At 31.6% G+C, this 72,089-nt stretch overlaps 4 protein-coding genes and 4 long non-coding RNA genes across 20 annotated transcripts; 3 read left to right on the top strand and 5 right to left on the bottom strand.

Moving 5' to 3' along the window:
- Positions 1-107: 107 nt before the first annotated feature.
- Positions 108-934, bottom strand: LOC121209928 (uncharacterized). Its single transcript, XR_005905135.1, has 2 exons — positions 766-934; positions 108-431 (listed from the first exon to the last, which is right to left on the bottom strand). It is a non-coding gene; the product is annotated as an uncharacterized lncRNA (long non-coding RNA).
- A 4,337-nt stretch (positions 935-5,271) lies between these two features.
- Positions 5,272-6,218, top strand: LOC107892042 (uncharacterized). The gene is made up of 2 exons (XR_001682420.2): positions 5,272-5,500; positions 5,814-6,218. It is a non-coding gene; the product is annotated as an uncharacterized lncRNA (long non-coding RNA).
- Positions 6,219-14,411: 8,193 nt separating this feature from the next.
- On the top strand, positions 14,412-19,228 carry LOC107892030 (uncharacterized). 5 transcript variants are annotated; one of them, XR_001682416.2, is made up of 5 exons: positions 14,459-14,878; positions 15,005-15,114; positions 15,672-15,794; positions 16,043-16,191; positions 16,934-19,228. It is a non-coding gene; the product is annotated as an uncharacterized lncRNA (long non-coding RNA). The 5 variants fall into 5 exon arrangements; XR_001682419.2 differs by lacking the exon at positions 15,672-15,794 and having other exon boundaries at positions 14,462-14,878; positions 16,934-17,001; positions 18,087-19,228; XR_001682415.2 differs by lacking the exon at positions 15,672-15,794 and having other exon boundaries at positions 14,412-14,878.
- Positions 19,229-30,448: 11,220 nt separating this feature from the next.
- Positions 30,449-38,259, bottom strand: LOC121209927 (uncharacterized). 3 transcript variants are annotated; one of them, XR_005905131.1, is made up of 8 exons: positions 37,904-38,259; positions 37,754-37,822; positions 37,491-37,676; positions 37,191-37,294; positions 37,062-37,106; positions 31,064-31,111; positions 30,872-30,966; positions 30,449-30,741 (listed from the first exon to the last, which is right to left on the bottom strand). It is a non-coding gene; the product is annotated as an uncharacterized lncRNA (long non-coding RNA). The 3 variants fall into 3 exon arrangements; XR_005905132.1 differs by having other exon boundaries at positions 37,491-37,628; XR_005905130.1 differs by having other exon boundaries at positions 37,191-37,822.
- A 10,036-nt stretch (positions 38,260-48,295) lies between these two features.
- On the top strand, positions 48,296-51,741 carry LOC107892013 (uncharacterized). 6 transcript variants are annotated; one of them, XR_005905129.1, is made up of 6 exons: positions 48,313-49,003; positions 49,114-49,207; positions 49,295-49,404; positions 49,773-49,989; positions 51,047-51,132; positions 51,361-51,741. XR_005905129.1 is itself a non-coding variant. In XM_041081915.1 (5 exons), the coding sequence occupies exons 2-5, from the start codon at positions 49,087-49,089 to the stop codon at positions 51,434-51,436; spliced, it is 393 nt and encodes a 130-aa protein (XP_040937849.1). In that variant the 5' UTR covers positions 48,554-49,003; positions 49,077-49,086; the 3' UTR covers positions 51,437-51,741. The 6 variants fall into 6 exon arrangements, 2 of the variants coding, with proteins under 2 accessions (XP_040937848.1, XP_040937849.1); XR_005905126.1 differs by having other exon boundaries at positions 48,296-49,207; positions 49,773-49,830; XR_005905128.1 differs by having other exon boundaries at positions 48,318-49,207.
- A 474-nt stretch (positions 51,742-52,215) lies between these two features.
- On the bottom strand, positions 52,216-59,119 carry LOC121209926 (disease resistance protein At4g27190). Of its 2 annotated transcripts, none has more exons than XM_041081912.1 (5): positions 58,902-59,119; positions 55,910-58,744; positions 54,704-55,450; positions 54,100-54,580; positions 52,216-52,966 (listed from the first exon to the last, which is right to left on the bottom strand). In XM_041081912.1, the coding sequence occupies exon 2, from the start codon at positions 57,563-57,565 to the stop codon at positions 56,174-56,176; it is 1,392 nt and encodes a 463-aa protein (XP_040937846.1). In that variant the 5' UTR covers positions 57,566-58,744; positions 58,902-59,119; the 3' UTR covers positions 52,216-52,966; positions 54,100-54,580; positions 54,704-55,450; positions 55,910-56,173. The 2 variants fall into 2 exon arrangements, with proteins under 2 accessions (XP_040937846.1, XP_040937847.1); XM_041081913.1 differs by having other exon boundaries at positions 58,902-59,111.
- On the bottom strand, positions 57,588-58,008 carry LOC121210033 (probable disease resistance protein At1g61300). Its single transcript, XM_041082108.1, has 2 exons — positions 57,694-58,008; positions 57,588-57,650 (listed from the first exon to the last, which is right to left on the bottom strand). The coding sequence occupies exons 1-2, from the start codon at positions 58,006-58,008 to the stop codon at positions 57,588-57,590; spliced, it is 378 nt and encodes a 125-aa protein (XP_040938042.1).
- LOC121210032 (putative disease resistance protein At5g05400) lies at positions 58,087-58,674 on the bottom strand. Its single transcript, XM_041082107.1, has one exon. It carries the CDS (start codon positions 58,672-58,674, stop codon positions 58,087-58,089), a length of 588 nt encoding a protein of 195 aa, XP_040938041.1.
- Positions 59,120-72,089: the final 12,970 nt, after the last annotated feature.

Genomic DNA, 72,089 nt, shown 5'->3' with positions numbered 1-72,089 from the left:
TTCTATTGGGTTAACTCCACGGCAAAATCTTTTGAGATTAGAAAGATTGATGAGTTTCAACGAGTCAAGCTGAGGGAACACCCTTATGCTGTTTGTAATAACACAAATTTACCCGAGCCCGTGAATTAGAGTAAAAATAATAAAATGTCTGTTTACAATAAACAGGCTTAAAAGCCTGATAACCCAAACAAAAGAGCCCGGTTACATTTGCAGCCCAACTGGTTTGAACCAGAATACCCAAATACTTAGAACCCAATTAACCTAAACTACCCACTAGCCCGGTTACACCCAAGCCCAAATACCCGAGCCAGACCCAAACTAGCGAGGCCCAGTGCCTAAACTAAATCTAGAAACCCTAGGGTTTCTAGAAGCTTCGCGCCGCAACAGACACGCCTCTTCGTCTTACCCCGTGACTCCGGCCTCGTATCACTCTGCAATCAACGGGCGAATCAACGTTAGCGAATTCACTGACAGATTTTCTCGTCGTCACCTGCAAAAAATGGAAAGAACGACAGAAGAAAAAGAGAAGCAAAATATGGAAAGAAATCAGAGATTTCTTTCCCAAACTGTAATGACTTACAAAGGGCTATAAAAGCCTTTCTTTTTAATCTGTAAGGAAAAAAATAAGGGAAATAAAAAAGAGCACAGAAGAATATTACCGATTTCTTTACTTTGTCAGAAAACAAAGGTGATCTTTTTTCTTTTCTTAGATATCAACGTTTCATACATGCAAAATACTGTAAAAAAATAAATAAAAGAGATTACCTTTTTGCTGTGAAAAAGGCGAAACGATTCGTATTCTGACCACCGTACTCGGCAAAGTCAGCGGTGGCGCGTGAGCGCGTGGGAACCCAATGATGGAAGCTCAACAGAGCTCCGAGGGTTTGCTCTCGGCCCCCTTTCAGAGAATCCTTCTGTTTTTTTTAAATATGTTTAAAAATGTTTTTTTTTGGCTGAAACTAGGCTTTTATAGCCTCATATAAATGACGTCGTTTTGCTTAAAAAAATAAGCTTTAGAACGGCGTCGTTCCAAGGCTAGGATCCGCGCATTGACCTGAGACCCGGGGAAGATCCGCGTGTTTTTGGAAAATGGGCTAATTTCCCAATAGGTCCTTTCGCATTTTTAATCTTTATAATTTCATTTTATTTTTATTTTAATTTGGCCCTAATCTTTTATATTTGTTTCAATTTAATCCTAACGGTCTTTAAAATCCATTCTGAAGAACGATGTCATTTTAGGATTGGGGTCGAATTACACAATGAGTCCCTCGGCTTTTAGTGAGTGTTTCAATTAGGCCCAAATTTTTTATTATTTTGCATTTAACCCCAGATTCTTTAATTAAATTCAATTTTAACCCTTTTTATATATTTAATTTATTTTAAATACCTTATATATTATCTATTTTTATAAATACTAGTTATATAAAATAGTACATATTATTTTTATTTATATATTATCATTATATTATTTATATCATTATTATACATTTTATTTATAAATTTTATTATATATTATATTTTACCATATATTATTCCTTACATTACTTTTATTTTATTATAAAATATACATTATTCTATTACTCCTTAACTACATATGTTTTTTTATTAAATAAATATGTGTAATATTACTATTTAGTACATTATTTTTTTTAATATATATTAAGTTATTATATCTTATAACATGATTTATGGTTGGTGGCGACTCCCGTTTTTAAAATACCTTCCCCAATTTAAAAAGAGGTTTCGACACTGTTGCCAATCCTTTCTTCTCCACCTAGTATTCCTTTTATTATGTCTTCCATTTCATCACAATAAAAAACAATAAGTGTTTTCAAATGCACAAAGCTTTTAACTATAGATGACATAAATACACACTTCAGCTTATGGTAATCGAACACTTCCAAATGTGTTAAAACTTAAAACATCAAGAGACACCGTAAGAAGTCGATCATCATGCCATATTTTTTCAATTTTATTGACTGAATGCAAATACAACTCCTTCAATGCCGGAAACAAAACCTACAAATAAAATCATATTTGGCATCATCATTAACAATACTTTATTAATTATCATTAAGAATATGTAAGAATGATTTTCATACCAACAACTCTACCTTAATTTTCATTAAGGTAAGAAATACAACCCCATCAACTCTTTTTTTTATATGGAAAAATTCCCTCTACTTGAATTTTTTTTAATATCACTTTTACTACTATTTATAAGTTCCTCTAAACCCTTAAATTGAGAAATAATACATATTTACAACTTTAAAATTCATATATAATTTATTTATCCAAAAATAACACTATTAAATTTCCAGTAATTTTTAATAAAAAATTTAATTTTTTTAATAAAAATATGATATTAGATAATTCAGTAATATATATTGGATGCACATTATATTTTCAAGAGAAGATCCAAATTTAAACTTTTTTTTGAAAGACAAAACTGCCATAAACTTTAAAAATTTATAAAGCAATTATTGTTGTTGTTTTACTCCCACTTACCAATTAATTACTAATTTAAAAGGAAACAAATGAAAAAAGAAAAAGATTAGCTTAAATACTTTTTATCAAAAAGCCACGTAGCAAAGGAATTCCACATGCTATTGAATGTGGGAAGACATTCCAAGGTTAAGGAGCGTAGTTGAGTAAATTCCAAAATATCATCCTCTCCAATCTCTTCTTTTTCCACTAGTATTAACTCTCTCATGTTCTCGCAAGTCTACCGATATTTTTTCAAATTGACGAAGCCCTTTGGCCATGGAGAAGAAGAACAAATTTTTCAACATATCGCAATTGTGGACTGTTACGGATCCGAGTCGGCCAAATGATTCAGCTTTGAGTTGACCATCACATATTGCCTCTAAATTCATCAAATTCGCTAGAGACGATGACTCCAAGGAAGAAACCAACATCTTAGGGTTAATAACAAATTTGATGTCTGAGACCTTAAACACCTCAAGATGCTTTAGATGTGGAAAACCTTCAGTAATCGGGTCATAAAGCATTTCCATGGTATGTTCTACTTCTACTAGATATAAACTTCGGGTTTTACTCAATAACGTTTTAATTTCATGGGCCAAATGAGGACTTGTGAGCTTCAGCAATCTTGATGTTTCCATCCATCTCTCAGACCAATGCTACTTAACATCTCCAATGGAAATCTTGTACCTTTCCATGTTTCCAGAAAACAACTTCTGTTTGGGTATAGCTCGCACATCAGGAACGTAACATGTACTTCCAAAGTGGTCAGACGAGACAAATTCTGCAACTCAACAAGACTAACATTGCTCCTTGGTTTATTCTCATTTCCCTCAACCTCCCAATCCCATCTATTAAAGCTATCATATAAGTAGAGTTCTTCTAATCTGGATAAACTTGACAATACGTTTGGTGATATTGCTTCAAGACTGGAACAACCACTCAAGTCTAGCAATTTTAGCCTCCTCAACTCTCCTATTTCCTTTGGGAGCACTCTAATAGTAAAATTACGGAGGTCATGGATTTCTAAATTTTGTAACTCTCTGTCGAAACCTCCATTTTAAAAGCGAGATTTTTGAAAACAGGAGTCGCCACCAACCTTTTTAGGTGTGATTAGATCACCTTATAAAATATTTTGGTCTACGAAAACATGAGAAGATAGGTTCAGGAGTCGATTACGTGCGAGGAAGGATTAGCACCCTCACAATGCCCAAAATTGGTACCAAATTAGTTTTCTGTCATGATGTCAAAAGTTTGAAGGAGTTTGGAAATAAGATCCCTTTTTAAAACTATAATAATTTGCTGAAAATCGAGGTTCTTTCACTCCAAAAGAGTACAAACATCGCATCCAGCATGATTGGACACAATATTCTTAAACTTTCGTAATTGAAATCATCTCGTGATTTACGAAATCTATTTAGAATGATACTTTAAACATTTAGACAAACGGGAAATCGCAACCCAGCATGTTAGGGCACTACTTCCCAAATTCCTAAATACCAAAAACATTGCCTCTCTTTTTAAAATTCTTTTGGATTAAATGAGATATAATTTTTAAAAGCAATGATGTATTTAACATATTACAAAAGATCAATATTAAGTAAACTAAGCTACCTGATACATACTTTAACATTTCATGCAAATATAGTATGGAAAATGATAATAATGACGTAAATCACACCATATACATTAACATTTCATGCATATATAATCGTAAATAACGTAAATATACATACATTATCATTCCATGCAAAATGCAACATAGAGAATAATGAATAGAACAACACAAATTACATAATATATACAATAATATTTAATGCGTATATAACTTAAAAATAACAACATAAATTTCCACACAAATATATAAAATAATAAATAATAAGTAATTCATAAGATACAATTAACATATTAAAATAGTACTAAATAAATGCAAACTGATACAAAAATAAATAAATTAGGAATATATAACAAAAGTCAGAAGAAAAGAAAAGATAATATTAAATACAAATAAAAAAATTTAAAACAATATATAAAGAATAAAGGATAATTCTTTAAAAATTATACTATATAATGTAATAGTTTAATATATATTTATAAAAATAATAATATGTTAAATAGGAACAAAATTTTGCAATAAATTTTAGAATATTAAATACTAAATATTTAAAAATGATATATATATTATTTAATAATAGTTAAAAAAATTTTAAAAAAATTGTACATAATAATAAATAAATAAAATAATATATAATAAAAAATAATATAATGAATAAAATATATATTAAAATAATATAATATATAATAAAGCATATAAATAAATGTCTAATAAAATATGAATAATACATAGATAAAAATATATAAATAATGTTTGTAGTAAAAATAAATAATATATAAAATATTTAAAATAAATAAATTATATAAAAATTTTAAAAAGGACTAAAATGAAATAAAAATAAAACTCTAGGGTTAATTTTAAAATAATAAAAAAGAATTTTAGACCAAATTGAAACACGCGCTAAAGCCGAGAGACTCACTGGGCAATTTGTCTCTAATCCCAAAACGACGTCGTTCCCAAAATAGGCCTTATTATAGCAGCTAGAACTAAATTAAAACAAGAATAAAAGGTCAGGGCCAAATTATAATAAAATAAAATAAAATTATAAATATTGAAAATGCGGAAGGACCAATTGGGAAATTTTCCCATTTATCAAAAACACGCGGATCCTCCCCGTGTCACGGGTCAACGCACGGGTCCTTTATTTAAACGGTGCCGTTTTAATGCTTATTGAACTAAGCAAAAACGACACCATTTTTATAATGCTATATAAGTCAGATTTCGGTCCAAAATTCATTTCTTACAGTTAGTTTAAAAAAAAAACTTAAAATTCTCTGCAGGAGAGGAAGTGAAGAACCCTCCAAGCTCCGGCCTCCGGCCTTCATCGCCCACGCGCCATACGCACCACCGCCCACGGCGGTTGGAAGGTGAAAAGCCTCCAATTTTTCAGGCGAAACACAGGTAACCTCTTTTCTCTTCTAAATACCAACAGTTTTTCGTAAAAAAAAAAAACAAATCATATGCACTGAACAAATGAAAATAAACTATGATGAATGCGATGTATGTTTAAATCACCTTTCTCAAAAAAACCACTTGTATTTCTTTCTTGTATCTATATATGCGTGTATCTATTTTTGTATGTATCAAAAAAAAATTCCCCCTTCCTGTTTACAGTAAAGATAGTCGGCTTTTATAGCCTCTGTTTACAAGTTTGGTGCATTCCCCTGTTCGATTCCTTGCCATATTTGTTGTGTGTTTCTTTCTCTTTTTGCAGGTGACGACAAGAGAATGGGCAACAATCGTACGTTGATGATGCGAATCTGCCGGTGGTGGGATTGGCACACCGATTGCGGCGTGAATTTAAGATCCTTTGTCTGACGCTTGCGGTGCCCAGGGTTTCTGAAACCCTAGGCCTTCTGTCTTCTGTTAATGATTTGGGCCCCCTTGGGCCGTGTTTAGGTGTTGGGTTGGGTGTAACCGGGTATTTGGGTTTTAAACTAATTGGGCTATGTACATGGGCTACTGTAAAAGGACTTTTATTATTTTGTTTTGTTTTCTTTGTTTATTATTTTTCGGGCCGGGCAAATTTAGGTTATTACACTCTCCTAACATCAGAACCTACCAAACTAAATGTACAAAGAGTTTCCAAGAAACCAATGGAGGAAAGTAAAATTTTATACTTTGAGTCCTTTCATCCCCACAAAAATATTTTTTGGAATTTTTAAAGACGAATACACTCTACCCAAGAAAAAGGAAAGTTTTGAAAATTTTGACTCACCTAGTAGCTCACTAACCTTCGTATTTTGTAACCTAACAAGACTGCAGGTTCTCATTCTATCCTTATCTGACCACTCTTCAAATACATCCTCTTTTCCCGAAGCAAGCCAACCACGATCCCTAGAAGCAATTGCAATGGCTACTTCGCAAACAACATCATGCATGTCAAATCGTTCAAGGTTAGAACCAGCAAGTAACAGAGAAGAGTCTTTGAGCTCATTAACCAATGACAATACTCTCCTCCGTACTTTTTCAATTGTGTCAAGCTCACAGAATAAACCTAAGCCTCTGCAATATTTCAGCAAGCCTGCAGTGGCAGTATTATGACCCATTATACTGCAGAGCAAGAAAGTTTCTTTAAGTTCCTCCATTTCCAAGTAGTTTTAGCTTATCTTTATGGCTGAATACACATCACCTGATAGCTCCCTTTCCAAAGCGTCCTCCCATTCATACAAATTCTCCTTATGTTTCAAAGCCTTTGCAACTGTTGCAATAGCGATCGACAATCTTGCACATTTTTGGGTGACTTTTTCTGTTGTAGGTTGCAAGTCAGATCTTTCAGCTATAGGACCAGCCAGGTTCTTAAACAGCTTCCATGCTTCATCTTCTTCCAGTAGTTCGATTGGAAGGACTTTCTGAGAACGCATTGACTTTAATATTGTTAGAATTAAGTGAACCGGATTCTTATTTAAATAAAATACGATGGAAAATAAAATAAAAGTAAAATCCATATAGAACTAGACTTCTTTTATTTTATTTTAGAATAAGGTTTTCTAAACCTTATTAAACTCTATCTATTTTATATTTATTAGGATAAGGTGTTTCAATCCTACTAGAATATGGCTTTACAAGCCTATAAATAGACATAGTCTATTCCTCTTGTATAGATTCAAATTTTCGACATAGTGAATTTTCTTCTCCTCTGCCTGTTGTTTTTTCCCGAAAGGGCTTCCACGTAAAATTTGTGTTTTCTTTTTTTTTCACAAATTGGTATCCGAGCTTTCGGGTTTTTCATCTCAATCACAGTAATGGCGTCTTTGAAGTATGAAATTTCGCTGTTGGATCGCAACACCAGATTTGCATTGTGGCAGATTAAGATACAAGCAGTTCTTGCGCAGATGGATCTGGAGGATGCCTTGCTAGGGATAGATAAGATGCCTTCGACATTAATAGATGAAGAGAAGAAGCGTAAGGATCGAAATGTGTTAGCACAATTACATCTGCATTTGTCCAACGAAATTTTACAAGATGTGATGAAAGAGAAGACTGTCGCTGCATTATTGAAGAGGCTAGAACAAATATATATGTCGAAAACTCTAACAAGCAAGTTGCATATGAAGCAGCGTCTTTATGCTCAGCGTTTGGAGGAAGGTGCGTCTGTACACGAACACTTAACAGTGTTTAAAGAAATTCTCTCAAACTTGGAGGCCATGGAGGTTCAGTATGATAATGAAGATTTAGGGTTGATTCTACTTTGTTCATTGCCCCCGTCTTATTCAACCTTTAGAGACACGATTTTATATAGCCACAAGTCTCTCACAGTTGATGAGGTTTATGATTCCTTAACCTCGTATGATAAGATGAAACATCTTATGGTTAAACCCGACTCTCAGTGAGAGGGTCTCATTGTTCGTGGGAGACAAGATCGGAATGCTGATGATGATCGTAGTAGGACACAGGAACGGAATCCTCATGGTAAATCTAAGGGTAGATCGAAGTCTTCAAATAGAGGTAAAACTTGTAACTTCTGCAAGAAGAAAGGGCACATTAAATCTGAGTGTTATAAGCTACAAAATAAGATTAAAAGGGAGGCTGCGAATCAAAAAGGAAAACAACCAGAAAATTCTGGTGAAGCTGATGTTGTAGAAGACTACAGTGATGGTAACCTCTAGTCGCTTCTGTCAATAATTCTAAAGTAAGTGAGGTGTGGATACTTGATTCAGGTTGCACCTTCCACATGAGTCCCAATCGGGATTGGTTTATAACTTACAAGACAATGTTTGAAGGTGTTGTTTTGATGGGAAATAATGCTTCGTGTAAAATCGCAGGTGTTGGAACAATTAAAGTTAAGATGTTTGATGGAATTGTCAGAACACTTAGTGACGTACAGCATGTTCCAGAATTGAAAAGAAATTTAATTTCATTGAGTACTCTTGATTCAAAAGGGTACAGATACACAGCTAAAAGTGGGATTTTAAAGATTTCTAAAGGGTCCCTTGTTGTGATGAAAGGGCAGAGAAAAATTGCCAAGTTATATGTTTTGCAGGGTTCTACTGTTACTGGTGATGCAGCTGTCGCTTCCTCTTCCTTGTCAGATGATGATATTATTAAACTTTAGCATATGCGCCTAGGGCATATGAGTGAGAATGGCATGGCAGAATTGAGCAAAAGAGGACTTCTTGATGGTCAAGGAATTTGCAAACTGAATTTCTGTGAGCACTGTGTTTTTGGGAAGCAAAAGAGAGTTCGATTCACTAAAGGAATCCATAACAAGAAGGGAACGTTGGAGTATATTCATTCTGATCTGTGGGGGCCATCTAGAGTGCCTTCGAGAGGTGGAGCTAATTATATGCTAACCTTTATTGATGATTTTTCCAGAAAAGTTTGGGCGTTCTTCCTGAAGCAGAAAAGCGATGTGTTTTCCGCATTTAAGTCTTGGAAAATTATGGTTGAAAAATAGACGGGAAAACAGATAAAATACCTCCGTACAGACAATGGCTTAAAGTTCTGTTCTGATGAGTTTAATAGATTGTGCAAGTCAGAAGGGATCATGAGACACTTGACAGTTCGTCATACTCCACAGCAAAATGGCGTTGCAGAACGAATGAACAGAACGATCATAGAGAAGGTTCAATGTATGTTGTCAAATGCCAACTTACCGAAGTCATTTTGGGCAGAAGCAGCCTCTACTGCATGTTTTTTGATCAACCGATCTCCATCCGTTGCCATTAAGAAAAAGACTCTACAAGAGGTATGGTCTGGTAATCCTGCTAATTATTTTGATTTAAAGATTTTTGGGTGTCCTGCTTATGCTCATGTTGATAATGGAAAATTGGAACCGAGATCCATTAAATATGTTTTTCTTGGTTATAAAGCTGGTGTAAAAGGGTATCAGTTATGGTGTCCTAAAAATAGAAAAGTTGTGATTAGCAAAGATGTTGTTTTTGATGAAACTGCTATGCTACCTAACTTATCTCTTAAAGACTCTTCCAATAAAGAAAACCAAAAGCATGTGGAGCATCAGATTAATACAGAGTCAACTCCTCAAGCCATAACAAAAATTGAGAATAGAGTTGCTTCTTTACCGCAATACTCTATCGCCAAAAACAGAACTAGAAGAGAAATTAAACCTCTAAACAAGTATGCCGAAGCTGATTTAGTTGCTTATGCTTTAAATGTGGCTGAAGATATAGATGCGAATCAAGAGCCATCTAATTATTCTGAGGCGGTTAGCTGTGAAGACTCAGAAAAGTGGATGTTTGCTATGCAAGAAGAGATGGAATCACTCCACAAAAATAGAACATGGGACCTTGTGAAACTTCCTAAAGGTAAAAAGGTTGTTCGTTGTAAATGGGTGTTTAAAAAGAAAGAAGGGACTCCAAGAGTTAAAGAACCCAGATATAAAGCAAGGCTTGTTGCAAAGGGTTATAGTCAAATTCCAGGAGTGGACTTCACAGATGTGTTCTCTCCAGTTGTTAAGCATAGTTCGATTCGAGCTTTGCTTGGTATTGTGGCCATGCATAATTTGGAGCTTCAGCAGTTAGATGTAAAAACTGCATTTCTGTATGGAGAACTTGAGGAGGATATTTACATGCAACAACCAGAAGGTTTTATAGTCTTAGAAAAAGAAGACTATGTTTGCTTGCTGAGAAAGTCCCTTTACGGTTTGAAACAGTCACCAAGACAGTGGTACAAGAGGTTTGATTCCTTTATGACTTCTCATGATTTCAAAAGAAGTAGTTTAGACAGTTGTGTTTACTTTAAGAAAAACAGTGATGGTTCTTTTGTGTATCTACTTCTTTATGTTAATGACATATTGATAGCAGCAAAAGATAAAGGAGAGATAAGAAAGGTCAAAGCCCAACTAAGTGAAGAATTTGAGATAAAAGATTTAGGACCAGCAAAGAAGATACTTGGTATGGAGATTCTCAGAGATAGAAAAGCAAGTTAATTGTACCTAAGTCAGAAGGGGTACATTGAGAAAGTTCTTTGTATGTTCAATATGCAGAGTGCTAAGCCTGTTAGTACTCCTTTAGCAGCCCATTTCAGACTTTTATCGGCTTTGTCTCCACAATCAGATGATGAGATTGAGTACATGTCACATGTTCCATACTCTAGTGCAGTGGGATCTCTCATGTATGCTATGGTTTACTCATGTCCAGATTTATCATATGCAGTCAGTGCAGTTAGCAGATACATGGCAAATCCCGGTAAAGAACATTGGAAAGCAGTTCAGTGGATTTTAAGATACTTACGAGGCACTACTGATGTTTGGTTACAGTTTGGAAGAACTAAAGATGGAGTCATAGGGTATGTTGATACTGATTTTGCTGGAGACCTTGATAGAAAAAGATCGCTCATAGGTTACTTCTTTACAATCGGAGGTTGTGCAATTAGTTGGAAAGCCACTTTGCAAACTACAGTCGCTTTGTCTACCACTGAAGCTGAGTACATGGTGATTACTGAGGCTTGTAAAGAAGCTATTTGGTTGAAGGGACTATTTAGTGAACTCAATGAAGACCTTCAAATCAGTACAGTATTTTGTGACAGTCAGAGTGCCATCTTCCTTACAAAAGATCAAATGTTTCATGAGAGAACAAAACATATTGATGTTCGGTATCATTTTGTTCGTGATATTAATGCTTGTGGTGATATTGTTGTGAGCAAAATTAGTATTCATCAAAATCCTGCAGATATGATGACTAAGTCACTTTCTATAACCAAGTTTAAGCATTGCTTAGACTTGGTTGGTGTTCATTGTTGAAGTTAAACCCTTAAGGGGTTTTATGGAAGAGGTGGAGAACTTGTTCGCGATGAAGAACTTGTTCACTGAGAATTTGTGTCAAGGTGGAGATTGTTAGAATTAAGTGACCCGATTTCTTATTTAAATAAAATATGATAGAAAATAAAATAAAAGTAAAATCCATATAGAACTAGACTTCTTTTATTTTATTTTAGAATAAGGTTTTTTAAACCTTATTAAACTCCATCTATTTTATATATATTAGGATAAGGTGTTTCAATCCTACTAGAATATGGTTTTACAAGCCTATAAATAGACATAGTCAATTCCTCTTGTATTGATTCAAATTTTCGACATAGTGAATTTTCTTCTCCTCTGCCCGTGGTTTTTTCCCGAAAGGGTTTCCACGTAAAATTTGTGTATTCTTTTTTTTATTTTTTTATTTTTTACAAATATTTCTTGCATCCTAGAAGTCATCAAGATCTTGCATCCCATGTGGTCGTCTATGGAAGGAATTCCAAGTGCCACCAAATCCAGGGTCACCCAGATATCATCCAAGATGATAAGAACATTGATAATTTTCTTTAGTCGATCATGTAGCCGGGCAACACGTACATCAACGCTCCTCTCCTCAATTTTCAGGCCTAACTTCTCAGCAATCTTGTTTTGAATGTCACCATGTTTGGTGTCTATTTTACAGCTACGAAGACCACTTCATCAAACAACTTTTTCTCCTTGACATGTCTGGCAGCCTCGCTGACGAGTGTGGTTTTGCCCACACCTCCCATCCCGTACACTCCTATTACGTTGACATTATCATCTTCCAATGCCGCCATGGCCCCATTGAAAGCATCGCTTCTTGATCCAAAGGCCTTGTACTCTTTCACAGGTCTAATGCTTATTCCTTCAAGAGCAGGACGGTAGGAAACTCTATCAAATCGATCCTTTTCATTCAAGAGCTGTGTTATGGCCTCCGCCTCCTCATCAGCTTTCTTGCCGAGCTGGTAACTATTCTTGGTATCAAGAAGAAAGCCAGCGAAATAATTCTCCATTGCTTTCTTTTCATCCTCCTGCGATTGTGTTGTAGCCTAGTCAGAGATCTTCTGATTCACCACTGTCAACCACCTTTCAACATCATTAAAAATCTTCTCTCCATTCCCTTTAGCCTCATCAACAGATTTCTGCACCCTTTGTCTTGCACACTTCAGCTCTTCAACTTTACCCCAGAGATTTTCACACTTGCTGCCATGCTTGAACACGCAACTAAGTTGTGATGCAGTGGTGGCAACCATGTACTTAGCAGCTTTGCTAGCAAGAGCCTCCATTTTTTTTCTTTGAGAAATATTTGATATTATACAAAACAAACTACACAACAACTGGGAAGGTAATCCTTAGAGCACTCACTGGCAAAAAAAACAATTATATATTCAATAACTAAATAAACATTATTATTATAGATATCTAGCTACTTCTTACTCTTAGATATTAAAGTGGAAAAGAAATAACAGAGTAAGTATCATAATCAAATATGGAAATACTAGAAGCAGTGAAAGCATAATACCACCTCCTACTAAAGCAAAAGGATTGATGAGCTTTAGACACTACAGGAAAATAGGGCTTTTGCGGCGTTTTATCAAAAAACGCCGCAAAAATTGTAAAACACAGAGCAATAACGGCGTTTTAACAAAAACGCCATTAAAAACGGAGCAATAGCGGCATTTTTTGTTAAAACGCCGCTAAAAACAGAGAAATAGCGGCGTTTTTCTAAAAACGCCACTAAAAAGTTAGAGCATTAGCGGCGCTTCTGGTAAAACGCCGCTAAAAACCAGAGCATTAGCGGCGCTTCTGGTGAAACGCCGCTAAAAACTAGAGCATTAGCGGCGCTTTTGGCAAAACGCCGCTAAAAACCAGAGCATTAATGGCGCTTTTTGTAAAACGCCGCTAACAACCAGAGCATTATTTATATTAAATAAAATATAATTTATGTTTAATTGAATATTTATTTTTTGGGTATATGACTAATTATTTTTTAATTTATATATTAAATAATTTCTTATATAATCGTAAAATAGATGATATTAATTTTAAAATATTGAATTAATTATCATTATAGTTTAGGGTTTATGATTTAGGGTATATGGCTTAAGGTTTAAGGTTTAAGAGTTACTATTTTAAGGTTTATGGATTATGCATTTAGGGATTATGGTTTATGGTTTATGGTTTATGATTCAAGGGTTGGGGTTTATGGTTCAAAGGGTTAGGGGTTTAGGCCTAAATCCCCCAAATCATTCATCTTCTATTTATTAAAAAATAATAAATTTTATACTGATATAAGTGATTAATCTCGAAGTTTTTAATATAAACTGTATTGTGATGTAAGTTTAACTTTAAGGTTTCGGTGTTAGCTTATATAGTTATGACAAAGTTTAGGGTTTAAGGATTTATGTCATATAGTTTAGGGTTTAAAGTTTACTTGAGATTTGTTAAATGATGAAATTTTATACAATCAATTAATATTTTTATATTTAAAATATTTAATCTAGATCATTTGATATATTTAAATATTTAAATATTAGATTTAAAAAAAACATTGATAAAAAAATTAACATATTGATATGGATAGGTAACTATCTATTTTGGATAGGACCAAATTATAACAAATAAAAATGAAATACCAAAATTAAAATTGTTCCACGTCGAACATCTGCCAAAACAGTTAATTATATTTTAGTTAGGAAGAAATATCTCTAATGAGATAGAGATTAGATCAAAAAAGAATAATATAAAATCATGATTAATGTCTCAGCCTTTAATAAAAAATTAATATGTGAGAGATTAATTGCTTATATTAGATAATTCTAACTTAATAATTAATTACAGTCATTTAATAAAAATTTTAGTCTTTTTTTATAAAAATCTAATTTATAAAAAATAGTAATAATAAATATTTTATAAAATCATTTGACTAATAATTTTTACCATACAAAACAAGGGATTTTAAGCAAAATAAATAAAATGATTTTTTGTGGCATTTTTTTAAAAAACACCGTAAAAGATAAGCAATAGTGACTTTTTTATAAAAACACCACAAAAAATTATTTTACTTAAAACAAAACTACGCCGTTTTATTCTACTAAAAACCTATTTTGTTTCACCTAAACCATAACCCCGAAATCCCTTATTAATTTTATCCCCAAATTTTACCCATTAGAACCTCTAAAATTTCCCCCTAAAATCTCCCCCCTAAAATCTGTATCCCCAAAACATATCTAATTTTTCCCCCAAATCGAAATCCCCAAATCAAAATCCTTCCACCATTTTCGTGTCGCCATACTATTCCGTAATCGCCATACTGATCCGTAATCCTCAGCATCTCTCTCACTGCATTTCTTGCTTCTCTAAATCTCCATCTCTAAATCTCCTTCTCTAAATCTCCATCCCTTTGATTTTCGCCGAAGTTCAAATCTGTTTTAGAAACTTCTATTTTTTGTATCTGTTTTATAAATGCATTTCTTGCATTTCTATTAACGAGACACTTAGGCTTGGTAATGTCGCCAGATTTCTCCACAGAAAAGCTCTCAAAGATGTTAGATATAAAGGTGAGTTTCAAACATGCTAATACTTTAATTTCATTAATTGCTTAATCAAGCAGCTTTTAATTAAAAAATGAAGCTTGAAAACCTTTTCTTTTTCTTTTTTATTTTTTTCTGGGGGTGGTGGAAAAGGTTATGATATTCCATGTGGGTGGAAAGTCGTGCTTCCAGTGATTGCAGCAGTGCACTTGGATCCCTGTCTTTTTGACCACCCTCAACTCTTCAATCCATGGCGATGGCAGGTCAGTCAGTCACCCTATGCTCGCTCTTTTTTTCTTTTTGTAATTTTTAGGTTTTCTTCTTCTTCTTTTAAAAAAAAAAAAGAAGAATTTTAACCCATTTTTCTAAACGAAAATAACATTAATTAAATTTGGTCAATTTTTATCACTATATTTTGTAACGAACTTGGATTATGTTGTCTTCGAAGAAGACAGAAGTGAAGTCTATGTTACAAAAATATGAAAGATGCGTCTAAGGTTTAAACTCCTCTTACTTGACTTTAAATAGATCAAATGTGATGAAATATGGAGTGAGTTGGTAAGCATTCCGGATTTTATTTATTTATTGTAGTATTTAATTTTATCGTTATTATTATATTTATATTAATAATAATAGGTAGCGAAATCCGTGATTTAATGTTATTACTATTAACAATAAATATGTAATTAGCTCAAACAAAAATTCCTTTGAAGATATTTGTGGTATGGCAGCAGAGGATAGGTGGTGTACTCACAATTAATTATCTAATAAATAAATTCTTTTGGACATTAATACCTATTGTTTCTGTTGTGTTCTTTAGGTGTTCTTCCTGTGATTTATTGTATCTGTTTTAGATGCATTTCTTCCCATTTTCCTTGATAGCTTGGTTACTGCTTGGGGTGCTATCCTAATATCAGTGACCTTGATTCTTCTATTTGGTGAGGTTAGACCACATTACATGGTTTGAATTGAAAGTACCCTTGAATTTGGCGCAAGTAACAATCCTTGTTGAAACGCTAAACATGATATTCTGTGATATGTTTAACTTTTATGTGTGATACTCATTTGCCACTTAGTTTTCCAACCATTCTGGCTTAAGAGTTGCTCTTGGAAAATGGAAGTACATGTAACTGCGGTAAAAAGGAAGCAAGCTCTATGCATGCTCTAATTGCTATTTAATTGTATGTGCAGATAATACCACAATCTGTTTGTTCTAGATATGGTTTGGCAATTGGTGCGACAGTAGCTACATTTGTTCAAGTTCTTACAGTTGAAACAGAGGGACGCCTGAGTATCCTGGGAGAACTGTCACATTGGAGCCTGCTCCTGGGGAAATCTGTGTAAGTTACTTTTTATTTCCCAATTATCCATCATTGTGCTTGTTTAGTGTACAATGAATTGTCAACTATTATATGTATAAATGGTCACTCAATTATGAGAATAATAAATTATGGTCTTTACTAATGGAAAACATTTTTTAAATTTTTTTAAGCTTGTTAATAATGCATTTATTCAGGGAAATTCATTTCCATTTGATGAGAGTGGTGTGAGATGTTTGCCTCTAGAATTTCATTTTGCCAAATACACTTGTTAATGCACTGCAAAGTTGTTTAGTAATGCAGTGTTAACTAAAATGCATCATCAAAGTAGTTGTTTATTAAGAGAAACTCATTTCTATTTGATAAGAGTGCTGTATGATATGTGGGATGCTCATCTCTAGAATTTCATTTATCAAGCACACCTTTGAATGCACTGCAAGTTTGTTTACTCAAAATTATAATTACTAATTTGAAATTTTTTCTGTAGAGAAAATGAACATATTACACCTGGCAATCTATTTAATCACAACTTTAAACTTTTAATCCATTAATATAAAAACTGTACTAATTATAGTTAAAATACCAGTAAGGCATTTGTCATGTAATTTCATTATTTGGTTTCGAGGGATAAAAGATATTCTGGATTCCTATTTTACCTTTTCGGCCTTTGTGCTAAATTTGTACCACCAGCTTTAATGGTCTCTCCCTTTCTTTATCATTTCTATTCTTGCTACTTAATTATCAAAAATGGGTGCACCAACAGACTCAGCCCTCGATCTCGATGAACAGATCTCGCAGCTGATGCAATGTAAGCCACTTTCAGAGCAGCAGGTACTTAATTAGTTTCTATCGCCGTGTGAATTTTTGCTGGTTATTTATTTCAAAAAGGCTGAGAGAGGCTTTTGTGTAACTGAGGTTTTCCACCTTAACAGATGAAATTTAAGCAGGTTGTTCAACTCTTTTGGTGCTTTCTGAAGTTAAAATAATTGAAATTGTTCTCTATGTAACTTATAATTTAGTATTTTTTCATAGTAGATAAACCAGTATTAGACTATTGTGTTGGTTGTCCGCAATATTAAGCATTCTGACCATCAATATATTTAGATATTTTAAGGTTTAAAGTTGAACTCAGGGAAGAAATAAAGATAAAAACAACTAACATAGTGGGTCAGGAAAATGCTTTGCCATGAGTTGCTTTCTGTTTGACTTGTTTACGTATCTAAATAATAGATTGTTTGAGGATAGGCCATGGATTTGGTGATATTTTTTATTTAAACTATGTAGGTTTTAGATGTAACGCCTGTACATGCAAAGGCACATGATTAATAACATGATCAATGACTTTATATAATGTATTTTAAGTTGATCGAATGTGTTAAAGAGTTGATTTAATATAATGCTTAATGGTTGTTTATTGTTGTTCAAAGCATGATGAAATAAACATGTTAGGCGTGGTTTAATACATGCCTTGCTGACCTCTAAAGTTGTCCAAAACAAGACAAAGTTTAGTTGTCTTTAAGATGTTCGAATGTGGTTGTTCAAATGGTTCTTCAAATTTTCCAAATGTCTTTAAGATGCTCGAAAATGTCATATTAATGTTGTCCATATATGATTTTGAATGCTGGAAATTTGCAGCATTTAATTTCCTGCTTGAAGTTGATTAAACCATGCTGTAAATGCAAACATTTATATGCTGTTCACATGCTAAATTAACCATTAGTGAGCTTAAAATTGATCTATTCGAATGTGTTAAATTCATTGTTCAATGTGATGTTATTTATGCTAATGTATTGAGTATATTAAGTTGTGCAATTTGATGTTATATGTGGCGTTAATATTGACTTGTTAATTGCATATTTTATTATTAATTTGATGTTATATGTGTCATTCATTAACTTTTTTTTCTTTTTTCTCAGGTTTGAGTTTTTGTTGGATGCATGGTCCAGAATTAGTTGAATTCATGCATAGTGACGACCTGTTTAAGCTAATTGCTTATCTTAAAGTGTACATTGGCATTTATGTCCTTTACTGTCGAACTTCTACATTTATGTCTTTCATTTTGAATTTTTAGATGATAGTAGTGTCAATCAATTCTTTGTCCCTTGTTATGCTTTTAGTTCCTTTGTTTTGCATTTTCTTTTTTTCTTTTTTTGCCAAAGCCACTTGTCCCAGGTGTCATGTTTTTTTATGCATTTCCTTGGCTATGGGATTTAGCTTGGTAGTTATGCAGCTATTTATTGAAAGTTGAAACTCATGCCTGTTTTATGAATACTTACATGCATGGCAAGCTGTTGTTAGCCTTTCTTTCTATTATGTTTGTTGCTTTGTATTAGCATTCTCTATGCTACTTGCCCTGCAAAGTTCCAAGTTTCCATTTTTATTAAAGATGGCAATCGGGTATTTGGAAATGTTAATTATCTGATCTTTGGCAATTTTGCCCTGCAGAATTAAGCTAATTTTATGGTTCTAGCTATCTTTAATTAATGCATGACTGTGCAATGCTTCCTTTACAGGTCAGTTTCCTGTTTCTTTATCATGGATGGATGTATTTATTGGAAAATGGGACAAAGTAACATAATACAAAGAAATTTTACATTTGATTTTCTATGCCTTTTAGATCACCTTTAATTTTAAGATTGATTGCAAATGCCTTTTTTCATTTTTTACAACTTTTTCTGACCAACAATTTATTTGTTACATATATGTTTTATTTTATTTTAATCATTAATTGTATGTCACTACTGCTTAATTGTTATAATTTTTTACATAAATTTTTTTTTTACTCGAGGCTAAGAAGTTAGCATCACAATATCAAAAGGAAGCGGACAAATGCAATTTGGGTATGGAGACGTGCGAAGAAGTAAGGGAGAAAGCTGAAGAAGCACTGCCAGCTCAAATGAAATTAACAGCAATGTGGGAAATAAGAGCTCGTCAGAAAGGGTGGAGAGAAATGGTCGCCAAGTCTAATGCATTTCCTTATTTCATTTAAGTAACTTCATTATAATGTCTTATTTTATTGATAGTTTTATATTTAATCTAGTTTTTATTATTTATTTTAGTTTTGATTCTAAATTTTTATTTTTATTTTAATATTTAAGATAACTTGAGTTCTAACTTTTGGATTTTAATTGTGTTATTAATTTATTATTTTAAATTCTAAATTTAAATTCATTAATTTTTGTATTTAGTTTTAAAGTTAAAATTTTAATAGAAAATTTTTATATTTATATCATTCAATATTTTGATAATGAATTTTAAATTTTTTATATTTTTCACGACTTTTATAATATTTTATATTTTTTTTGAATTTCATGACATTTAGCGGTGTTTTTTTCAAATAAACGCCGCAAACTCTAGCGGCGACGAAAACATAGGCGTTTTTAGCGGCGCTTGGAAAAATGTCGTAAATAGTTTTAGTGGCACTTAGAGGCGCCGCTAAAAGCCTAAAAAATGCTGCTAAAAGTTAATTTTTCTGTAGTTAGAGTTTTAGTTTCTTCTAATTTACCCAACTTTTGAGAACCAAAAACAAAAGAAAGTGAGATTGCAAATGAAAGGAGCAGAGAATCAAAAGGAGACTGGAAAACCCTTGAAACACAAAGCGACGACTTAGGATAAAAAATGTATAAATCAAGGTTTAAAAGATATTTATGTTCTTTTTCATAAGAAGAAATCATTTATTTAAATGTTGGTTTAACTAATTCATGTAGAAAAAAAACCTTTGGTCTTCGAACATTAGTAGTTAGGAACGGGACTAATTAGAAAATGACACGTATTTTCTAATAAACTTAATAGAAAGATAAAAGATTGAGTAAAATAATAATAATTTTTACATTTTGGATTCATCAACGACCTTGCAATTTAAAGTATACTTTTGGATTAATCAATCCAATGACAAAAAATATATACGTGGTCCTTGACACATGTATAGTTCCCGTTTTTTTTTCTTCTTTTGACATTTTATACGGTATTGGTCAAATATCACTTTTGGTCCCTTTACTTGACACGTGTTCAACCATTTTTTTCATTTTACAGAAAATTAGTCAAATATCACTTTTGGTTCCTCCACTAGGCCTTAAATTAAGATTTAATCTTTATACTTGAATTTCTACAGTAATTTGGTCCTATTTTTTATAATGTATAATCCAAATAGTTAATATTATTGATTACTATGATAAAAAATTTTACGTGAATTTTTTTAAATATAATACTATTCTAACAAAAAAATTATTTTGGCATGATAAGTTGAAATAATCCTCTCTTTTTTAAATCCATGTCAACTACCAAAATTATTAACAATGCTAATTATTTGGACTAACTAATAACTGTTATGAATATCTTATTAAGTGGATGTCTATCATGATCAAGATAAAATTTTGATATACTTTAAATTCTAATAGTTATTACAATTAGATCTCTACTTCTTTTATACTTATTATGCCTATAAATAGATACTCTGATGAAGCATTGTAATCATCCCTTTGATCAATAAAGTACATTCTTTATTGCTTTCATATTTTCTTTGTTCTTTATTCTCTCCGTCTCTCTTTATTTTATAACACGTTATCAGAACGATGATTCTCTATTTTTTCAAAATATTTCGAAGTCGTCCCACAAATCAATCTTCAGGATGTTGAAAGATTCAATCTCAGAATGGATGCTCGTGATAATAGTCAAGGTGATGATGATGATGTTAAAGATCTTCAGGTATATTTTACTATATTTTATTTATTATATCATATTTATTATAATTGGAGAATAATCATGACAACATGAATGGATAGATTCTGATTTAAAATCCACGTATGTTTACGATGGTGATTATGAAATAAAAAATCAATAGTGGCGTTTAGAAGTCTACCCTACCAGATTTGTTGCATTCCTTGAAGTGAATGTAAACATAAAGAAAATAAAAGATATACTCATAGACCACTAAAAGTAGGAACATAGTAATAAATAAGAGAACAATAAGAGTTCTCAAGATAACTCTTCAAAGGGTAAAGATAACTTATGTTATCAATGTGATATGAAAGATTATTGGCCACATATGTGGCGTATGCCCAAATATGTTGTTTCTGTTAATATTCTTTGAGGAAGGATATGAGAATGTAGTAATGAATTCTATCATTATAAATAGAAAATATTTATCTTATTTGGTACTGAAATAAACAAATATTATTCCAATATTTGATAATACAAAATTAGTTGGAAGCTCCAGAAGAGCTAGTATATTAATATTTAAAAAGCACCAAATTTGTTATTCCCTGAAGCGAATATTGCATATAATTATTTGGAAATTATATTTATTGACTTAGTGGCATTATAGACTTCACATTGATTTGGACATTTCTAGTAGTAAATGTCACAATAGTACTTATATGTGGATACAAATTAAAAGAAATGATAATAAAATTTCAATTTGTTACAATTTAGTACAATTGAAACACATGTTAAAGTAAACTAGAAGTTTACTAATACAAATGTGTTTACTACCTGGTGTGAATAGTTAGACTATCCTGGATCGTATATGATGCGAAAATTAATTGAGAATTCATATGGACATCTATTAAAGAACCAGAAGATTCTTTAATTTAAAGAATTCTCATTTGTTGCTTGTTTTCAATAAAAATTGGTTCTTAGAAACTCACTAGCTAAAGTTGATATTTAATGTCTTGCATTTCTGAAATGAATATGGGCTCATTCATCTACCATGTGGATGGTTTTGATATTATATGCTTTTGGTAGATACATCTACAAAATAATCACATGCGTTATCAACTTGCAACTTGTCATTTGCGAGATTGCTTGTTTAAATGATTAATTTCAGATTATGCAATTAAAACAATTCATCTTGCTAATATTGTTGAGTTTACATCCCAAGTTTTCAATGATTATTGCATGTCAATTGAGATAAAAGTTGAACATCCTGTAGCTCATGTTCACATACACAATGATTTAGCTGAATTGTTTATCAAATGCCTCCAACTAATAGCTAAATCATTACTTATGAGAACAAACGTTCTATTTTAGCATGAGATTATGTTGATTTACATGTTGTATGCATCAAACCAATAAATTATAAAAACTCCCCATTACAATTGATTTTTGGTCAAGAGCCAAATATTTCCTATCTTACAATTTTTGGATGTGCGGCATATGTTCCAACTGCTCCACCACAATGCACAAAGATGGGTCATAATAAGATATTGAGAATGTATATTTATATGAGTCTCCCTATAATATTTTTGAGCTATTAATTTGATATTTAGTTATGATATGAGTTATCAATTTTCTCAACATTAGGGGGAGAGAATAAAAAGTTGGATTAATAAAGTACTTGAAATGAATTATCAATGTCTAAGATCCTGTACAAAGCAATGTAAACCAGAAGTTCAACAGATAATGCATTTTACAATTAAACTGCCAAATTCATTAAATCTCACATACTAGTTGAAAATACTCCAATACGAATTGATGTCCTAATAGCGCAAATTGTTAATGCAAAAGAAAGTAATCCATGCATGAAGTGTGAAAGACCGGTCAGTTCCAAAGATAAAAATCCTCGTAAAAGTAAAGGAGCAAACATTCAAAATGATCATATAGTGGAGGCGGGGGTTCCTGAAGAGACCTATGACATAACTAATTGTAAAACTCAAGAAGAGATTCAGGTACCTAAAAGTGAAAATGGAAATGATGAAAATAATGAGTGTCGAAACTATTTTTTGAAAACGGGAATCGACTTTGGTTTTGAAAATGAAAACGAACATGAGAGTCGCCACTAATCCTTTTTTATTTAGGTATGATCGGATCACCTAGAAATTTAGTTATTTTAATAAAATACTTCGATTTACTAAAACAACGATTTTGGCCTACGAAATTTGAGAAAACGGGTTTGGGAGTTGGTTACGTACGAGGAAGGATTAGCACCCTCGTAACGCCCAAAATTGGTACCTAATTGATTAATTAATGTCTTAATGTCAAAATTTAAAAACTCAAAAAGAATTAAAAATACGATCTTCTCTTTTTAATATTGATTTTTTTTACGAAGAATTTGCTTGCGTAAATCGAAACAGATGTTAAAGACCTCCTTATCCCTAAGTAATAAAATGCCACATCCAGTAAGTTAGGACACAACATTTTAAAACCTCAAGAATAAGCTTGTCTTTTGATTTTCAAAAGTTATGCGTTTTAATTAAAAAGGGTATTCGATTATTTGGGTCAAACGAGAAAAATCGAGACCCAGTACGTTAGGGCACGATCCCTCGAATTTCCAAACACGAAATATTGCCTTATTTTGAAATTTTTATTTTTGCGTATTTGGGTAAGAATCGATGTAATCTCTAAAATGGTAAACGAATAAAATGTTATGCTAATAAGTGGCAATAATGTAAGTATACTAATAAGCAATCCATAATACATATCACTTTAATTCCAATATTAACAATCAAAGGAAAATAGAATAATTAATAAATAATAACAATGATAACGGCAATAACACTAATGATAAAACATGCACATGAAATGACAATACCGATTTTTGAAATATAATAAAGATAAAGAAATAACTAAAATAAGGACAAAAATAAATACAAGGAAAATAGTTTATAAAAATATTGAAAGTAAAGAATCAAGTCAAAAGATAAATGAAATTAAAAGTATAATTTGTAATGAAACATAGGTAAATAACTAAATATAGATAGTAATAATAATAATAATAACAATAGGTAGAATAAATAATTCAGTTTCCTTTAAAAATATATGTATATATACATATATAAGAAGATAATAAATGGATAAAGGAATAAACAACAATAAAGCAATAATGATAGATGATGAAGTGGCAACAATAACAAAATTATAAATAAAATAATTAAATGAAAACAAAACAAAAATTTAAAGAGGAACGAAAGGACAATAAAAAAATGGACACAAGGATTATAATAAAATACGAATGTAATATATATATATATATATAAACAGGTAAACGAACGAGCAAATAAATAAGATAAAAGAATAATGAACATATAAACAAGTAAATTAATTAATTAATTAATTAAAATAAAAGGGTTAAATTGAAACTTAAGCGAAACTAAAAGAGATAGACTGAAATTAAAATGAAATTTAAAATCTTAAATAATAATAAATGAGACCATAAAAGGGATTAAATTGAAGGTTAAACAAAATTAGAATATAAATCATAATAAATTAAATAAAAAAATGAAATAGGGACTAAAATTAAATGCGTGCGATAAAATGAGGACTGAATGGGAAAACATCCCTAGTCTTTAAGGCGCACTGTTTCCTAAAGGACCGAAATAAAAAGAAAGCAAAATTATGGGCCGAATTAAAAAGAAAGAAAGCAAAAAGGATACAATTGAAACAAGTAAAAAGCGGAAGGGCTAAGCACATAAATACCCCATTTTTACCCAAAACGCGCGGATCCTAGTGGATCATGGGTCGAGTCAGTTTGATCCATGCCAAAACGACGTTTTAGGGCTTCAGAAGACTGCCCTAAACGACGTCGTATTAGGGTGTATATAAATACAAAAATTAAGCCCAAAAATCTCATTTTAGCCACTTCCTTTTTAAAAAAAATTCAAAACTCTCTCTCAACTCTTTTCTCTTTTCCCTTCAGCCCCACGTCTGGCCAAACTACGTCACAGGACCACCGTGGCGGCCGTCGGCCGCCGGCGATAGCGCCGTCGTCCATGGTGGCCGGAGAGCCCAAAATTTCTCCCTTTTTCCTTCTGTTGTATTTTAAAAAATATATTTATTTTAGAAATTAAAAAAATAAATGAAATGGGGGGCTCAACGCCTTTCGAACCCTTGCCCGAACCCTCATGGGTCTAAGGTGTTCAAACGCCGGCGATGTTCGTCGGAGAAGAAGCCGATCGATTAAGGTGAGCCCTTTTTATTCTTATTTATTACAAGTATTATTGAGATAAGACGAAAATGAAAAGAAAAAGGAATCACCTTTCGATTTTTGAATACGATCTGTTTCAAAATCATTATTTTTTTTTATATTTTTCCCTCTTACAATATGATTTCTTTTCGGCTTTATAGCCGATTACAATATTAGGAAAATATTATTTTTTCTTTGCCTCTGCTATTGTTTGCGTTTTGTTTTGGTTCTCTTCTCCTTTTTGTCCTCTTTTTTGCTTGTTTGCAGGTGTGGCAGAGGAGTTGGTGAGCTATTATGGTGCAAGAAGGCCACCTCGAGCAGTGGACATGCTGACAAGTCAAGTGGGAGGAGCGGCGGTTGAAGAAGATTAGGGAGGCTAGGGTTTGTTGTTTTGTTTATGTGTTTGGGCTAACTTGGGCTTTAGGGTTTTTTATTGTTTGGGTCATTTGGGTTTGGGTTTCAATGTGGAAATTGGGCCTACTGTTTGTTTTGTAAAATAGACTCTTAATGTATTTTTTTTGTTTTTGGTTTTATATTTGGGTCTTGGACCCAGGCCAAAATTGAGCCTCAACAATGAGATCTCGATAAGTTATGTCAATACGAGAAAAAGATGGAACTGAAAAAAAAAAGTAGTTGTCGACAACAATTTTGCTTATAATATTGTTATTAAAATAATGAAAGAAAATGAGGATCTTGAGCCTAAATCTACTAATGAATGTAAACATAGAAAAGATTGGTCAAAATGGAAAGATCCAATTCAAGAACAATTGAGTTCACTTTTTGAACGTGAAGTTTTTGGACCTGTAGTCCAAACACCTAAAGGTGTAAAAGCCAGTAGGATATAAATGGGTATTTATGTGAAAACAAAATGAAATTGATGAAGTCGTAAGATATAAAGCCCGCATTGTAGCACAAGGATTTTCGCAAAGGCCCGACATTGATTATGAAGAGGCATATTTTCCTGTGGTGGATGCAATCACATTTAGATATCTTATTAGTCTGGCAGTACGTGAAAAACTTGACATGCATCTAATGGATGTTGTTACATCCTATTAATATGGTACACTTTATAGTGAAATTTATATGAAAATCCCTGAAGAATTTAAAATCCCCAAAAGATATAGAGTTTCTTGAGAAAATTACTCAATCAGATTAAAGAAAAGTTTATACGAAATAAAACAATCTGACGTATGTGGTACAATCTTCTTAATGAATACTTGTTAAAAGAAGGTTACAAAAATGATCCAATTTATCCATGTGTCTTTATAAAAAGGTTTGGATCAGATTTTGTGATAATTGTTGTTTATGTTAATGGTCTAAATATTATTGGAACTCCTGAAGAGCTTCAAAATACAATAAATTGTTTAAATAAAGAATTTGAGCTGAAAAATCTTGGAAAAACAAAGTTTTATGGATTACAAATCGAGCATTTAAAAGATGAAATTCACGTTCATTAATCAACTTATATGGAAAAGATATTAACGAAATTTTACATGGATAAAGCTCACCCATTAAGTACTCCAATGGTTTTACAATTGTTAGATGTGAATAAAGATCAATTTCGTCCTTGCGAGAATGATGAAGAGTTTCTTAGTCCTGAAGTGTAATATCTAAATGCCATAGGGGCATTGATGTATCTTGCAAACAACACAAGACTTGATATAGCTTTCATTGTAAACTTGTTAGTAAGATTTAGTTCTTCTCCAACATGTAGACATTGGAATAGAATTAAACATGTATTTAGATATTTCAGAGGGACCATTGATATGGAGTTATTTTATTCAAATGATTTAAAATCCCTAGTAGTTGGCTATGCTGTTGTTGGATACTTATTAGATCCACATAAAGGTTGATCTCAAATAGGATATTTATTTACATGTGAGGGTACTACCATATTATGGCGTCAACAAAGCAAACATTACTTGCCACTTCTTCAATCATGCAGAAATAATTGCAATGCATGAGGCAAGTCAAGAGTGTGTTTGGCTAAGGTTATTGACCTAACATATCCAGAAAATATGTAATTTGCCTTTATAGGAAAAGATGTCAACTATCTTATATGAAGATAATGCAGCATGTATAGCTCAATTGAAGGGTGGTTACATCAAAAGTGATAGAATGAAACATATTTCATCAAAATTATTATTCACCTATGATCTTAAGAAAAGAGGTGATACAAATGTTCAAAAAATTCGTTCTAGTGATAATTTAGCATATCTTTTTACTAAGGCATTGCCAACTTTAACATTTGAAAGACTACTACACAAGATTGGAATGCGTCGACTCAAAGATGTAATGTAATGTTATCATCAGGGGGAGTCTGAAAATAAGTTGTATTGTTTTCCTTTAACCAAGGTTTTGTCCCATTGGGTTTTCCTGGTAATGGTTTTTAATAAGGCAACTTGTAATAGAAGATTGTGTACTCTTTTTCCTTCATTAGGTTTTTATCCCACAGGATTTTTCCTAATAAGGTTTTAAAGAGGCACATTATCTACCAATGGACATCCAAGGGGAAGTGTTATGAATATCTTATTAAGTGGATGTCCATCATGTTGAAGATAAAATTTTGATGTACTTTAAATTCTAATAGTTATTAGAATTAGATCTTTACTTCTTTTATACTTCTTATGCCTAAAAATAGAGACTCTGATGAAGCATTGTAATCATCCATTTGATCGATAAAGTACATTCTTTATTGCTTTCATATTTTCTTTACTCTTTATTCTCTCCGTCTCTCTTTATTTTATAACAATAACATGATTTTTTCCCCTTTTTAGTCATTTTAAGAGAATGGTAAATTTGCAGTTTCGGTTTTTCCACTATGCTCACATTTGATATTTAATCTTTATATTTTAATTTTACATAATTTGGTCCTTTACTTTTACAATGGCATTAATTTGTTCAAATAATTTATATACTTATATGTGATAGTTATTTATTATTTTACTATCATATCCTTTGCACACTAACAAGTGTCCAAGCATAAAAAAAATGTGATTTTTTTGGCAAAAAAAATCTCACAATTCATATTCAACATTAAAACATGAATCGAACCCAATATTCATAGCCACAAAACTTGACTATTCCCCATTCCAATTCATATACGGAGCTAAGAACATCTCACAACCCCAAAAACCCAACAAAAGTGAAACTCCAAAGTTAACATGAAACTTGAAAATTGACTTGTTTCACAATGATTTCACATTTATCTCAAAATAAGCTATGATAAATTGACATGATCAATGGTGTCACTTGTCAGCCTCTTTTTCCATTTTCTTGCTGAACTGATAACAAGACTTGAAATTAGGACAAAACCTAGCGAGACACCTCTTCTTTACATTCTCTTCATCCTCCAACAATTATGTTGCAGCATGGTTGGTGTCATTCACCACTGCTAACCAACTTTCAACATCACGAAATATCTCCTCCCCACTACAACAAAACATGCCTACTGCAACACTTTTTTTGACTTAAGACGACGCAAAAAAGGTTGGTATAGGTGTCGCGACACTTCTCCCAACGCTTCTGAAAAGGTCCTTTTTACTATAATTGGCATAGGTGTCACAACACTTTTGAAAAACCTTGGTATAAGTCAACACAAGCTGACCTTTATTGAAGGGTTGGCAAAAACCTAATCAAGGCCGACCTTTAAAAAAGGTTGGGATAAACCTGTCTAATGCGACCTCAAAAAGGTTGGGATAGACCTTGTCTAAGGCAAAGGTTGGGATAGAGCCATCTAAGGCAATCTTAAAAAGGTTGGGATATACCCTGTTTGAAAAAATCGAGTTTGGAAAACACAACAGAAAATAAATTTAGGGAAAGTAGAGTTTTAAATTTTTTTTTTAAATTTAGCTCTTGGTTGTGATATCTAAAGTAATAAACATCTAATCAAAATTGTATCTTTTCAATTCATCTAGGATTAGCGCTTCGACCCAGTAGTCTTCTCCGTTATCTTCAAGCTCACGTTTGTCGAGTGTGAGCTCGCTTCGAATCAGAAAAAATTTTCACAAAAATTACCAGTGGAGTAATTTTACAATTTCTCAAAACTTTTGGGTCAAGTTGTAAATCAGAAAAATATCTCTAGAAATTTTCTAAAATAATATTTTTAGAGAATTTTCTCTCTATAACTTTTTCTTGAATTCAAGTGTGCGTGAAATAATAACCCAAGGCTCTCTTTATATAGAAAAAGCTTAGAGAGTTCAACTATAATTAAACTTAATCACATTAATATTAAATTAATATAATATTTATCTTGATAAATATTATATTAATTTAATATTAAATCTTATTAAAATAATAGAATATTTATCTACAAGATAAACATTAAATTAAATTTAATATTAAACTATTAAAATAATATTATTTTTGGAATAGTTAATCTGAAATCAAATTCTCTGGTAGAATCCTAGTAGGAGTGTAACTCTTCTACTACTCAACCACCGAATGCCAACCAATTGTCGCCAACCACCGAGACGCCGCCGTTGCATCCTCCGACACTACCATGTCTAGTGATACAGGTGTGACACCCTTACGGCACCCCGAACCAGTTTGACTATTGCCCGTTCGGTCCGGGTTAGTGACGACCCGACCGATTCGGTCTAGTCACCGGTTGGACCGTCGGCCAGGTTTTACATACCGGGCCTGGTTCAACCAACTTTTGGGTCTTGGTCTCGGTTTTGGGTTCCGAATCCTAATTTAAAATTTCAGGTCCAATTTTCAAGTTCTATTACCCATCCAATTGCCTGACTTGAAAATTAATTTCAAAAAATATCATATTATCTTTAATTAATTTGATTAATTTAATTTTACTTGATCAAAAATGATACCACTTATCTTCAGTTTGAACTTAGACAATTAATGAGCGAATATTTGCTTGTCACAATTTCACTATGCATGCAAAATATAAAATATAGAAATACAAAAGACATAATATTGAAATGTGAAATTAGATAGAAATACAAAAGAGATAATAGTGAAATGTGAAATTAACTTTATTTATTTATCATTCAAATACATTTTTACTATAATATGAGCACATTTTCCAACATACCCATTTAAGGCAACCTTAAAAAGATTGAGATAAATTTTATCTAAGGTAATCTTTAAAAAAGGTTGAGATAGGCCCGTCTAAGACAACCTTAAAAATATCAGAGTAGACTTATCTAAGACAACCTTAAAAAGGTTGGAATAAACTTTGTTTAAGGCAACCTTTTAAAAAAGGTTAAGATAGACCCATCTAAAACAATCTTAAAAAAGTTGGGATAGACACATCTAAGACATTATTTTTCTATTTTTTTATTATTTCAATATTAATATATTTTCATAAACATTTACAGTGAATAATGATAGAAATTGCGCTTTAAATGTAACTAAAAAATATAAAATTAAAATAAAGGTTGAATATTCACTACAAAAATCGATCCAACAATCAAAATACACTACACATGACTTAGCTAAAGAAGTCACAGACAATGTAAAAAGAATTTACAAAAAAAAAGGAAAATAAAATAATTGCTCTAACAACAAACAAGCCAAAACAAATTCATTGAGGTCCAGAATTAAATTTGATGAACCATCTGCACAACCACACCCCCATCAAAACCTCCTTCCTCCTCCATGATAATAATTTTTTTTTCAAATGCACCTTCGAAAACTACAATCTTTTGAATCTCCTGAAATCATAAGACTTTCTTAGTTAGAAAGGCAATCAAACATATTTAAAGAAGGTTCACGTGCAAAAGGAAAAGAATGAAATTTAAAGGACAAAAGAGAGAAGAGGTATAAACAAACACAAAGGCTCACCTCAGCTTCACGCCTTAGTAATAGCACGACCGTCACCCAGTCAACCAGCCCACGTGCCAAACTGATGTCCTCCATAGCATTGAGCATATGGCACCCTGTCAAATTAGTCAAATATCAATGAAGACCAAATGGAGAGTGACTAAGGAAGTAGTAGAAATTAATTTGTAAAAAGAACAGAAGACAAATACTTACGCTCCTGCCAAGGGAGAAGCCCCATAAAATTTAAGGGGAAAATCTGGTCTGCAACACCGATAAAGAGCTGTACCGTTAATCCCTTGGACAACATGATACAATGCGGGAATACATAAAAAGGCAGTAAATAACTGTTGAAGTCAGCTCCCATGTAGCAGCAAAGGTGGCCATGCAAGGAACGTGCTTCAACAGCAAAATTGGTGCAGCAAGCTGAAGCTATCCATTTAGTTTCCTTAATTGAATGTTTTGTATTTAGTTAGGATCAAACTTAGTTGGTAGCTGCATTTTGATGTAATTGGGTGCTGAATGACAAGTTTAGGTAGAAGTTTTTTGTTTTTCAATCAAGTTTACCAAGTTACTAGGCATTTTAGTGGTGTTAGGTATGTTATTAGGTGATTACTTGTTTGTTTTACTTATTGACTGATATATGTAATGGCTTAATGCCTTGTTGTTTTGTTAATGAAAGATATCAGCTCATTTTTCATTCAATCTTCTTCTCTCTTTTCTGTTTTTCACTTGCTAGCTTCATCTTTCTGTTTTCTGCTTCCGAGTTTGCTTCTTCACCAAGGCTCGAGGCTTACTACTCAAGCAAGACTAGAAACAGCTTGTTGCTGCCTCTTGCACCAACAATTGGTATCAAGAGCTCTTGTCTTAGTGGACCTGTTGCTTCAAAACAAGGAACTTGATGGCTTCTTCAGGATTTTCACCAGCAGCCCCACCAGTCTTCAATGGAGAAGGCTTTCACATATGGCTGGTCAAGATGAAGACTTACCTACAGGCCTTCGATCTGTGGGAAGTTGTCAACACAGATACTGAGCCAGCACCACTGAGGGCTAATCCCACAGTAGCTCAGATTAGGCAACATGCTGATGAGAGGACCAAAAGGCACAAAGCCATGTCCTGCATCCAGAACTGTGTGTCAGATGTCATCTTCACCAGAATCATGGCCTGTGAGACTCCAAAACAGGCCTGGGATAAGCTTAAGGAGGAGTTTCAAGGCACTGAGAGAACAAGGCAACAGCAGCTGTTAAACTTGAGAAGGGATTTCGAGAATTTGAAGATGAAGGAAGAAGAAACAGTGAAGCAGTACTCAGATAGAATTATGGCAGTGGTTAACAGCATAAGGCTCCTAGGTGAGCACTTTGATGAGGCAAGAATTGTGGAGAAAGTCCTCTCCACTTTGCCTGAGAGATATGAGGCCAAGATATCCTCCCTAGAGGACTCAAGAGACCTTGCTAGCATCTCTTTGACTGAGCTAATCAACACCTTCTATGCTCAGGAACAAAGGAGAGCTAGCAGAGCTGAAGATCACCAAGAAGGTGCATTTCAAGCCAAGGCCAGAGAAACCTCGAGCACTAATGCTCAAAGAGGCAAAAAGCCTTGGAAAAACAGGCCTAAGCCTGATGCTGCAAGAAGCAATGACCAGCCCTGCAGACATTGTAAGAAGCCTGGCCATCCAGAAGACAGATGCTGGTTTAGGCCAGATGCAGTATGCCAACACTGCAAGAAGAAGAGCCATGTTGAAAGGGTCTGCAAAAACAGAAGTAAGCCAAGGCAGAATCAATTTCAGCAGTCAAAGGTTGAAGCTCGAGTAGCTGAGGACAGTAGTGACCAAGAAGAACAGGTCTTTGCTGTTTCCTGTGTAGCTTCTGAGAAGAAATGCTCTAAAGGCTGGTTGCTGGACAGTGGTTGCACTAACCACATGTCACCAGATGCCTCCTTGTTTAAAACCTTGGACAGAAGTTATAAAACCAAGGTCAAGGTTGGAAATGGTCAGTTTATAAGGGCTGAAGGAAGAGGAGAAGTGCTGATATGTACTCCCACAGGCAACAAGATCATTCCAAATGTGCTGTTGGTACCACAGATTGACAGAAACCTTCTCAGCATAGCTCAACTGCTCGAGAAAGGTTATTCTGTTGTGTTCAAGGATAAACAATGCCACATTACTGATCCAAGTGGATCAAGCCTTATGACAGTCACAATGACTGATAAATGCTTTGAGGTTCACTGGGCAAATGACTCAAACTCAGCATACACAGCCTCTGTTGAAGACTCCAAGCTTTGGCATCAAAGGCTTGGACATGCCAACTTCAGATCAATGGCTCGATTGGCCAAAGAGGGCTTGGCAGAGAACTTCATCAGCTCAGTGGAGCATGATGATGTGTGTGAAGTTTGCCAAATGGGAAAACAGGCAAGACTGCCATTTCCTACAAATTCAGCTTGGAGAGCTACTGAAAGACTGCAGCTGGTGCACTCTGATGTATGTGGCCCGATGAGGACTGAATCACTCAGCAAAAACAGGTATTTCATCCTCTTTATTGATGATCTTATAAGGTTTTGCTGGATTTTCTTTTTAAAACACAAGTCTGAGGTAGCTCAAGTGTTTGTGAAGTTTAAAAATGCTGTAGAAACAGAAACAGGTTGCAAGCTGAAATCGATAAGGACTGACAATGGCACTGAGTACACTTCAGCTCAGTTTCAAGCCATTTGCAATGATGCTGGTATCAAACATCAGCTTACAAATGTCTACACACCTCAGCAGAATGGGGTAGCTGAAAGGAAGAATAGAAGTTTGATGGATATGGCCAGATGTCTCCTGTTTGAAAAGAAACTGCCCAAGACCATGTGGGCTGAGGCAGTAAACACTGCTGTTTACCTTCAGAACAGGCTTCCTACCAAAGCTCTTGCATCCGAGACACCCTTCGAGGCTTGGTTCAGTTTCAGGCCTTCCCTGGCACATCTGAAGGTGTTTGGTTGCCTGTGTTATGCACAAATACCAGCAGCAAAGAGAGACAAACTCTCTAAAAGGGCTCAACCAGGTGTTCTAGTAGGCTACAGCTCAGTCAAGAAGGGCTACAGGATTTTGGATCCCTTGACAAACAAAGTCCAGGTGAGCAGAGATGTCATCTTTGATGAAAAGCCTGCTGGAACTGGGAGAAAAATGAGCCAGAAGCAGTTTCAGAAGACCTAGTGCCTAATCAAGCTGAACTTGAGCAGCTAGGACCTGAAATGGATGTTGATGATGTGCCTGTGAGAGGCACAAGGCCCCTAGAAGATATTTATGAAAGGGCACAGGTTGCAATAGCAGAACCTAGCAGTTTTGAAGAGGCTGAGGCAGATGAAGGTTGGAAACAAGCTATGGTTGATGAAATCAACATGATTGTAAAGAATCAGACATGGGAATTGGTTGAAAAGCCTGCCAACAGAAAGACTATCGGTGTAAAATGGGTCTATCGAGTGAAGCACAATGCGGATGGAAGTTTAAACAAGTTAAAGGCCAGATTAGTTGTAAAGGGCTTCAGTCAAAGGTATGGTCTGGACTACATGGAAACATTTGCTCCAGTAGCCAGACTCGATACAATCAGATTGCTGATTGCAGTTGCTGCTCAGAACCAGTGGACAATCCACCAAATGGATGTCAAGTCTGCATTCCTCAATGGATTCTTGGAAGAGGAGATATACATCGAGCAACCCCCAGGTTTTATAGTGCCTGGTAAGGAACATTTGGTGTATAGGCTAAGAAAGGCCTTGTATGGCCTAAAACAGGCCCCTCGAGCCTGGTATGCTCGAATTGACTCATATTTGGTCAGTTTGGGATTTGAAAGGAGTGCTAGTGAGCCAACACTCTATGTTAAGAGGAATGGAGCTGAAACACAGCTTATTGTGTCACTATATGTTGATGATCTTCTAGTAACTGGAGGAGACAAGTTTATGATGGCTGATTTCAAAGCAAGAATGAAGGAAATGTTTGAGATGTCAGACCTGGGATTGATGACATATTTCCTAGGAATGGAAGTCAATCAAGTAGAAGGAGGAATCTTCTTGAAACAAAAGACATTTGCCTTGAAAGTGCTGGTTAAATTCTCAATGGAGAATTGTAAACCAGTGAGCACACCAATGGCTATTGGCATAAAGCTATCGAGCCAGGAGGAACATGAATCTGTCTGTGAAACAGATTACAGAAGCCTTGTTGGGTGTTTATTGTATTTGACAGCAACAAGACCTGACATTCTGTTTGCTGTGAGCATGCTATCAAGGTTCATGCACTGCTGTAACCAGCAACATTACAAGGCTGGGAAAAGGGTGCTAAGATACATCAAAGGTACCTTAAACCATGGAATACAGTTTAGAAAGGCTGAAGAGTTTAAACTGATTGGCTACACTGATAGCGATTGGGTTGGTTCAAAGGATGACATGAAGAGCACTTCTGGCTATGCTTTTACACTTGGCTCAGCTATGATTTGTTGGAGCTCAAGAAAACAAACAATGGTGGCTCAATCGACAGCAGAAGCAGAGTATGTAGCAGCTGCCAATGCTGTTAATCAAGCTATGTGGCTGAGAAAAATTTTGAGCGACTTGAATCTACAGCAGAATGAAGCAACTGTGATACATTGTGACAACAAGTCAGCAGTTGCTATTGCTAAAAATCCTGTCTTCCATGGCAGGACAAAACATTTCAACATCAAACTCCACGTGATAAGAGAAATGGAACAAGCTCGAGAGATCGAGCTAATCCATTGCAGTTCTGAAAATCAGATTGCTGATATCTTCACAAAGCCTCTTGGTGTATCAAGATTTCTAAGCCTGAAGAGGGAGCTAGGAGTCTGCTGCATAGAAGCTGAGGAGGAGTGTTGAAGTCAGCTCCCATGTAGCAGCAAAGGTGGCCATGCAAGGAACGTGCTTCAACAGCAAAATTGGTGTAGCAAGCTGAAGCTATCCATTTAGTTTCCTTAATTGAATGTTTTGTATTTAGTTAGGATCAAACTTAGTTGGTAGCTGCATTTTGATGTAATTAGGTGCTGAATGACAAGTTTAGGTAGAAGTTTTTTGTTTTTCAATCAAGTTTACCAAGTTACTAGGCATTTTAGTGGTGTTAGGTATGTTATTAGGTGATTACTTGTTTGTTTTACTTATTGACTGATATATGTAATGGCTTAATGCCTTGTTGTTTTGTTAATGAAAGATATCAGCTCATTTTTCATTCAATCTTCTTCTCTCTTTTCTGTTTTCACTTGCTAGCTTCATCTTTCTGTTTTCTGCTTCCGAGTTTGCTTCTTCACCAAGGCTCGAGGCTTACTACTCAAGCAAGACTAGAAACAGCTTGTTGCTGCCTCTTGCACCAACAATAACAATCAAAACCAAGGCATGAAAGATAAATTTCTCAAGATTATGGGCAATGAATTAATCCTACAGAGAATTTTCTTGATAAGATAATATATTAGGTATTACAATGCAAAGTTGATGAGTAAATGATCATAGCTTATCTTATTTCCGTGCATACATGACAAGATGCCCTAAACTTATTCAAGATAACCCTATTCATAAGGCGTTTCCAATCTAATCCTTCTATAGGATTATGTATCCTATATATGCCAATTAATCCATCTCACTTTTAAATTCTTCTATCAGAAAACTAGAGATGATGAAACATATAGCACAAAATAAGAAGCCATTTCAAACACAAAACAAGCCTTAAAAACAAAACATGAACTTCAATGTTTGTACAGAAAAAATATTAAAATACCAAACACATAGAGAAATAGCATGACATCTCCATAAATCATTGGTATATGTTCACTGTTAGCTTTGCAAATTGATCCCCGGTCTCCCCCTCCCTTCCCCTTTGTTCAATTATTTCATACAAATGTTGAAATTTAAACATTCCAAGGCAATTTTTTCAAATACTAGATCTCAGTTTCAATGATAAACAGATATGAAATACAACCCAAGTTCCCACATGCAAATATAAAATAACTCATTATTGCATGGCAAAACCTTAATTTGGTATAAAGTGGCAACATTTAGGCTATAGGAATATATATAACGAAAAACAAAATGTTTATCTAGTTTTAAATGCTTCAACTTTTTGCTACTAAACAAGTAAATGTAGGTTGAAGCGGAGCCAGAGAGTGGACACAATTACTACATCGTTTTCAGTTGTTATTGTCATTTTTGCGTTCAAAGTACAATCACTTTTGTATCAAAACAAGCCACTAACCTGAATAGCATAGTGTTTCCCATCTACACTGTTTCGATATAGAACCTGCCACACAAGCAAACAAAATGGGTCATAATTAATTATGTTCTACAACTTATGTAACACAGTGTCTTTCAATGATATCCTTACCACTTTTCCATAGCTGCCAGAACCAATCCTATATTCACGCACATATTCATTAACTATCCTCTTCTTCTATTTCTTCATCAAACACAAAGTCCTGGGAATTTGGCCTGCAATGGGAGCAAAGGCAGTGCCAGACAGAGTTATCGCTTCAAAAGCCAAAAGCCGATGCCCATTTGATGAGGCTAGAAGTAATTTAGACTCTGGAGCTTGTTTTTAGGGTTTAATGAGTAGAAACACATGCTCCAGAAAATATCTCTTCGTTTCAGCTTCATTTTTCTTTAATTTAAAACCAGTTGAACTTACTTTTAGGGTCTAAATACGGAATACAGATTTCCCTGATGCCCATCACCATTCATCATTCATTCGCTACTATGTTTTGAAATCCAATGTAAAGCAATCCTTACTCTTTAGGATCCAAATCAAGCAAATCAACCACTGAATCTGACCAGGCAACAAGCTTAGGATTCTCTACATCAGCTGATGGCAAAACTTTTGTATAACTAAAGATTAAGATTGATTCATACAAAGAAAAAGAAAAAGAAATTGAAGGGAAAAAACAGACGAACCTCCTTGCATCGCTCATCCAATTCGTATGGTCGCCAGCAAGGCCTTAGAGGATATTGCAAAACATATAACTGCAATTTTATTCCAAAAGGGGGAAAACAATAAGCAAAACTGAAAATTAAACAATAAAGGAAATAGAAAAATGCAATCACCTGAGCGTCGGCATCAATTGAAGGAGAGAAGAAGACGTCGATTTCGCGAACAACCATATCTTCTTCTTCTCCTTGACCTTTTTCTCTGTTGGCTTCGGTCAAGATCTTATCTTCTTTAGTTTCCTCATCAATCTCCATCTTCACCGCGCCATTTGATATCGATTGTTCAGCTTTCGGTTCAGCAACCATCGGTGGCTTGACATCTTCTTTATGATCAGATCCACCGCCCCTCCCGTTAAATTAACCTCCATCTACACTAAATAGTTGCTGTTTAGATTGAGAGAAAATTTGAACTGAAGAATTATTATTGAAAGAGACAGAGCATAGTCTCTTATTTTTGTTTCGGAATTTTTGGTTCCAATTCATGAGATTTGAATTATTAAAATACCTAACCTATCCCTTTGGTTTTTCTGTTTCGTAATTATTAAAAATTAGGTTAGTTGTTATATTTTGGTAAATTTTGAAATTTAGTATTTATATTTAAAAAGTCGTACTTTTTATTTAAAAATTTCAATTTAATCATTACATGAGTATTATTTTTCATCAAAATTTATCAATCTGTCATATTAATTAGGCTAGTCTTATATGACATCATATAATTAACGAAAAATAAACATGTTAAAGTAATAAATTTTCACGATAACTACCAACAATGATAATGATTAAACTAGAAATTTTAAATTGAAAAGTAAAGGATTGGATTTTTAACTTTTATAGTACAAGAACTAAATCTCAAATTTTATAGAAATACAAGGACTAACAATAGATTTTAACCTTAAAATTGCTATATTGTCTTGGGTAAATTAGAAGAAAATGTATATTTTAAAAAATATTTAGGGATTTAGACCCTTTTTCTCTATATTTAAAGAAATAAGCTAATTTTGAAGAGAAATAAAAAATGTTTTCCTCCTTCAAAATTGACTTATTTCCCTAAATATGATAAAAATGACCTAAATTCCTAAATTTTTTTTAAATCGTCCTTTTCTTTTAATTTACTCTTTGTTATCTTTAATTATAAATAAGTAACCAAATAAACTTATTAAATATTTTTTATGAAATAAAAGTTTGATATTAAAAAATGCTCTCCTTTATAATTTTTATTTTAGTCGTTTTAATTTTTAAAACTGAAACAAAAAATTATACTATTATTTAAATCACTTATTGAATTGGTGTCACAAGTTAACTGGACACTAACTCTATTAGAGGAATTACAATAATATCCTTCTATATTTAACATAAATTATATTATTCAAGACTCTTCTTTTTTCGTTTTCTTAGAAAATTAATAAAAGTTTACGTTTGGTGTGGTTTGAACCTATAACATTTGCATTAATAAAAACTTAACTTTAAGCTTTAACCAAAGCTTTATTTTAATATATTTTGATTTTATTATGCATATTGTATTACATCCTTCAATTGTGTGTGTATATATATATATATAAATTGATAAGGTTATTGATGGAGTTAGTGTCACAATTTAACTTGACACCAACTAAAGATTGATAATAATACCATAAATAATTGTAGTACATTTAAACTCACCGCATTTATCTCTTCATTCAGATTTCAAGGATTTCACATTTTCTTTTGAATCTCCTGAAATTGAGCTCTGAAAGGTATTGGCGGGGTTAGGGTTGAGGATGATAAGTGGGCGAGATTATATTTAATTTGTTAGTATTAAAAAAATGTAAGATAATGTTTTTGGTATTAAACAAATAGGTAGTGTAAATTTAATAAAATTTTGGGTATTAAACAAATAGATAGTGTTAGGTAATATTTTAATTATTTTGTTGGGTTAGGCTAAAGACAACACAAAAAAGGTTGGATTAGGTCAAACATTTGCCGACGAAAAACAAAAAGGTTGGGTTAAATCATGAGCAGACAAAAATAATACAAAAAAAGGTTGGTTTAGATAAAATATTTGCCAACAAAAAATAAAAGTTGAGATGTTTTAATATTTTCCCAACTCTTCCTAAAAAGTCAGCGTTAGAGCTGATTATGGGCCGGGCGGCCCGGCTCGGCCCGAAGGCCCGCCTGAAAAATGGGAGGGTTTGGGTAAAAATATAGGCCCGAAATATGGGCTTGGGAAAAAAAAACGAGGCCCGTTTAGAAAACGGGCCGAGCCTCGAGTAAGAGTTTTTTGGCCCGAGCCCGACCCGGCCCGGCCCGAATTATATATTAATATATATATTTTTTATTTTTTAAAATTATTTTAAATTTTTAATATAACTATTTTTTTATTATATTGTTAATTTGTGTATTGTTTTAAGAATTGTTTTAGTATTATTTTTATTTGTTTTAAAATTTGTTTTTATGTTTTTAAATATATTTGATTTATTAAATTTTTAAATTTTTTATTTAATAAAATAAGAAAAAAAAATTTAATATGTGCCGGGCCGGGCCGGGCTCGGGCTTAGTAATTTTATTTCGGGCTGGGCTTGGACAAAATTTTAGGTCCATATTTCGGGCCGGGCCGGGCCCGGGCCTAGTAGACGGGCCTAAAATTTTATCTTGACCCGGCCCGAACCCGGCCCGGCCCGGCACATGATCACCTCTAGTCAACGTATGTCGACAAGTTTATCCCAACACTTCCCAAAAGTGTCGGCATAGTTTTGGACACAGCAAAATCTTATTTAAGCGTTGCATTAGTCATGCATATCCCAATCCTTAAACAAAGAATTGGCCAAAGCGTATGTCGGCAAGTCTATCTCAACACTTAGAAAAGTGTCGACCCAAAAGTGTCATCTTAGGATTGTTTTGTTGTAGTGCCCTTTTCCTTTTAGCCTCGCGAACAGATTGTTGTTCCCTTTCTTCAGTATGCTTAGAGTTCTTCAACTTTATCAAAGAGGTTGAGGAACTTGCTGTTATGCTTGAACAAGTAACTAAGTTGTCGTCCAATGGGATCAACTTTGTACTCAGTAGCTTTGCCAGCAACAAATCCAACAATGGAAACAAGAACGTCCATTTTTTTGTTTTTTCCTTGAGGAACTGATATGAAGGAGAATAAACTATAGGACAACTGGGAAGCAAATCCTTAGAAAAAGAAGACTAGCTACAGAAAGAAAAACAATAACTTATCAATAAGAAAAAAAATCATAATCATATATTAAAATATTGGAAGTGGGTCTGTATGTGCAAACTTAGACTGCCTACCGTTTTACTCAGATATATCAAGTAATCATAAACAAAAGATGAAAATAATTGAAGCTGTGGGTTAAACAATGCATATCCCCTCCTCCTCCTTTAGATTGATGAGCTTTGGAGTCTAATCTCTTCCAATCCCAAGGGAACAAACGTGTAAAGAATCCAAAGGAAAAGTTCCGAAATATATGTGGAAAAAGCCTAGAAACAGAAAGCAACCAAGTTGGAAAATAATACTCATAATGTTTGGACCAAGCCAAAAAGGTTCAACTTTAAGGATAAATTATTTCCACTTATTTTTTTAAGTTTGATGTCGGTAGTGCATGGATAGCAGATACCTTTTATTTTCTTTTTTTCACAAAAGTGTCTTTCTTCATATATTTTTTAAATTATTCATAAATTTTCAACTTCTAATTAATTAGACTAAAAATATTATGCGCTTCTAACTTCATCTCTTCCTGAAAAACGGGTTTCATTCTATCTCATTATTTTTTTATCCATTAATATTCAATTTACGTTTAATCATCATTAATAAATTAATTTTTATATTTAATTGACGGGTTTTAGATGAATCTTACACATTTAAATGATGATAATCATTATACTGGATATTAATGAATTGAAAAATAATAAAGCGAAACTTAAACAAAATAAACTACAATAAAAACGTAACAATAAATTAATATTTAATCACCATTTTTAAGCCAATGAGAATCTCATATTTTATTATAAAAATATTTGAAAGATTTACAAGAAACTTATTTATTATTGTTAAAATATACTGGATATTTTATTTTTAAGCCAATGAGAATCACATTTGAAAGATTTACAAGAAACTTTTAAAACATTATAAAAATTAAATTTATTATTGTTATTTACTCATATTTTATGTACCATAAACTTATTTATTAAGTTAATTAAATTAATGTTATGAGTTAATCGTATTTTAATGTGATGTTTGATAAATTGAAAAATTAAGTATTGAAAAAGTAAGTATTAAATTTAAGTTATAAAATTTGTTTGATATATTTCTTAAAATTAAATGCAGAATATGATTAGACTCTTTTGTAAATATAATTTTTAAAATTTTAAAGGTAAAGTAAGTAAAGGATAATATTAAAAGAAGTAAAATAAAGTGAAAAATTTTATCATTTTTCACACTTTTTCATTGAAAAAGTTCTATAATTTATTTTTTATTTTGGATTGCCAAACATGCTTAAAAAATTAAATAATCGAAAATATTAATTTTTGATTAATTTAATTTTTTTATGAATTATCAGACATGACACTCAATTAAAAAATTATTAAAAATATTTTTATTTAAAAAGTAAAATATATTATTATGACGTGTTTTTATCTTTAATATTTTCATACAATATTTATAAAGACAATTTAAAACCACAATAAATTTAGAAAAGTAACCACATAAGATTTGAATATATCATTCATTTTGAATATGCCATAATCCAATATTATTAACATGATTTTTATTTATAAGAGGTACAAAAAATAAATTTAAAATATTTTCTTACTAAGCTTTTTTCTAATTTGATTAGGTATGAATTCTAAATTCATTTATGAGTCAAGTGAATATTATTTAAAAATAATATAAAATAATATAATTTTTTTTAAGCAAACATGAGTAAGGATATCAAGCTGACATGTGACATGTAAATATAATTCTACTTTTTGAGGAGAACGAATTCTCAACTAATATCTAATCTAACACATGAAATCATTCTTTAAATATATCATTTAAAAATAAATATAATTTAAGATTTTAAAAATAATTTTATTGTTTATATTTTTGAGCGAATTGATCACATATTTTAATATTCAACCAGATAATATAGAAATTATTTTAAATAATTTTAGATAAACTATATTAGTAGTCATCCAATTATTAGTATTTTTTTGGTTAATTATGAAAAGTTACAAAATAGTAATCCAATTATTAGTAAATTTCTTTTTTGGTCTTCCTGTAATGAAAAGCTAAAAAATGGTTACTCAACTATTCAATTTTATTTTATTTTATTTAGTTACTAGCTAGATGATTTTGACAACTTTTAAAATTGGTATAAAATAAACTTTAACCCTTAAGATTTATGCATTGTGTCAATTTAGTATTATTCTAAGTGTCATCAATTTTTTTAAATTCTTTAATAGTAAATTTAAAATAAATCGTATGTTAATTAATATATACAATCAACTCGTGCTTCGCATGGGAAAGAAACTAGTTTTATATTTTTTTTTTCATTTTTTACTGAATTAATAAATTTTAATATTTTTATAATTTTCTATAATTTTTTAAAAATTTTAATGATTTTTAACAATTTTAAACAAAATATTTTTTCACCACGTAGCACACATGCAAAAATAATCCAAAAATAAAAATCGCAACCATTAGACTTTAATAATTTATCATTAAATTTAATGTCAAAATAATTTAATGAATGAAAATTTTAATATTGAAGTTTTTGGAATGAAGTTTTGAAAAACAATTCATTAACTCATCTCAACCCTTAAATAAGAGGATAAACGTGTTTCAATACGTTTGAACCTATATCATTCTACACTGACAACAATGCTAATACTAACTTAATCGACTGAAAAAGATTTAATTGCATTTGTTTTTCGAAAATGTTTAATTTATTTATTTAAAAGAAAGTTGAGGATTTTAAGCTAAATAAAAAGGCCTCAATAATAAAACATTGAATAGGGTCAGACAAAAATCCAATGAGATTTTTCTCTTAACAACATGCATAAATGGTTTAGCCCCTGAATTAAAATACTTTTTTTCTATTTAACTTATTTTGAGTGAGACAAAAGCGTAGGTCATTAGACTGAATAAATTTTTTCTACCTGTCAAATTTCATCGATTCTTCATTTCAAAGGGCTTACAATTTAAATATTGCCAACCCGACTTCTTATATCATGGGTTCCCCAATGAGTCACAATCATGACACATTTGAATGGTCCATCTTGTTCATGATGGGTCACATGGTCTAACAAGACTGATATGTTGCTTAGAGAGATTGATGACTGATGATAGTTTTATGAATCACTAAACTAGACTACGATCACGACTAAAGCAAGTACACCTATCGAATGGTAGTATAGCTATGGTGAGTCCAGAATATTGTATCCATAAAGACTAAAAGTACTAGTATTAATTTTCTTTCTATTATTTAACCTAAAATATAAGGGATTTGATTTAATCTAAAATTAACTAACTAATTAACTACTGAGCGCGACAGAGAGTGAAGAAAATAATCAATTAAACCAATAATAAAGACAATACCCAAGGAAGAATCCACCTAGACTTCACTTATTATTCTGATTCTGAATCAAACAATTTATTCACTTGTCTTGATCTGTAGAAATCCCTAAATTATGTTAATATCTCTTTCGAGATTAAGAACAACTGAATCTAGGTTGATTAATTGAAATCTCTTTCTAATTAGATTTGACTCTAATCCGGCAAATTTATATAGCCCTATTTCTAGGGTTGCATGCAATTCTGCTTAATTATGGTAGATTTACTCTTAAATAAGGACTTTTGCTCCACTGAATAAACATATCAACTTGAATTAATATCCTGAAAATATTAAAACAAGAATTAAGAACACATAATTAAGAACAATAACAAGTATTTATCATTAAATTCAGAACATTAAATAATAAGATCCATCGTAGGTTTCATCCTCCTTAGGTATTTAGGGAGTTTAGTTCATAATGTAAAAGGAAAACATCTCAAATTTAGAAGAACAACAAGTCATAAAAAAACCCAAATAAACTTCGAGAGAAATTTGAATAGAGATCTTCAATCTTGAAGTGGATCTGCTTATGAGACGATTCCAACAGCTTCGTTCGAGTAATTCCTGTGTTCTACTCTGCGTGTCTAGTGTGTTTATATAGACTTTAGAATGCTCAGAAACCCTAAAAATTGGTTTTTTTCGCGTATTTGGGAAACCTGGAGCGATATCAACACGGGCTGTCACATGGGCATGTGTCCAGCCCGTGTGGCTCACACAGGCGTATGCTCCACCCGTATGGAATTCGTCTTGGCCGTGTGGATCTTTCAATCAGCCCGTTTTGTCTGTTTTGGCCCATTTTCTGCTCCTTTTGTTCTCTTATGCTCTCCTAAGTATAAAACATGAAATAGGATTAGGAACATCTAATTCACTAAATTATATGATAAATCATCCAAAAATATGTTAAGTATGAGATTAAAATGTGTTACTTTTATAGTTTATCAATGACCCATCTATAAAACCTGACAAATATGGAACATAATCTTCGAAAATATGCAATCTTATAGGATTTGTAGTCTTAGGAGATTTAATTTTGTAGATAACTTTTAATTTTGGTCATTGATATACTTTAATTTATACCGTTGAATTTGAGGAGACTCAACTATAATAGAGGCCTCCCCCCTCATTGTAAACCACTTTATTGATCAATAAAATTCTTGATAGCATTCACTTAAACACTATCTCTTGTGCTTTTGCTTTTTTGTGGCTTTTCTCTTCTTTCAAGTTATTTAATATTTTGAATTGCTTTAGCTTTGCATTGGTGGCTTAGAGGAATTCCACAAGAATCTCCAATTGTTGGGAGTTAAGCTGACTTAGGTGTATTTGAAGTGAAGAAATCGCCTAATGTTGCACGGATTGCGAGACTAAAATTCTAGTCCTGTAATAGTTGGTACCAGAGAAAAGAAGCTTAAAGATTATTTTTGGCAAACTTTACGCTTTGGACTCATTTTAAGATTTCAACTTGATGCTACATTAGTATTTTGATCATACTTTGAGCTACCAAATTTCGATTTAGTCTCATAATGTAGTGTTTCAAAGGAAATTGAAAGATTTAATCGAAACTATTTCATGACTCGAGGCCAAAACATATCAGGAAGATGGGCAAAGACGACTGATAAGTTTGCAATGAAAATCTACCAAAAACCTGAAAAAGTTGCTTTATTTCATTAAGGTATTTTCTCCATTATGCGAATTTTCTTATAAATACAAATTATTAGAATCAATATTAGACATAGCCATATTTAGTATTATTTTATTTTTGTGGTTTCTTCTCGACATGAGTTGCTAAACTCTATTTCTAATCAAAGGGATTTTGAAGTTTTGATTCTTTAAGTTTGTGAGATCTAATTTGTTTTGATTCTTTCCTTATTCCTTGGTACTTTCATATCTTTTATTTTAATTACAAATATTTAGGTTTGCTAAATATAAGTATTGCTTTTCATAGCTTACAATATTTCCCTTATCAATTAGATTTTTTGAATTCGTAATTGTTCAATTATTCTAACACCTATGAAAAATAGCATGGATGTACATCTCGAAGTATGTGATTCATTGTTGTGAGGATATGTAATCTAAATCTAAATAAACTTTTCTTGTGTGTGTTTGATGACTAGAATCAAGTTTCTCTAATTTTTTTTCATGCTATTAATAATTTAAATCCTAAACATTTCGTTATAGAGTTATTTGTTAATAAGAGAAATAATTTCAATGAGCTTTTTTTTTTTTTACCAAAAAGGTAGGGAGAGATTGGTTTGGCATGATGTTCACAACTATAACTAATTTACTGAAAAATATAGAAATTTATCTTTACAATGACAATCAAACCCATAAATAAAATTGAGATTTCATCTTTTGACTATATTTTTATTATATTCATCTTTCTTAAATTAACATTTGTGATTGTTGTTTTTATAGTATTAGTTTTAATTTTTAAATTCTAAAAGTCTAAAATTTATTTTACTTATTTTTACTATAAGAAAAAGCTTTTATTGATCCCTGTGGATATAAACTTGTCTACTGCTATCTACAAAGTTATTCTTTGACGAGTTAAGATATTTATTTTGTCGAATTCAACCCCACCACTCTTTATAAAATCAATATATAGACAAAAAAAAAAGCAAGAAAAAATCACCATAGTAGCTCAGGTTCTATAAAAGAATCATGTAACGCTTGAAACATTTGAGCCAAAGAGCTATTTTAAAATCTCTGAAATTTATTATTGTCCTTCATTTTATGAATAGATATGTTGTGTAATCCTTAATTTAAATCACCTTTTCATTTGACACTATACTTTGAACCACTAAAAATAGAGTAGTATATATGTTATCACTCCAAAGGTTGATCAAAAACATAAGAAGCCTAAACAAAACAAGTAGTGACCATTTATATGGTCATCAAATGCAACATAATTAAACTTTTACTGATAGAATAGCTTGGCAGGACTTACTTTTCGTAATAAAAACAGTTAACATATGCAATGTTTAGGACCGGATGACGAGATGATAAAAGGATTACCATTATTTTATATCAAACAACCTGTACTGCTATAATGAGGAAAGCTTATTGCAATGATGGGAAACTCAAAATGCATATACTATAAATACATCATTCGGCGCATATATATATACACACGAAGAGTAAAAGGGTATAGAAAAATGGGAAGAAAATAAATTTTGAATGTGCTTGGTAAAGAATAAAATGGGGAAAGAAAATATGAGAGATAGACTTTTTTCCATCATAATGCATTAAATAAATCATTCCATATTGAAATGATAAGAGAGAAAATGAGGAAAGTTGGCATGTTAGGTTAAAATTATGCCTTTTTTAAAAATATTTTTTCTTTTCTTTCATTTTTCAACTCTATCAAGTAATAGATTGAAAGAAAATTACCTTCTTCTTCATTTAATTTTTTCATCTCTCCTACAAAACATACCTATGGAAAGAAGAATTATATTTTTTATCCTCTTTCAATTACCGATCTTCCTACTTTTTTACACTCCACCAAACAAAGCTTAAGTCAGATAATTGAGAAAGAACTAGAAAAATCCTTTTCACTTCTAAACATGAGATGAAGGAAGAACGTTTCTTTTTGAAAGTAAGAAAAACCTTTAAATTTTTTTGCTCTACTAAAAGTTACAAATTTATGCATGTATGTATGTACGTACGTTCTTATGGGCTTTGTTTAGGTCATTGTGTGTAAAGTCACATACATAAAAACACCAGTATACCTCCCTTCCCACAAGACTATACTTGCACACACAACCAATGGTAAAACCATGAAATAGAATAAACATTATTAAAATATCACACTCAAAACCAATAGAAACCCTGAATCGACCCCAATATTTATATTTACACAATGTAACTATACCCATCTCCAATTCATATGAACATCTCACAAATTCCAAAGACCCAACAAAAAATGAAACTACAACATTAATACAAAAACAGTTAATTTATAGCCAAAACAAATACCTTCCAGTCACCTCCGATAAGCTAATTAGCTTGTTTTTTGACTCGAGATCTTCACGATTTCCCCCCGAAATTTGCTTGTCATTACCCATTGACACGACTCCTAGTTCCCTTCTCATGTTCCATGTCTCCTTTGTTTCTTACAAGGATGGCTTTGATCTTCCTTAGAATTTTCAGATTCTTCTTCCATATTATTCTCTGTTTTCATCATGAGTAATAATAGTAATCATAAATCTTAGGCTTACATTTTATTTTCCTTTTGTCAATAAAATATCGAGAAAGGGAAGAAAATCTTAACGAAAGTTTTCACCACTGCTCTCATAAATCTTACACTATGTTTGGTTCAATGGAATTGCTATTCCATTACGACACGGTTCAAAACTTTAAAGGAAAACAGCCGTTTGGTTGGCTGAATGCTCAAAACGTCGAATGGAGATTACAGGTTCATTCTAAAAATCGCCGAATAGCCATTCCGGGGAGGAGGTGCCGAATGGCTATTCCAACCTCTCCATTGAATGACCCTTTTTTTCTCCTCCAAAAAGACCCTTTCTTAGATTAAATTTTCTCTAACGGTTTCAACTTTTGTTTTCTTTTGGTCATTCGACAATCTCAAGCTCAAATCAATCTAAAAGGAAGCAGATCAACTTGAAGGCCAAATCAACTGGATTTTGTTGTAAGTTCAATTCAACTAGGGTTTGTTTTGCATTTTGATTGAATTTTTTTTTGTTTCTGATGATTTGTCCAAGGGGAATTAAAATGGATTCTGCAACTGTTCACGAGGAGATCGATTTATTATTCGAGTCAACTCCTCCTCTCAAAGATTCAGCTAAAATCATAGACAAATTGAATCAAGTCATCCAATTTGATTCTCCTTCAGGTACAGTACCTGAAGCTAATCGATTCTGCACATATTTTCCCCTGCCGGATATTTGTTTGTATATGTATACCTTTTCGTATTTTTTAGGAGAAGGAAAATGGAGGAGGGTAGAGGAGCTGCTAAAACGATGCCCAAATCTTAAGAAAATTATTATTTTTAGGGTTATTTCAAAAGCCAAGCCACATAAAGAATGCCAGGTATTTGCCAAATTCACCTCATCTATTATTCGATTCATGAGGAAATACATGCATGTAGAGGTGCAATTTGAATGAGTAAAGTTCTCTCAATTGAATTTCTAAACTCAAGTCTTGTATCAGTTGTGAATTATATGAGCAGATATGCAGTAGATTTTACAGTTGTGAATTAACACACTACTCATTTAGCTTGAATTCTTGCGGAGCCTTTACACTGGTGAATATGCATGTTCTGTTTGCTTTTGGTTATGGATTTTAGATTTATTATTACCAGTTAGTGCTTATGCAATTTTATCATGGATTATCTGCGGTTCAACTCCCCCATAATGATTTACTAAATCATAATAAATTCTAATGATATTTACATTTAGGTGTATTCATCTGGCAGCAGTCAATCTGCTCAATTTGCTAATTCATGGAAAAGAATTGGTATGCTCTTTTGCTGAAAGTTTGGGATCTAGTAAGAATATTTATTTGCTCATTACAATGTAGATGTGACAGTTCTTAGTTATCTATGACATGGTGAGGTTCAAGTTCCGGCCTACCTTTCTGAGAGAAAACCAGTAGGCCGGTTCTTCTTCAGGAATGGTTAGTGGTACTCTTATAACCTGCTAAAATATAACTTTGCTCCCTATTACTGTTTTTGTGTTAATTTTTAAGACAATTTACTGGAATATAAAGGGAGTTCCTTGATTGGTAGAAATTGTTAGATGAACATAACTTCGCTTGATTTTCTTCAATGAAGACTGAACTTATTTATATTAAAGTTGTCAGTTGCATTAATATCAGCAGTGTGTATGCCTTATACCTAGCAATCTGGAATGACAAAGTCATGGTTTTGTGATGAAGATGATATAATTCCCATTATTGTGCTGCCAATTATGCCAATTATTGAGCGAAATGTTGGTGCCATGAAGCAGCCAAATGATGGAGGAATTCAGATTGTATTCTCTGAATGGAAGCAATTTATGTTTCTTTCTATATGAACTAGCTAAGTTCTCTTCGGCATACTTTCTTCTCCCCCCAAGTAGATGCTATACCACTCACAACTGGAAACTGCTGTTTTTTCATTTATCCTTTTGAAACTTTAACTTTAGCATGACCAAGCACTTCTACCTTCAGTTTAACTTAATAATAATGTATATAAGTCTTCCTTCAGTGGTTGCTTTCCCATCAGGGTGTAAAACTTCAGACTGTCTTATCCGGTAAGATACATTTGAGGTTTGAATTCAAAAGAGAAAAAGGATAAATACTAATAAAGGATAAGTAAAATACATGAAGCACTGGTTTTTTTATATAGTGAAAAGCAATATCTATGTTTTTATGTTTACATTATACATTTTTCTATATCTTCAATTACTGTAATTAAATGTCTTCTGTACTTGTTACAATTTTTTTTCTATACTGCTGATATATTAAATTGACACTATTGTATGGGTTTGAGGGAGAGCTCTCTGTTGATGCAGTAACAGATTGGTTTGCAATGGCCGTACTTAACTTGTCTCGCATCTTTTACTATTTGGACACTCTTTTAGCCAACTTGTATCTATATCTTATGTTACGGTTTGGGGGGAAGATGCCGAAATGAATACTGCTCTGCCATGATTGAATTCTAATGCCTTTGTTTATCTAATGAACAATGCAGATGTATTTCACCATTGATTCAACATTCTATGTTTCATTCACATTTATGTTATATCTTACATTACGGATTGGGGGAAAGATGCCAAGGTGAATACTGTTCTGCCATGATTGAATTCAAACACTTTTTGGTTTCTTATTATATATGTTCTTTTCTTTTCTTTTCTTTTCTTTGATTTGTATCTTATCTCATTTTAGAGGCTACTTGAAAGATATTCAAGTGACTACTTTTCTGCCTTGATTCACTATTGTATGTTATTATGTTGGCTTGTATTGACCCTGACCTTGAGTTGTTCTTATTACTATTTTCTTTTACAGGGAAGTGTATGCAGTAGCCATCGTTGGTCCTTTTCCAATTGCTGTAACTAATTTATTGGATTTAACAAATGGGTAGCTTAGGATACTGAGTTTCCATTGATTGCAACTGCAAAAGCTTTACAAATTTTCAAGAAGAGGAGCCAATGGTTGCATGTTATTCAAGTATATTCAGTCTATTGGTATTCTTGCTTTCTATTTTCCAGCTTCTAAAATACATTCAGTCATTGATGCAGGGAAGCTTTATATGTTTAATAATTTTCTATTAATATATATTATATTAAAATAGTCTTGTATTATCATATTTGATTCTATAGAATACTCTCGGTCAATATTTTAAAGGAACCTTAATGCTATTCTTTGTGAATAGATACTTTCAATCAATGTTCTTTGTGAAGTTTGACACATGTAAAAATGAAGTTGCATGAGAGTTTGTGATTACAAATTTAAATCTATATTATTCATTTTTACTTTTACATGAAATTTTTATATTATACACGTCTAGCAGCATAAATAAATTAACGAAAATATGTTAAAAATATATATACACAATATAACAATTTCATTAGTTCTTTTGCTGTATATCAATATCTATCTATGAGTAAAAATATTTGAGACAATATATTCTTTAAATTATTCTTTTAAATTATTCTTTAAGTAACATAGAGATTATAATATATATGTTAAATTATTTGTTTTGCTAATAATATTCTAACACATTAAATATGCATTATATTTTAAAAATAATAAAGTAGATTATATATTATTTTTTGTAATATTATATATTATTTTTATTAATTTATATTTTTGTAATATTCTTCTTCATTTAATTTTTCCATCTCTCCTACAAAACATACCTATGGAAAGAAGAATTATATTTTTTATCCTCTTTCAATTACCTATCTTCCTATTTTTTTCCACTCCACCAAACAAAGCTTAAGTCAGATAATTGGGAAAGAACTAGAAAAATCCTTTTCACTTCTAGACATGAGATGAAGGAAGAACGTTTATTATTGAAAGTAAGAAAAACCTTCAATTTTTTTTGCTCTACTAAAAGCTACAAATTTATGCATGTATGTATGTACGTACGTTCTTATGGGCTTTGTTTAGGTATTGTGTGTAAAGTCACATACATAAAAACACTAGTATACCTCCCTTCCCACAAGACTATACTTGCACACACAACCAATAGTAAAACCATGAAATAGAATAAACATTATTTAAATATCACACTCAAAACCAAAAGCAACCCTGAATCGACCCCAATATTTATATTCACATAATCTCTATACCCATCTCCAATTCATATGAACATCTCCCAATTCCAAAGACCCAACAAAAAATGAAACTACAAGATTAATACAAAGACATTTAATTTGTAGCCAAAACAAATACCTTCCAGTCACCTCCGATAAGCTAATTAGCTTGTTTTCTGACTCGAGATCTCCACGATTTTCTCCCAAAATTTTCTTGTCATTATCCATTGACACGACACCTAGTTCCCTTCCCATGTTCCATGTCTCCTTTGTTTCTTACAAAGATCGCTTAGATCTTCCTCAGAATTTTCAGATTCTTCCCAAGAATTTTCAGATTCTTCTACCATACTACTCTGTTTTCATCACGAGTAATAATATTAATCATGGGAGGAAAACAAAGAATAATACATTAGAATAAGATTAGGCTTACATTTTATTTTCCATTTGTCAATAAAATATCGAGAAAGGGAAGAAAATGTCAAAGTTTGAATCTATATCATCTAAGTGCTCGTCGAAAGTTTTAATCACTGCTCTCACAATTCTTGGTGACTTTAGGCTTACTTATGCATTAGAAATTGAAGAATGGCCTAGATATTGTTTAAATTTCTTAGATTTTTCTACCATGTTAATATAATATGATCAAAAAACCAAAGACAAGAATTTAATATAATTTATTATGTTATGATTTAGAGTCTTATCCAACAACCTCAATCTCGTGTCAATAGTGACCCATTTGTAAATTCTAAATAATATATAATCAAGCCTCTCTATAATAGTTTTATTTGACTGCCAAAATTTTGGATGTTATAGAGAGATGAATGTTGTACAACTATAATAACATTTGAGATCTAGATCATATTTGAATTTTAAAAAATAATTTAAACAACTATAATATATTAATATTAATCTTGATTAGTGAGATTTAAATCGTATCTTTATAAAATTTACAATTGTAAGCCTATTTATTAAAAATTATTTTCCATTTAATAGAATATGACTAATATATTTTTATATAAAATTTAAACATTTTATTGAAATAATATTTTAACTAGAATTTATTATTTTTATTTCACTTACTAATATAACTAATTTTACTAAAATTAGAGACAAAAGGTTGCTATAGGAAACTAATTAAGTAAAGAGTATACTTCATACTTAATAGTTATTGTAATAGATGAAAAGCTAATATAGTGAGTAAAAAATACATAAAAAATTTGATTTTGCAACAAATTTGACTATTAAATTAAAATGTTGTTATTGTTATAGAGAGAGCTAAACGTATAACATTATCCTTTAAGAATATACGGTTCTCCCTTGACTATGTTCTTGCTCTTCTATATCCACTAACTTAAAAAAAGTGTTCTTCTCATTCCAATTCTTTGATATTGATCAGAGAAAAGAATCGAGAGTGAAATGTAAAACCAATTATTGAAAATTTTTAAAATACTAAATAACAAGGAAATTTCGAAATATATTTTATATGTACCTCTTCTCTGAAAATTTGTTGTATGGCGCTATTAAGGTTGCCTTCCCAACGCACATTCCATTTTAATCTTACGCCGTGCAAGAATGGCGTGTTTAATTCTCCATGAGAGAACGTCTTCATATTTGGACAATCGTCCACATATACCCATTCTAAGGATAGGAAGTCAAAGGTATAATGCCGTGATGAACAAAAGCTTTCTAGCTTTGGCAGAGATTTAAGTTTCAAAATCTTGAGTTGGGGAAAAATGATTTTATCATCATCATCATCTCCACCACCTACTATTTCTTCTATCTCTTGGCAATTCTCTATCCTCATTTTTTCAAGATGTAGAATGGGTAATAATTTTTATGATTCCATGGTATCCTTCTACTTCCAAAGCCACTAAATTCTGGAAAGATGTCGAGGATGGAACTAAACGCCATATCTCTTTCACTCCAACATTCCATCTCAAAGTAAGTTGATGTAGATTTGGAAACGTAAACTGCATAATTCCCAATTCTTTGTTAACATCATATACAGATAGAAGATGCATTGCTAAAAATTAAAACAGTCTAACATTAAAAAAGTAATTGTTAGGGTAAAGAATTTAAAAACTTAAACATACCTTTGCACTGAAGAGATATTGTGGCTGAGGTATACTAGGATCAAGTGAGATGTTGTTTCCAATACTTGCAGTATCAAAATGGAATGCACTCAAAACACGACATTTCCGTATTTCTAATTTCCCTAAAAAGGGAAATTCAACTGGGTTAATTCCACAACAAAATCTTTTGAGATTAGGAAGATCGGTGAGTACCAACACGGTAAGATTAGGGAACACCTTAATGCTGCTGTTAATCCTTTCTTCCCCACCTAGTATTCCTTCTATTATGTCTTCCATTTCATTACAATGTCTAACCTTAAGTGTTTTCAGGTTCACAAAGCTTTTAACCATATAGGAAGTAAATACACACTTAAGCTTATGACAATTGGACACTTCCAAATGTGTTAAATTTTGAACACCACAAGACACTGTAAGAAGTTGATCATCATGCCATCTTTTGAGATTTAGAAGATTGTAGAGTGCCACCGAGTCAAGCTTAGGGAACACGCTTATGCTGTTGTTAATCCTTTCTTCTCCACCTAGTATTCCTTCTATTATGTCTTCCATTTCATCACAATCACCAACAACAAGTGTTTTCAGGTTCACAAAGCTTTCAACCATAGATGAAGTAAATACATACTTCAACTCACTACAACAGTGCACTTGCAAACTTGTAAGCGACACTGTAAGAAGTTGATCATCATGCCATATTCTTTTAATCCCATTGACCGAATTCAAATACAAATTCTCCAATGCCGGAAACAAAACCTACAAATAAAATCATATTTCGCATCATCATTAACAATACTTTATTAATTATCATTCAAAATATAATGATAATATACATTCATCCAAATTTAAAACTTTAAAAAAATAAAAAAAAAACAATAATTATTGTTGTTTTGCTCCCACATACCAATTAATTACTAAGCAGCCCTCAAAATGTGGTATTGGGAACAATTAGTGTTATCCCTTAAAGGTCTTATAACCATTAAATGCCCATCAAACCATTTCAATTTATGTTTTTATTTATATATTAATCAACTACAAGTTCTTCACATCAAAATGTATTTAATATTTACCTCAATAATACATTCAATAAAATGATCTCATCCTTAAAATAATTAAAACTATAAATTTATTTCAGTGCATCTCTTATATTTAAAATGCTCTTCTATCTAATTTCAAATAAAATTAAATAAAAAAGAAAAAGATTAACCTAAATACCTTTTTATCAAAAAGCCACATGCCATTGAATTTAGGAAGTCCTTTCAATTCTAAGAAGCGCAGTTGAGTGAATTCCAAAATGTCATCCTCACCCATCTCTTCCTTTTCCACTTTTATTAACTCTCTCATGTTCTCGCAACTGGATACCCGTATTTCTTCAAGTTGGCGAAGCCCTTTGGCCACGGAGAAGGAGAACAAATTCTTCAACATCTTGCAGTGGTGGACTATTACGGATCTGAGTCGCCCAAATGATTCAGTTTTGAGTTACCCATCACATATTGCCTCCAAATTCATCAAACCCTCTAGAAACAACGACTCCAAAAAAGAAACCAACATGCTGGGGTTAATAACACATTTGATATCTGAGACATCACATACCTTAAGATGCTTTAGATGTGGAAAACCTTCAGTAATCGGGTCATAAAGCATTTCCATGGCATCTTCTACTCCTCTTAGGTATAAATCTTGAGTTCTTCTCAATAACGTTTTAATTTCATGGGCCAATTGAAGACTTCTATTGTTGGTTGTGAGCTTCAACATTCTTGATGTTTCCATCCCTCCATCATAACGACTCCAAAATTCTCCAATGGAAATCTTGTATCTTTCCATGTTTCTAGAAAACAACTTCTGTTTTGGTATAGCTCGCACATCAGGAACATGTACTTCCAAAGTGGTCAGACGAGACAAATTCTGCAACTCAACAAGACTAGCTTTGCTCCTTGGATTATTCTCACTTCCCTCAACCTCCCAATCCCATCCATTAAAGCTATCATATAAGTAGAGTTCTTCTAATCTGGATAAACTTGACAATACGTTTGGTGATATTACTTCAAGATTTCTACAACCACTCAAGTCCAGCAATTTTAGCCTCCTCAACTCTCCTATTTCCTTTGGGAGCACTCTAATAGTAGAATTACGGAGGTCAAGGATTTCTAAATTTACTAACTCTCCTAAGATGCCTATATCTTTTAAAGCACAACCTACCAAACGCAATGTACAAAGAGTTTTCAAGCAACCAATGGAGCAAGGCAAGGATGTCAAATTCATTCCGGTAAAATTTAATACTTTGAGTCCTTTCATCCCCTCAAAAAGATTCTTTGGAATTTTTAAAGACGAATCCACTCCACCCATAGAAAAAAAGAATGGCATTTTCGAAGAAGAATTCTCACTACCCATAAAGAAAAAGGTAAGTTTTGGACATTCGGACTCATCTAGTAGCTCAATTACCTCAGTATTTTGTAAGCTAACAAGACTGCAGGTTCTCATTCTATCCTTATCTGACCACTCTTCAGATACATCCTCTTTTCCGGAAGCAAGCCAACCACGGTCCCTAGAAGCAATTGCAATGGCCACTTCGCAAACAACATCATGCATGTCAAACCGTTCAGGGCTAGAACCAGCAAGTAACAGAGAAGAGTCTTTGAGCTCACTAACCAATGTCAATACTCTCCTCCGTACTTTTTCAATTGTGTCAAGGCCACGGAATAAACCCAAGCCTCTGCAATATTTCAGCAAGTCTTCAGTGGCAGCATTATGACCCATTATACTGCAGAGCAAGAAAGTTCCTTTAAGTTCCTCCCTTTCCAAGTAGTTGTAGCTCATCTCTATAGCTGAATGCACATTACCTGATAGCTCCTTTCCAAAGCATCCTCCCATTCATACAAATTCTCCTTATGTTTCAAAGCCTTTGCAACTGTTGCAATAGCGATCGGCAATCTTGCACATTTTTGGGCGACTTTTTCTGCTGTAGATTGCAAGTCAGATCTTTCAGTTATAGGACCAGCCAGGTTCTTAAACAGCTTCCATGCTTCATCTTCTTTCAGTAGTTCAATTGGAAGTATTTTCATTTTCTGAGAACCCATCAACTTCAATACTTTTCGCCTCCTAGAAGTCATCAAGATCTTGCATCCCTTGTGTTCGTCTGCAGAAGGAATTCCAAGTGCCTCCAAATCCAAGAAGACCCATATATCATCCAAAATAATAAGAATTTTCTTCTTTTTCTTTATTCTTTCACGAAGTTTAGCTGCTCTCATATCCATGTCTGTCCCTTCAAGTTCAAGGCCCAACCTCTCGGCAATCTTGTTCTGAGTATTTACCATGTTCGGTGTTTGTGTTATAGCAACCAAGACCACTTCATCAAACAGCTTTTTCTCCTTGGCAATGACTTGGCTGGCAGCCTATTTGACAAGTGTGGTTTTGCCCACACCTCCCATCCCGTACACTCCTATTATGTTGACATTATCATCTTCCAATGCTGCCATGACCTCATAGAAAACACCACTTCTTGACTCAAAGGTCTCATACTCTTTAAGAGGTCTAATAATGTGTATCCCTTCAAGAGCAGGACGGTAGGAAACTCTATCAAATCGATCCTTTTCATTCAAGAGTTGTGTTATGGCCTCCGCCTCCTCATCAGCTTTCTTGCTGAGCTGGTAACGATTCTTGATATCAAGAAGAAAGCCAGCGAAATAATTCTCCATCGCTTTATTTTCATCCTCTTGCGATTGTGTTGTAGCCTGGTCGGAGATCTTCTTATTCACCACTGTCAACCACCTTTCAACATCATCAAAAATATTCTCTCCGTTCCTTTTAGCCTCATCAACAGATTGCTGCACCCTTTGTCTTGCACACTTCAGCTCTTCAACTTTACCCCAGAGGTTCTGAAACTTGTTGTCATGCTTGAACACGTAACTAAGTTGTGCTGCAGTGGTGTCAACCATGTACTCAGCAGCTTTGCTAAAAAGAGGTTCAAGAAAAGAAGCCATTTTTTTTTTCTAATATTTGATAGGAGACAGAACAAACTATACAATAACTGGGAAGCTAATCCGGCAGTCACTGGCAAATAAAATATTATATAATCAGTAACGAAATAAAAATAATTATCATTGATACTTAGCTACATCTACCTCTTAGATATTAAAGTGGAAGAAGAAAAACAGAGTAAGTATCATAATCAAAGATGAAAATAATAGAAGCAGTGAAAGCATAATACCTCCTCCTACTTAAGCAAAAGGATTGATGAGCTTTAGAGTTTTAATGTCTTCTAGTTTACCCAACTTTTGAGAAAGTGAGATTGCAAATGAAAGGAGCAGAGAATGAAAAGGAAAACTGGAAAACCCTTGAAACACAAAGCGACGACTTTGGTCTTCAAACTTTAGTAGTTAGGAACCCTTGAAGCGCAAACCCATTGAAAGATAACTATTTTCTTTTTTCACAAGAAGGAATCATTTATTTAAATGTTGGTTTAAATAATTAATGTAGAAAGAAAAAAGATTGAGGAGTAAAACATATATATATTTTTTCTAATAAATGTGCTTAGTAGGTGGAATGAAAAAATTTGGACGAAAAATTTATTTCTATTTATTGAAATGAAAGAAAATTAATTTTTTAATAATATTTTAGAAATAAAAAATATATTAAAATATAAAAAAATCAACCCATCCATCGATTTGATTGATTTATTAGCTTGGTTCACGAGTCGACCTATTCAATTTCTTTTTTTTAGTTAATATACTGATTTATATTTTGTCCAACCAATTGATACAATTTGACTTTAATTACCTTACTGTAACGCCTTGAAATTCTAATGTTTGACTATTGAATTTGGTTATAATTAAGTTTTTGTATCTATGGTTACGTGCACTGTTTATGTAATTGAGGTCAAATGTTTGAGTTACATCTTTAAAAGTTTTGTTATTTTATTTTAAAATAATTCATTTGTTTCTGCAGTATAATTTATTTAGTAAGGAAATAAACATATTATTATCATAGATTCCTAGCTATTTCTACCTCTTAGACATTAAAGTGGAGAAAAAATAAGAGAGTAAGTATCATAATCAAATATTGAAATAATAGAAGAAGTGAAAGCATAATACATCCTCCTACTTAAGCAAAAGGATTGATGAGTTTTAGAGTTTTAATTTCTTCTAATTTATCCAACTTTTGAGAACCTAAAACAAAAGAATGTGAGATTGCAAATGAAAGCAGCAAGGAATCGAAAGGAAAGCCAGTGTAGTGTGTTAATCAATTTTTTGCCCGTCCATCAAAGAGAAAAAAAAGAAGCCGAAAATGAAAAGAAAGGGCATGCTGATTTCTTTTTTTTTTCTAACTTTACCTCCTTTTTTTAACTCTACTGCTTTTTTTTTTGGCTGATTTTTCCTTTTTTTTAACTTTACAGCTTTTTTTCTTCTTCTTTTTTTTTTAACAAGTAAGTGTTTCAACAATTTCTGTTTTTGGCTGATTTCATTTTTTTCTCTGACTTTACCTATTTTCTTTTAACTTTACCTATTTTCATAACATATTTTTGTTACAGTATGTAAAGGGGTTGGTCCCCTTACCCACGGTGAGATACTAGGAAAAAAATGCTCGGTTATTTGAGTGTTGAGGTTTTTTTTTAGTGAGAAGAGAGTTAAAAAAAAAGAAAAATTATCAAAATAGTTAATTTTATTTGTCTCAAGTTATGTTTTAGTCACTTATGTTTGAAATATTATGTTTTATTCACTTACGTTATTGTTTTATTACAAAATAGTCACTATGCCATTAAGATTTGCTACCTCCCAAATGGCAACCCTATGTGACAATTAAAATAAGGTTTAAATGCCAACGTAGATATCTAGCTAAGTAAACTAACTGATTTTTTAAATAAATAAATTTCATTAATTGAATTTTCTGAATTAAGTAAATGAAAATGTTAATTTAGTTTCTCGAAATAATCAAAACCAATGCATCATATTAATCATTGAACTAGAAAAAAGAAGAACATTTGGTCTCCTTTTTCCTTTAGTTTTTGTTTCTATTTTGACTAAAACAATCATCTATTTGCATAGTCATCTTTGTTGAATCGAAACAGTAGAACTCAAGTTGAGTGTTTCATCAATTGGTTAGATTTTTTATTCAAAATGGATTAACAAATGATCGATTCAATGGTAGGTCGATGCATGGATTACAGTAAGTAATGGGTTTTTTGTTCTTTACCTAGATTTTGGGTTCAAATATTATGGTCTTTTTTTGCAAAAAGGTGGTCCCATCTTGTTTTTCTATATATGTGACAGATAAAAATGACATATTTTATCTTTATTTATTTGTGTATTGTGGGCAATCATCATAACAAGCAAGTATAGAGGTTGGTGCGTCCATTTCTTCTTTTTCTCTATTGTTCTGCTCTTCTCTTCTCTTCTCTGATAGTTACAAAAGAAAACGTAACTGTTATTTCTTTTTAAACTGGAGAAAATTGGGTTTTATGGCAAAATTTTGTATTCAATTTTCATAAAAAATTTTAACTTTTCTCTTTCCTAACTGGACATCCATGTTGGCATATAAAACCTATTTTAACTATTACATGAAACTGTCATTTGGGAGATAACAAATCTTAACGGCAAAATAACTATTTTGTAACAAAACGATAACGTAAATGATTAAAACGTAACATTTCAAACATAAGTGACTAAAATGTAACCTGGGACAAACAAAAATGACTATTTTGATAGTTTACCCCAAAAAAAGTGTGTTGAAGAGAGTAGAAAAAAGTTTTGTTAGTAGTAAGGTATGATTTTTTTTAAATGCGTAAAAAGCTCTCAAACTTGATTTTTTTTAAATATGTAAAAAGCTCTCAAACTTAAAAAATAAAAAATAAAAAATTAAGCTTTCCTTTTTCTTTTAGCTTTCGTTTCTATTTTGACTAAAACAACCATCCATTTTCATAGTCATTTTTGTTCAATCGGAACAGTAGAAATCAAATTGAGTACTCCATCAATCGATTGGATTTTTTGATTCAAAATGAAAAAACAAAGGATCGGTTCAATGGAGGTCCAAAAATGGATTACAATAAGTAATGGGTTTTTTCGTTCTTTACTTGAATTTTGGGTTCAAATATTATTGCCTTTTTTTCTTTTTTTGTAATTCTATCTTGTTTTTCTGTATATATGACAGACAAAAAAGACATGTTTTATCTTTATTTATTTGTGTATTATGAGCAATCACAATAACAAGCATGGATAGAGGTTGGTGCATCCATTTTTTCTTTTTCTCTATTGTTCTGCTCCTCTCCTCTCTTCTCTTCTCTTCTCTTCTCTTCTCTGACGGTAACAAAAAAAACGTAACTGTTGTTTCTTTTTAAACTAGAGATTGGGTTTTATGGCAAAAAAATTTGTATTCAATTTTCATAAAAAAAAATTAACTTTTCTTATCCTAATTGAACATCTATGTTGGCATTTAAAACTTATTTTAACTGTCACGTCAGACCACCATTTGGGAGGTAACAAATCTTAAAGGCAAAGTGGCTATTTTGTAACAAAACGATAACGTAAATGACTAAAACGTAACATTTCAAACATAAGGAACTAAAATGTAACCTGAGGCAAACAAAGATGATTAATATGTTAACTAATAACCATTTCAACTTATGTAATTTTAGATTTTGAAATTTCTATTTAAAATTATTGGTAAAAGAGATATATATCTTTATCCTTATAATACATAATTGAAAATTATAATAAAAATTAATCTGCAAATCTTATGTCTTTTTTTTTAACTTTTGACACCAAACAAATTAAATACAATTCTATTATAATATATTTTAATATCCACATTTCAAATAATTCATGTGTAAATGTATATAGAAAATTTTAAAATAAAGAGAGATTATATATATTTTTAAATTAATCTTATGATTTAAATTTTTTAGTTATATTTATTCATTTGTATATTTTATATTTATTTAATATAATGATTATTAAAATTTTGTTTTCATATAAATTAATAAAATAATTATATAATTTTTGCAAGTTAACTCACAAGTATAAATCATTAAATTACATATTTTTACATTGTGAACCTTTTTAGAATAAAATTAATAATTCACGGAATAAGAGAAAAAAAGGAAAATTAAATAGCAAATTTTATAATATAGAAATCAATAATTGTAAAATGGTAATTATAATGAATAATATTAGTATAGTAAACCATTAATAACATTGTAGTATATGATTGATAAAAGAAAATGTAAAATTAACACATGATCACTCAATTATTCGATATACTTGATTTAATTATATAATCGATATCAATTTAGTGATATTGAACATTTTGATTGTTCATTCATTAGTCAATAATGATATGACAATCTGACAATATAAAACTATCTATAAAATGTTGTATAGTATTGTCACTCATTCATTGGCAATATTCACACAATATTATAAATTTATAATAAAAAATCATTTTTAAAATATAAATTATATCTTTGGTCATTCTTTTTTTGAAAACTTTTATTTAATTCACGCAAATTTTCAAAAGATTACAACTTAATCAATAATGTTGTATTATAATTAATATTTTACTTTACTTTATGAATTTTTCGTAATTCAATTAGAATTTATTAATTGTCTATTGTAATTTGTGATAAATAATGAATTTTAATAGTTTAGTAATTGGATTTATTCAACAAAAGTTTTAATTTTAATATAAATTACAATAAAGTAAACGTTAAAATATATTTTTAATTTCCACAAAATTATTTTACAAAATTCAAATGTTTATCTAAATATTATTTCAATATATTAAAATTGTTTATCAATTGTTTTTATTTGTTCACTTTAATTTTTCTTCGTATGATTATGTTTAAAATTTTTAAAGAAAAATATTTTCAAAAAAGATTACATAAAAAATAAAAAACACCAAAGTCATTTTTTAATTTAACTCAAACAAATATATTTAATTCAAATTCTATCTCAATCAACTCGATTCAAGAAAATTTCAAATCGAGTTAGGATGATAAAATAAGATTTGTCCACTAGATAAACTTGAAATTTGTTAATTTGATTCGATTCAACCGAACGCTCACCCCTAAGTAAAACTGTAATTTATTTTCTTTTAGTTTAAAAATTATAAAGGTGTGTGGACAATGCTACATAGTATTTGGATGACAAGACAATATCACATTTTTTTCTAGCAGGTGTTTAAAAGAAAATTTTAATAGTGTTAACAATTAGAGTTGAATTTTTAAATTCAGAAAATAAAAAGACTAAATTCCTAAAAATAAAAAAAAATATAAAAACTAAATTCTAAATGCAAGAATAATACATAGACTTAAAATATATTTGAACTTTCAAAATTTATTCTATAATTTAGTTAAGAAACAAATAAGCCAAGCTTCTCCATACTAGCTTTTTTTTTTTTTTAAGTTGTGACACGTGCATGAATTTTTAATACCATATTTATATGGAACATATTTTTACTTTATTTGATACTTAATTAATATCAAAAGTGGTATTTTTCTTAGTTTATGTATTTTATTTTTCTGCTGATGTAACTTGTGATGTAATGTCCAAGGCTGTAAGATAGTAATAAAATTTTACAAAATTCGTTAAATTCTTGAATACTGATGAGGGAAGTCCGGTAGAGACTTATGATCAAATTGCAAATGATATCATAAACTTCTATACTAAACTCGTAGGTATCGATGATGTGAACTTGTTTTTCAGTGCCTTTTCTTAAAGAACTTTTACAAGTCACTTTGGATGTTGTTGCTTAGGATGAATTAGTTAGGGATGTGACTACTGAAGAAGTTAAGGTGGGAATGTTTGAGCAAGGAAATGATAAGGTCCCTAGGCCTAATGGCTATACTGCTTTGTTCTTCAAAACCACTTAAAGCATTGTAGGTGATGATGTTGTTGAGGTTGTCAGCAGCTCTTTAATTTATCCAAGATTTTGCCGGCGTTAAATTCTACAACAATTGTGCTTGTGCTTGAGTGTTCAAATCCTAGCAATGTAAGAGATTTCATACCCATTTCCTATTGCAATATTGTGTACAAAATGTATCTCCAAGATCCTGGTTAAAAAAATTACTAAATTTTTGCTCGGTTTTATTTCTCCTAGCCAAAGTGCATTTATTCATGGTAGGAGTATAATTGGCAATACTCTGATGGCTTAAGAATTTGTGAGCGGGTATAGTTAGAGAGATTTGTCACCTAAATGTTGTCTTAAGATTGACTTGCAAAAGGCCTTTGATTCTATGAATTGAGATTTCTTCATTAAGGTGCTTATTGCAATGGGATTTCCTAGAAGAATGGTGGATTGGATTAAAACTTGTATCTCTACACCTAGGTACTCCATCTCTTTAAATGGAGGATTAGTGAGTTTCTTTAAAGGAAGAAAATGAATAAGACAGGGTGGTTACCTTTTTGTCATTGCTATGAACATTCTCTTTAGAGTCTTTAGATGTAGTTGTGAAACATGTAGTTTTTAGCTTTCATCCCAAATGTCATATGGTTAGTCTTACCATCTTCATTTGCAGATGACTTGCAAATTTCTTAGAAAGATACTGTTGATTCTGTAATTGGAATTTGGTTTACATTAAAGGAATTCTATAACATCTCTGGTCTACAATTTAATGATGCTAAAAGTGAAATCTATTGCACAGGCATAGCAAAGGATATAATTCACAAATCACAAATTCACATACCTCAACAATCAAATCCACATTTTCATGCTTGTTTAAGTTATACGAACTTACCTCGATAATTGTTCGTATCTCTATTTCGAAACTTTTTCTTTTCCTCTATCTTTTTCTTTGTTCGGTACTTCCGGATCTATATAAATAAATTTAATCATCAATTCCATACATTTCACATTCAACTGAGCCCATTTCATATTCTGTGCAAAAGTACCATTTTGCCCCTAACTTTTTAATTAATTTCAATTTCGTCCCTAAGCTCGGAAATTGAAATTCATGCAATTTACTCCTTATTCCAAACTTATTCAAAATTCTAATACAATTTTTACAGCACATGCATTTCATAAATTTTAGAATTTTCCAAGAATTTTATCACTTTTCAATTTAGTCCCTACACATGTTTTCATTAAAAATCACTTTGTAAAAGTTGTTTAACTATCAATAACCTTTCATTTTCTATCATAAACTTTCAATTTCCAGCATATTCATCCATGGAAAATTTTCTATACTTTGATTTATTTTCAAATTAAACCCCCAAAAAGAGAAATTAAGCTTTCCCGATTCCAAAAATATGAAAATTACTAAAAACGGGACATAGAAACTTACCAATTTATGCCTTGAAAGCTTATTTTCTCGCTCCTAGGGTTTTTATGTATTTTTATGAAGAAGATGATATGAAATGAGTTTTTATTTCTATTTTAATCTTTATCATCTTTTAATTATTTCTATTTCCAATTTAGTCCTTATTCTTTTTCAATTTTTCCATGGATGAATCACTAAAAATATCTACATAGTTTTCATCAATGGTCTAATTGCCATATAAGGACCTCAAATTTTGAATTCCATAGCTATTTGGTCCTTATAGCTACTAGAATTCAACTTTGATAGTTTATTCAATTTCGTCCTTGATGCAATTAGACACATAATCGATAAAATTTTTCTATAAAAATTTTCATGCAACATTCTTATCATATTACCAATCATTTTATGAATTTTAAATAATTTTATTTTTTGGACTCAGATTTGTGGTTTCAAAACCACTGTTTCGATTTCACTGAAATTGGGCTGTTACAGCTAGTATTGCACATCTATTGACTCTATGTGGTAATAATTGTGCCATATCAAAATTTTGGTAGGAGATCAAAAGAAAAAAAAAAGAGAAAGTAGGATCTCACAAGTTATTATAGTCAGCCGAGTATTGATAAGTTTATTTTTTGGTCACCTAACTATTTGATTTATTTTTCTTTTGGTCGTCAATCGTTAAATGGTTAATGAAAAGATGATCCAACAGTTTTTAAAATTGATATAATAACAACTTTAACTCGCGACATTTATATATTATGTCAAGTTAGTATTGGTTCTAAAAAAATTAGCTCTAAATATTTACAAATTGTGTAATTTAGTCTTTTTTTCAATTTTACTTTTCTTTGTGATCATTTCACCTAAAAAGCCAAAAAAACAAATCTATCAACTCAATTTGATTGGAAATATACTAAAGATGGAAAAACCCAAAAATCTAAGATAACAATTTTCATTTTTTTCTCATTCTTTTATCAAAGATGGAAAAAGTAAAATTGCAAAAAATATATATATATAATGTATAAATGTTGAGGGTTAATTTTTTTTGAAATCAAGATTAAATTGACATAATGTATAAATATCGAGGAAAAAAATTACTATTATGTCAATTTTAAAAGTTATCAAGTTATCTTTTTGTTGATAATTTAATAGTTGATGATCAGAAATGAAAAACTTAAATAGTTGAATGGCCAAAAAGAAAAAATTTGAATAATTGAATACTATTTTATAACTTTTAGGTTTAAAACTAGATAAAAAAAACTACCAATATAATTTACCCTTTATGTTGACACTCTTTTCCTTTTATTGTTTGAGATAATAAGCTTTGGTAATTAGACCAAAAAGGTCTTGGCCATCGGCATGAAGACATTTGAAATTATTGAAAATTTTTATTTTATATTATAAGATAAAGTTGAAGGATATTATTGTACTTTAGCATTTAGAAACTCTTCTGAAAAGCACTCATTATTGCTATGCCATGTTTCTTTGGCCAATAATGATGTCCCCTCAGTTGTAGGTAGCTAAGAACCATAAATTCACTTTATAAAACCATTATTATGCAGTAAAATTTATTTGTAGGTACGTAAACTAGCTTTTCAAACTTAAAAATTGAAACAAGTGTTAAGGAGAGATTGGTGCGATGAATGTCGATTGCCACCCAATTGCCGGGGAACAAAATATCTACACTCATATTTAATTGTAGAGTAACTTTTTATGGTTTCCTTTTTATTTTTATTGTCATTATCTTCATCAAATTCCTCATATTCAAATATTAAATAATAATAATAAATATATGAGTAAGCTTTACGTTCAAATGTCCTTCACAAATAAAATTATTTAATCCATGAACAAGCCATGATTTAGTTCATAAAAACAGAACGATTGTTGTTTTTATCTAATTCTATAAAAATAATATTCAATTATTAAAATAGAATAGTCAAAATTAAATACAAAAATAGGCAAAGATTACAATAACAGTTGGTGCCGTCGCTTCATCAATCAACGACATCACCTACCTTTTCCCCAATCATATCGTAATAATTATCTTTTAAATGAAATAAAGAATTTTTTCAGTGTAATCACTGTAACACGATATCGGTATGTATTTTAGGTAAAATATTCGTATTTTTTGGATATATCTAAGTAAAAAAAAGTTTAATAATGCCGCCGTCATGTTAAGCGACACCAACAATATTTTTTAAACTGTTGATAAAAAATTTAAAAATTAGGAAAAGCCTGAAAAACAAAAGAAAAAGAGAATCTAACAATATGTTTGGTTCACTGAAATGGAATAGGATTGTAATCGAATAGAGTTGTAATCAGTAATTCAATTGCTTGGTTGAATGTCATGGAATAGAACTGTAATAGTATTATTTTGTTTGGTTGAATGGAATAGATTTATAATAGTATAAGGAAAAAAGATAAAATGACTGGAATACCCTTAGCAATTTTTTTTATGTAAATGATTATTATTAAATTTTAATAAGATTATTATTAAATATAATTTAATAAAAATAATATATAATTTAATAACATTCTTAATATAATTATTTTTATATTAAAATATTTAAAATATCTTATTTACTACATTTTAAAATAATACACTATTATTTAAATCTACTGCTTCTCAAGTTATCTCAATTATAGTTTACACATAACAAAGACATGGTTAGAGTAGTGCAGTTGCATGATTTATTATGATATTTAAATTCAAATCACAACCACTTGCACTATACCTGCTAGAATAGAAGGTCAAGTTTGTGATATAAAATATTGTTTCATTAAAAAAATCAAATTTAACATTATATAAATTGCAGTTTATCAACAAGCGATATGAACAACCTTGAATTTTACTTTTCTTCCTCATTATTGTCTGAATCAAAGAGATAACAAGAAACGCAAAAAACAAATTCACTTATTCTAATTCGTGTGAAGAAGTCACTTGGTTACAAGGAGATGTGAGTGAACGAAAATGTTTAAAAGAAATCTATAAGGAAAATTTGTTATGTACATCATCGAGTTTCACCATTTATGTGCGATATGAATCATTGTGTTTAGCTTTCATTCGACTATTCAACTACACCATGCGGAAGATACCTCCAATTCAATGCCCTCTTCCCACCAAGTAGAAGTCTGCAATAATTCATGATTTTGTTTGTTGGTTAGCTGATTAGATTTTCACGATGCTTAATCTCTACCATGTAATATATATATATATATATATATATATAAACCAAATTTCCCACCTTGTTTCCTTAAGTTCCATGGAATCAAATTCATCAAAAAAAAGGAGGCAAAGTGCAAAAGCAGTTGCTTTAGAGAAAATATCTCGAACCTGAGTTGCCCTCTTACCTTTTAGCATGGAAATTTTCAATTTTATTTAGTTAAGCGAGTGACTAACATGAGAAGCTGCAAATATAAGGGAATTTAGTATGCCAAGGACAAATACCTATGCGGAGGCAGATCACTTTGAATCCAGAAACTGACTGTAGATTCCATACAGTCTCTATTTTTCGACTTCTGAAACTGACGGTCTTGCCTTGGAAGCAATAGATTTTATAACAGTATCAGTTATGACCAACATTTTTCTAGGCTCATTGCTATTTGCGCTACTCAAATGTTCATGAACCGTAGCAAGCTGTGCATCTGAGGGAAGAGCTTGGAGATCAACTCCACTAAACCCTTCTGTCATATATGCTATGGCATCCAAATCGACATCACTAGCCAATGGAAACTACATTATATGTGCAAAAAAAAAGTTTTACAAAGGAAAGTAACACTAAAACATTCGATCAAGGTAGTTTCTTGTTCGATATATATGGCAAATCACATTACGCTATACTATGCTGCTTGGACTGTTCATTTATGTTCTACACATATTTGGACACAAATATACAAGTTGTTCCTCCAAATATATGAAATTTTTTAAAATTTTAAGTAAATCAGTGAGAGATGTACATCAAAATCCAACACTGACCACTTAATCCTGGTAACAAAGCAGATACATGTGGTTAAAATCATGTAATTCTAGGAAGCAATTTAACAACCTAAAATTTCAATGGTGGCGGAAATAGTAATTCGAGATCACTAAATCCGATGAGTGAGTTGAAAATTTAATAAATTAATACCTATGAGTCAAGTGTGATTATAGAATTTTTTTTTAATTAGTGAATTTTGTGATTTAAAAGAATTAATTAGGTAAATCGGGTTGAAAACGAGGTATCGAGACCTCGGATTCATAAACCGAGCCATAAATATTTTTATAAATATTTATGGAGTGTTATTGAGTTATTAGTAAAGTTTCGTTAGAAAATTTTAACGTTTGGTTAGTCAATTAATTAAAAAGGACTAAATTAAAAATAGTGCAAAATTTGGTAAAGTGATTAAATAGCTTAAGTGACTAATAAGGAGGGATTTAAAAGGCAATTAGACCCAAGTTATATGGGCTGGACTGTCTGGGCAAGAAAATCAGCAAAAAGACAAGGAGAAACAAGGGCAAAATTGAAAATTTTGCAAATTAAACATATAAAATAAAGACAAAATTGAAAAATCTAGAGATATCATCATTTTTCTTCAGCTAAAAACGCCATAGGAGGCCTGGAACAAGCTGGGTTTTCATGTTTTTGCATCATGTGAGTTTAATTCTTGCTTTTTCTTTGTAATTTTTGTGTTTTTAAGACTTTTACGACTAGGTCCTACTATTAAATTCATTTGGTTTTGATTCTATGAATGAAATCGAAAGTTTCAATGAATAAGTTCTGTAATTTTATGATGATTTAGCATGGAATTGAAGTTTTAATCTCATTATATGATGATTTTATTAAGCAATTTTAGTGGAAATTGATTTTTAGGACCTAATTATGAAAAAGTTTGGAATTAAGGTCTAATGCTGAAATTTTGATTTACAAAGGTTATGAATTAGTTTAAAGTAATAGAATAAAGTGTTAATTGAGAAAAATTGGTTCAATTGGAGGGTTAATTGAGTAGGGACTAATTGTAAAAATTGTAAACTTTGGGGTAAAAGTGTAATTTCAAAAATTAAAGTGCATAAGCTGTAAATTAGAGTAGAATTTGAATAAATACTAATGAATAAATGGAAAAATTTTATATTATAGATCAAGAAATTGAGGATAAACGAGGAAAAGAGAAAATTCCGGAATAGTTCCAGAAATCTCTACAACTACTGCAAATTGTTCCGGGTAAGTTTGTACGGTTAAATTATTAAATTTTAATATCATTTTATGAATGGTGATTAATATTTGTGTATGTTAATTTTTGAAAATAAGTAAATTATGTACAAAAGTTACGAAATTGAACTGCGTATTTCGGAGGAACGGAACGCAGGAAATAAGTACAATCGTTCAGTGAAAAAGATGAATTGACGGTAAATTACCCAAGTAAACTGAGATTCAGCATTTGTTGCGAATTCTCGTGTTTGCTTTCCGTTTAGCTCTTACGAGCTTCCGTTAACTCATATGAGTTTCAGTTAACCCTTTTGGGGTTTCAATTCAGCTCTGATGAGCTTCAGTTAGCTTTCGGGCTTCCGTTTAGCACTTGTGTGCTTCAGTTAGCCTTCGGGCTTCCGTTTAGCACTTATGTGCTTCAGCTAGACTTCGGGCTTCAAATCACGATGTACTCAAATCCGTAAGCCTTGAATGGACAAGTTGGTAAGTCGTAAATGTAACGTGTGAGAAAAGAAATGTAAGTAATGTTATTATTATTATTGAGTTCAGTTAAGTAATTTTTTTTAAAATGAGATTATGATTTACAAGATGAAAGTAACTTACTTGAAATGTCCATATGATTTAGATTTTGGAAAACTAATATTTGGTAAGATTTATAGTTAAAGCCGACGAACTTACTAAGCTATAGTCAGCTTACTTGTAATGTTTATTGCTCTTTGTAGATTAACAAGAGGGTCAGAGGATCGGACCATCACGCTCAAGTCACACTATCTCGATTTTTTCGATAGATTTTGTTATAAATACTTTAAATGGTTTATATAGCATGTATAGGAGCTTATATGACTATGTTTTGTATTAACTCGTGAATATATTAGTTAAGTTAATATAAATTGATATATGACACGAATTGAAATTAACTAAGATGTTTAAATAATACTTGAAAGTATGAATGGATATAATGTTAGAT

This window comes from Gossypium hirsutum, chromosome A11, assembly GCF_007990345.1.
Source record: "Gossypium hirsutum isolate 1008001.06 chromosome A11, Gossypium_hirsutum_v2.1, whole genome shotgun sequence".
Lineage (NCBI taxonomy): Eukaryota > Viridiplantae > Streptophyta > Magnoliopsida > Malvales > Malvaceae > Gossypium > Gossypium hirsutum.
This window is presented reverse-complemented; position numbering and strand designations above follow the sequence as displayed.

Bases quoted from the DNA above. Each gene is read 5' to 3' on its own strand.
- LOC107892013 (XM_041081914.1), top strand. From the start codon at position 49,063: ATGATTTGTCCAAGGGGAATTAAAATGGATTCTGCAACTGTTCACGAG. The intron at 49,208-49,294 runs GTACAGTACCTG...CGTATTTTTTAG, and splicing joins CCAATTTGATTCTCCTTCAG to GAGAAGGAAAATGGAGGAGG. The intron at 51,133-51,360 runs GTGAATACTGTT...TTTCTTTTACAG, and splicing joins ATTGGGGGAAAGATGCCAAG to GGAAGTGTATGCAGTAGCCA.
- LOC121209926 (XM_041081912.1), bottom strand. From the start codon at position 57,565: ATGGGAGGATGCTTTGGAAAGGAGCTATCAGGTAATGTGCATTCAGCT.
- LOC121210032 (XM_041082107.1), bottom strand. From the start codon at position 58,674: ATGGCTTCTTTTCTTGAACCTCTTTTTAGCAAAGCTGCTGAGTACATG.
- LOC121210033 (XM_041082108.1), bottom strand. From the start codon at position 58,008: ATGGTAAATACTCAGAACAAGATTGCCGAGAGGTTGGGCCTTGAACTT. The intron at 57,651-57,693 runs GCTGGTCCTATA...AATCTACAGCAG, and splicing joins GGAAGCTGTTTAAGAACCTG to AAAAAGTCGCCCAAAAATGT.